Below are 72,089 nucleotides of genomic sequence, written 5' to 3'. Positions count from 1 at the left end.
AAAGCTGCCCAGTTGACTTGGGTTTTCCTGGATCCTTTCCTTTCCTGTCCTGTCCTGTCCTGTTCTGTCCTGTCCTGTTCTAAAACCTACTGCACTCTGAAACTGGGACTCCAATGGGCCCCTACCTAAGGGCTCCTCTGGACTCTCCTAGCTTTAGAGTGATTATCAATAGTAACAGTTACTGGTTCCTATGCAGCCCTGATATCTTTCTTTTTCTTGACCTCATTAAAGGGACCATGTCCTGGCTCCTTCTTAAATAGACCTGTTCAATGAATGGGCCTTGCCTCACCCTACATGAGTACCTGCAAAGACCTTGGCCTAAAGGGCCCAAGGTCTCCCAGTGAATCCTGAGTCTTCTCCAGTCATCCTGAGGAATATCTGGTCACTGGATCCAGATGGCTCTGGAGGAGAAGTGAGGCTGGTGACCTGCACAGCCCTCCCTCACTCCAAACAAAGTCAAGTGTAAAGTCATGTCATCATTTCTCTGATGGCATGGTCTTCTTTGGCAATGAAGGACAAATGCAATCATTGCTAAGTCTGTATTCCAAAGAGATCAAGAAAAAAGGGAAAGGACCTACATGTACAAAAATATTTTTAGCAGCTCTTTTTGTGGTGCCAAAGAATTGGAGATTGAGAGGGAGCCCATCAATTGAGAAATGATTGAACAAATTGTGGAATACTATTGTATAAGAAATGTATAAGAAATGATGAAAAGGATGCTTTCAGAAAAACCTGGCAAGACTTATACAAATTAATGCAAAGTGAAGTGAGCAGGATCAGGAGAACATGGAACACAGTATCAGAAATATTGTAACAATGATCAACTGTGAAAGACTTAGCTACTTTGAGCAGTACAATTTTTGATCTGTGACAATTCGGAAGGACTCATGATGAAGAGAATTGATGAAGTCTGAATGCAGATTAAAGCGAAATTTTTTTTTTATTTTCTTTGTTCTTCTTACTTTTTTTGCAGTATGGCTAACATGGAAATATATTTTACATTATTTCACACATATGATAGTTATTACATTTCTTACCTTTTCAGTGGGTGAGAGAGGAAGGGAAGAACTCAGAACTCAAAATTTTAAATGGATGTTAAAATAAATAATAAGTTTATTCAAAAAGCAAAAAATCATTTGACTAACTCTAAGCTCTAGACAACAAAACAAAACAAAAGAATCTAGACCACACTTCAAAAAATCAGTGTCCAGATCTCTTAGAACTAAAGGATACAGTGGCAGAGGGCAGGGAAGGGGAAGACTTTACTGGTCACTTCCTGAAATAAATTCCCAAATAAAAACTTCTGGGGACATTATAGCAAAAATTCAGAGCTTCTTGGTAAAAGAAAAAAATACTACAAAAAGTCAGAGAGAAAGAATTCAAATTCCAGGGAACTACAGTCAGGAAAACACATGATTTAGAAACTTTATAGTGAGAGGAGATGAAAACTTGGAATAAGATATACAGAATACAAAGGACATAGAATACCAACTAGGAATAATTTATCTGGCAAAACTAAGCATAATCCTGGGGATGGGTGGATGGAGAAAGGATGATTGAAAATAAAAAACAATTGAAAAAAGACATGTACAATTTAGATCAAGATCAGGAAGAAAGTGAGAAATATTTATTAGATCAGAGAATCATATCTGTTAAGGGTCAGGAGAAATATGAATAAGGTTGTTCAGGTTTCAGCATGAAGACTAGCTTCCCATGAAGCTCAGGTACTATGCTAAAATCTATAGATGTAACTGGCCTGAGGCAACAGAGGCTTTGCTCTAGGGCGTACACACTATGTTTTCAGGCCTGTGCCTTTTCATCATCTTCTACACCATATTTCTTGCTTTGACCACTCCTATTGCATATAGACTGTCACCTTCCAAGAGTCCCATTGCTATAAAGTTTTTCTTCTGAGGGCTGTCCTCTACCCAATTCCAGGTTACATAGGCTATTGGTGAACAGCTGTGATGTAGTAGTGGTTTGGACTTAGTCCCTTCCTGCATAACTCCCAACACTCCCCAATCCCAGTACAGGATGAGACTTGCAATGTAGGGTGGGGAGTTACAAAGCTCTAATCAGAGTCCTAGGTCACAGAAAGTGAAAGTCTTAAAGGGCTACATCTTCACCAACACAGTGCATCTACACACATACACACACACACACACACACACACACACACATATAGACAGATTAAATTGATAGTAGATAAATAGCATGCTGGCACTATATATATGTATATACATACACACATATATAGGTATATGTGTGTTGTGTATATGTATGTATATATGTATATACACACATGTGTGTGTTCTTTCATGCCCTGAAAAAAAAAGTTGACAGATCGATAGCCCAGCCCTGAAGGTCCCAGTTTCCCACACAGCTCAGCCCCTGCTGACTAAACTGAGCAAGTCTATTCATCTTCCCTTCTTGCATCTCCACCTTCATCAGTTGCTTGGCTACCCCTGGATGAACAAAGCTTGGGCATTGGCCTCCACTGTGAGCTTTCTCAAGGGAAGTTAGCAGAAGAGAAAGCCAGTAAGTACTTAATCTCTGACTGGCTTGAAAGTACTGATAACCAGTTTAAGAACAGCAAATGTACAGCTTGGAGTCTTCAGAAGTGATTTTCTAGTTCATTTCCATCCACAAGGGAGGGACAGGTTCAGAATGCCAGAGGGCAATAGATATTGTTCTTGAAAAAAAAAAATCAAACTTTCTTTGGCTTGTTCTTTTTAAACAAAACCACTAACTTTCCTATACAGTATGATGGAGTGTGTAGGGGCAGCAAGACATTGGTCCCACAACATAACTAAGAGTCAGACCACTTCCTGCATGTCTCACTTTGAATCAGTATTCAAATGGGCAAAACGGGCCACCCATTTATCATGGGGCACATTGACGGAGACTGAAGTCATCTCCACTAGGGTATACAGGATGCTAGAGGAGAGATGGATTCAGCAGGGGTCTCAACAAGCAGGAATGTCCCAAAAAGCATCCACAAAGAGGAAATCCTAATTCTGGTTTTTAAGAAAAGGAACCTGCAGTCTATTGTATTGTCATTATGTTTGCTACCTAGCATTGTTTCCAAACCCCAGAAGAGCCTTGGTGAGTATCTGCACCTTCAGAGTCAGAAGGAGTTTGTCAGAATTCCTGTTCCCTTCTATGCTGTCTCACTGACTAACCTCAGAGACCTGGGTCCCCAGGATTCAATCTACAATCAAAAGTCAGCTCTTAGTGCTGCCGAATGCATCTGTTTCAACCCTATGAAATAACTGAACCACGCTTTCACTGTCACATGAATGACAAAGTGATGAGCCTAGGGAGCCTGGTTACTCCCATTTCCTTTATGACCTTTTCTGATATTTCTTGGTTTTGTTGTATTTTTTCAAACTGAGAAGGAGGGGAAAAGACTAGAATTACCAGAGAGAGGAAAGCCTCGGTGTGTCATGTAATGGTGGTAAAAGAATTACAAGTATATAACAACAGAAAAAGTAATAGGCAGAAAGTCAGGGAGGGGTGTTGTGGTGCAGAGGATAGTGTGTTGGACTTGGAGTTAGAAAGACCTGAGTTCAGATCCTGCTTTGGATACTTATTAGATGCATCACCTTCATCAAGTTAATTTTTCTAAGCCTCAGTTTCTTCATCTGTAAAACAAAGAAGTTGGATTTGATTTCTGAAGGGAGACGAGAGATTGTGAGTCTGCAGATCAGGTGTGGGGAGAGTTCTATGGAGAATGGAGCATACTGGCAGGCAAGGAAAGTCTGTCTAGCCTTAAGGAAAGTATATGGCCGGTATCTTGGGTGAAATGACTCGATACATTTTTAAAGGGTCTTGTGGTCTTCGACCTTAGAGCTCAATCTAATATTTCTTTAACTCTTATTAGTGGAATAAACTAGCTACAAACTGAGGTTAAGCTAGTTTTATATCCAACTTGAATTGTCAATTCATTTTTGCCCAGCATGTGGTATAGGAAGGAAACATTGGCTGATTCTTCCCAGAATTCTTATTTTAAGGAAAGATCTCAGTCATCTATCTCTTCATTCTTCTCTGAGTTCCCCTCTTGACTCTGGACTTTCTCTAGTAAGTTCCTTGAGGACAGGAACTATCCTTTTGCTTGGATTAGTATTCCAGGTGCTTAACTGAATGCCTGCACAATGCAAGGGCTTAACGAATATTTGTTAGCATTAACTTACAACAAAAAATTGGATTTCACTGTTTCTAAAGTGCATGGATTGTATGGTCCTACAGAACTCTACCCGATAGTCAGCCAATGCTTCTTAATGATGCTAAAAGTGACCACAGTTTGTCGCAGCTACAACATTTATCGATATGTCACATCTGCCACTTGGCACTTGCCACATACAAGACTGAAGGTATAGGACCTAGAACTTCCTTTTTTGCTTTACTTTATATGACCTGGGGTGATATATATTTGTGTGCATGTATATCTATATGTATAGATGTATGTGTGTGTATATCTATATGTATGTATATGTATACATGTATATGTGTGTATATATATCTGTATGTGTGTATGTGCACATGTATATATGTCTGTGTGTATGTATGCATGTGTTTGTATAATTTTTTTCTGATGGGGTCTCAGTTTTCTGTCTGTGAAATGAGGAAGAAAATCCCATCCCATTGTCAACCCTAAGGGATTGGTGAGCATCAATGATTCCCACTGAAAGACTGAAAGATCCCAAATTGCCCAACCCAAGAGACCCTGGTTCTTATTAAAAATCTAGAAAAAGCAAGATTTAGTTTAGCAAGTATTTATTAAGCACCTACTATGTGCAGGGCACAGAACATTGTGTCTGAGGATATACTACAAAGTGCAAATATGATACTGCCAATGCCCTCAAGGAGTTCAGTATTAAAGGGATAAGAAACACATACCATAGCATTTAATGATCTACATAATAGGGAAATTTGGATGAGGTGAATTTCTGGATCCTCACTAGTTCTCACTAGTTCTAAATCCTACTATTAGAATCCTAACTTTCTACTTTCTCCTAAGCACAGCATATTGTCCCCTCTGTCTGGAATATACCATCTCACTTCTGCCTCTTAAAATCCCTAGCTTTCTTCAAAGTTCAGCTCAAGCCTCACCTACATAAAGATTTTCCTGGGTTCCACAACTGCTACTTTCTCTCCCTCCCTCTGCCAAATCACTCACTTTATATATAGTTTATCTGTTTTCAGTCAACCAGAGAACTCTTAGGAATTGTTTACTAGGTGCCAGTCACTGTGCTGGCAATAGGAATACAAGGAGGGAAAATGAAACAATCCCTGTTCTTAAAGAATTTATATTCTATCAAAGGTAATGTGTGTATACATATACATGTGTATGCATGTATATGTATTTGTATGTATATATTTGCATGTATGTATTTGTATGTATACACACATATACACATATGTGAAAGTTTTGTTCACAAATAATATCAATATTTATATAGATATACATACATCGATATTGCTATCTATACACTGATGTCTAAATTAATATTAAAACATAATTACCTATATGCAATAATCTATATTATTTCATCATGTATAATATCAACATTATATCTAGGTATGAATGTTTTTATATTTATGTATGTGTATATATATATATAATAAAAATAGAGACTAGTTAAAAACAAAGAAATTAGTAAGAGCTCACTAGCAGTTGAAGGAATCAGGAAATAGTAGAGAGCATTGAATGCTAAGATAAGAAGTTGGCATTTTGTCTTACAGACAATAAGGAACCATGCTGAGATTTTAGGGGCAAAGTAGTAGCGTGGATCAATGGAGCTACAGATTAACAAGGTAACTTTAGGTATTATGTGAAAAATGAATGGCAATGGAAAGAAGTTGGATGCATGGAGACCAGTTTGGAACCCCTTACAGTATTCCAGAGAAGAATTATTAAGTATCTGAATTAAAATAGCCAGGGATGGATGAGAGAATAATTTTAGAAATGTAGTTGATGCAACCTAGCAGTTAGGTAGTGTATAGTATGAAGGAGAAGAATAGAGGTTCCAAGGTTTGGAGACTGGATGACTGAGAGATTATTGGTGCCATTAACAGAAATCAGAAATGGGGGATATTAGCAGGGAAGGCAAGTTTATGGAAAAACAAGCTTTGGGGAGTCTTGAAAGCATTGTGCTCATCTTCTGACCATGACAGTCTTGACATATTCCTATCTTCTTATGGGTACAATGCACTGTGTTAGCTTGCCCTTTTGTGTATGCACCTGTAATGTTTTTAGAGAGTCTTATATCACTTACTGTCTCATAACTTCTCTGTGCCTCAGTTTCCTCCTCTGTAAAATGGGGATGATAATAGCACCGACTTCACAGGGTTGTTGTGAGGATCAAATGAGATAGTATATATAAAAATGCCTGGGAACCTTCAAGTACTATAAAAATGCTAGTGATGGTGGCGGTGGTGATTGTGTTCATTATCATTTTTTCCATGTCCTACTAGAATATAAATTCCTTAAAGCAAGAGATTATTCAGTTGTAACTGCTATTGTAATCCTCCTACTGATACTAGAATATATCCTGTCAGGTGATCTTCAAAATCTTCCTAAGACAACTTAAATGGAAACAATTCAGTTTCCTGGCATGGTGCTGGTAGACTGCCCAGGTTTCACAGACATACAACAATGAGTTCAGCTCAACAACTCTGTAGATTTTCAGTTTGGTAGTCAGTCTAATATCTCTTCTCTCCCATACTTTCCTTCAGAGCCTCCCAAACACTGAACTAGCTCTGATAATGTGTGTGTCAACCTCACTAACAATGGGTACAACCCTGGAAAGTACACCACCAAGGTAAATGAACTTGTCCACAACATTCAAAACTTTTCCATTTGCTGTAACTAATGTTTCACATATGGATGGTGTGGTACTGGCTGATCAAGCACCCTTGTTTTCTTGGTGTTAATTGTTAGGCCAAAATTAACACAAGCAGCAGAGAACTGATCCATACTTTGTTGCATCTCAGCTTCAGAGACTGAATTGAATGCATAATCACCTGCAAACAGAAAATCATACATCAACACACAACACTCCCTCCGCTTTGGTGTTGACTTGTAGCCTTTTTGAGTTGGAGAATTTACCCATCAGCATGGTAACTGACCTTGATGCCGCGTTCATCCTCATTGAAAGCATTTGACTACATGGCTGAAAACATCATGCTAAAAAGTATGGGAGCAAGCACACAGTCTTGTTTCATTACATTGGTGACTGAGAACATATGAGAACATTGTCCATTATCTAGAACCCCAGCAAGCATGCAGTCATGAAAGGTCCTTACTCAAACTAAACTGCCAAGCATTTGAAGTTTGCTTCAGAGAGTTCAACTCCAATGAGTCAGCCACACTGTTCAAATGAAAAACATACTCTTGCCAAAAAGACTATTTTATGGAGAACTCACTTAGGGTGTCTGCTCACATGGTGGTCAGAAGAAGCAATGCAAGGAACTTTCTTTTTCCTTTTTTTAAATAATTGATTTTTTTTTCAGTTTTCAACAATCATTTCCATAATTTTTAAATTTTCTCCTCCTCCTTCCCCGTGCAATCTTATATGGGTTCTACACATACTTTCTTTTTAAATACATTTTCACATTAGTCTTGTTGCATAGAAGAATTAAAACAAATGAGAGAAACCATGAGAAAAAAAAAACAAAACAAAATATAACACAGGAGAAAATAGTGTGCTTCTATAGTTCTTTCTGTGCATGTGACTGGCATTTGCATCATGAGTCTTTTGGAAATATTTTGGAAATATTTTATGTCCTGCATTGCTGTGAAGGACTAAGTTTATCAGATGCAGTCCTCACACACTGTGGCTCTTTCTGTGTATAATGTTCTCATTCTTCTCACTTCACTCAGCATCAATTCAAATAAATCTTTCTAGGTTTTTCTGAAGTCCTCCTGTTTGGCATTTCTTATAGCACAATAGTATTCCATTACATCCATATACCACAACTTTTTCAGCCATTACCCAATTGATGGGCATCCCCTTGATTTCTGGTTTTTGACCACCACAAAAAGAGCTACTATAAATATTTTTGTACATGTAGATTCTACAAGATCCCTCTCCAGGTCTCTCTTAAGAACTCTGGAATTGATTATGTGACATGGGAGACACTGGCACAAGACTGTTCAGGGTGGCATACCCACATCAGAGTAGGTGCTATGCTCCATGAACAAGGCAGAATTGAAACAATTCAAAGGAACCACAGAATGTACAAATTTAAGAGAATCCACCTCAAATGTTCACACAGACTGTCTGTGCCCAGTCTGTGGTAGAGCATTCCAAGCTCATATTGGTCTGATCAGCCACAGTCAGACACAACGAAACTCAACTCTAGCACAGGGATGTCATTTTTGTCCTCTTCAAGAATGAAGGACAACAACCAACCAACCAACTTGAATATAAACTTTTTATGGACAAGAATAATGCCCTTTTTCATTTTCCAATTACCTGTCACCTAGTATGACAACATATTAGGTGATTAGTAAATGTTTGTTGAATTTTAATTGATCTGAATTCTCTCTTAACATGACTCCCTGTTTAATGGTACTGCTGGCCTTGACTCCTAACCTTGGTACACAAGCCCTTAAAAGGAAAGCCTCCAAAGTCCTTCAGGGCTAGGGAAATTTATTACCACTGAAACCACTCTGTGTAAAACCTAATCTTAGAAGCACACTAAAGCCTTCATAATACAGTAACTCAAGGAACTCAAAGGAACAATAGCACCTTGTCGTAGCTCCTGCCATACCCTTTGGACTGAACCCGGCTCATCTCCTTTCTCTGCAGTGCCTGCTCATTAAGGCAGCTGTGTCCAGCTATTGGGAGAGTCCCCTGAGTTTCAGTCTGTCTACTCTTCATCCTTGCTTATGAAAGCCTTCATATGAGAAAACCTCTGAGACCTTTGTAAAATGATTTTAGATTAACCAGGACAAGTGAATAGATGAACAACACTACCAAGATTTTCATATTTTTATTATAAATAGCCCAAATATTTGGTCCCATTTCCAGTTTAAATGGGTAAACCATAATATTGATGGTTTTCAACAGATATAAGATGAATTGAACTTCTCTCTCAGCTAGCAGAACCTCTTTTAATGGGGAATATATCGAAGCAATAAATTCCTGCAGACAGGATTGCTATGCAATAGCATAATATATCTTCCATTCAATCTTTTATACATTATGTTTTGTCCTGCATTCCAGTGGATGTATTTATGGATCGAGAGCTGTGCTGGGAAGACACACTGAGCACTTCTACCTTATTCCCTTCTTTTTCTTAACATTTTCTTAGTTCAAGTGGTGGTGATGGTGGTAGTGATTTGGTTTTAATTTCCAAAGAAAGAATCAGTACATGTATGGGGGTCTTCACCCTCATGAGCCATTTAACTTGTACTCAGAAAGCATAAACACAAGGAAGTTCCATTCTACTCAAATATCATGTTCTTCACTATTATACCCTACCCTGATTGTTCATTCCCCCTTCCGCCAAAAAAAATTACTTTTTTATTTTGTGTATATGCTGTAACATATATAAAATGCTTTGCAAACTTGAAAGCTCTCTGTAAGTACTAGCTTCTATTATTGTGCTCACTTGGGTTTATTGTACACTTTGTTTAGTCCCAGTAAAATGCATGCCTCTTGAGGGTAAGGACTTTTGTGTTTCTGTCTTTGTATCATCCCCAGAAATGAGTACATATTTGACACATAATAGGCATGTAATTAAAACATTGAATTGAATTGATTAACAAGATTTAAAGGTCCCAACATTTTCAAGAGTTTATAATTTAACAAAAGAGAAGGGGGAAATAGAGCATAAAAATGTACTCTGAGACCATGAGTAGCAATAACTGCCATCCATCCTAGATCAGACAAGGGAGAAATTTTAGTTTCAGAAATTCTGACAATATTAGAAAGAGCAAGTCCTTTGTCCCTATTTGTCCTCATCTATAATATGATGGGGATGGATTTGGTGCTATCAAATGTTTCTCTCAACTCTAAATATTATGATCTGCCATTTCTTTTACTTTATCGGCAAAAATAAGGGAATCTTCTCAGCATGGCTTTATAAAATGCAAAACCCTCTATGGCGTAGGGCTTTACATTGTTATTACTGTAAATGGTGAGAAGGGAGGGCAGCAGCATTGGAGTTAGAGCCAGGAGACATAGGTCCCAATCTTGGCTCTGTTATATAACATCAGGATGACACTGGATAAATCACTTAAGCTGTTAGACTGACACTCATTTGCTTCAACTATAAAATTAAGATAATGATAATAGCATTATCTGCCTCACAGTGTTTCTGGGAGGGGAATGTACTTTGTAAATGTCCAAATACTATAGCGACATTGCTTACTATTATGGTTCCCTCTTAGGTGAGCAGTGTGGCATGGTGGACAGAAAATAGATCTTATTGTCAAAAGGGAATGGGTCAAAGTCTCATCTCTGACACGTACTCTGCCAGAGTCACCCTGGGCAGATCATTTAACCCCTCAGTGCTCCTGGAAATCCTCTGGGAATACAAATTACTCAGCATGTGACAGCTTCCATTGGTAGAAGGAGTTTCCTCACCAGGAGTTCCCCATAAATCTTTTGTCCAGTATAGAAATTAGCAATAAGATTCATTAGGTCTTTATTGATATTTGTATCTACCATGTAGACTGGGACCTTTTAGATTCTTTATCTAGTAAATAAGGGGGTTGGATTAGATGACATCTAAGGTCCCTCTCCATTATCAACTTATTATCATGTGATCCCATTCAAATATTCAATCATATATACACATGTGTATATTTGTATGTACATATATACATGTGGGTACATTGTGTATGTATGTGTATATGTGAATGCTGAGTAATTACCTGGATATGTGTGATATGCACACATACACATATGTATTTGTATATCTATATATCCTATATGCATGTGTATATGCAGGCTGTGTGCATGCATATGTGTGTGAAGTTAACTATACACTATATAATAAGGACCTATATTTCTTCCTCTTTAAAATGAAAGAGCTGAATCAGATGGCCTCTGAGTTCCCTTTCAGATGTATACGTCCATGAATCTAGGATTAATCAACTTTGCCTGGACAGATACATACTTAATGCTGAGCAATTAAAGAAGTGCCAAAGATTAATGCTGGCATGACAGTGTGGGTATTTTACCTCCGTTAAGGAGGTTAAGAGAAGAAAGAGTTCAGAAATGGTTTGAAGATGGAGTAACTAAGAGCTCTAGATTTGAGGTCAGATTGGTCTATTTTCCATCTTACCCATATAACCATGAGGAAATGACCTCCCCTCCCAGGGCCGCAGCTTCATCGCTGAAAAAAAAAAATGAGCAGGTAGGACTATCTGGTTTCTAAGATGCATTCTTGTTTCAGAGCCCATGGTACTAGTCTCTCCTATGGACTTCAGTTTCCTTATCTGTAAAATGAAAAGGTTGTATCAAATTGCTAAAGAGTGATGGATAGATGAATAGATAGATAGGTAGATAGATGATAGATAGATAGATAGATAGATAGATAGATAGATAGATAGATAGATAGATAGATAGATAGATAGATGAAAGATAAATAAAAATTGACAGAGATATAGACTGTTAGATAGATGATAGTGGGAGCATTTATTAAGCTCTTATGGATTAGGCACTGTGCAAAATTCTGGGAATATAAATAAAAGCAAGCAAGACTTTTTCTGCCCCCAAGAAGCTTACATTCTAATGAGAGAAGGTAACTCATGAAGAGGAGCTCCAAAAATAAAGTGATATTCTCACAATAAGCAGTAGTTGAATTGTAGTGGAATTCTTGAAAAGATAAATGAATTCTCAAGTATCAGAACTGTGTGACTCGAGAGCAAAATCCAAAATTGAGGAGGGGGAAGGGAGGAGGAGGAAGATGGCCAGAGTGTAGGCTGTGTGATGAGAAAAACAAAGAAAGTGATCAAAATGGTCAGTTTTGGAGAAACCTTCGGAAGACAGGCATACTATTGAACTTGTGTTAGAGCTGCTAATTGGAGCAACTATTCTGGAAATCAACTGGAAGTTAAGAGAAAAAAAAAGTTACCAAATGTTTATTCCCTGACCCAGCAATATCACTGTTGCTTGCTTCTCACCCAGGAAGGTCAGAGACAGAAAGAAAAGATCCATATATCCCAAAATATTCTTAACAATAATTTTAATACCAAAAAAATTAAAGGGATAAAGTAGATATTCACCAATTGTGGAATAACTGGACAAATTACAGTATGTAGATGTAATGGAATATTGCTCCATAAGAAATGAAAAATATAAAGAAGTTAAAATATTATGTAAAGAAGTATATGGACAATGAAAAATGAAGAAAACAGAATCAGGGGAACAATATATGCAAGGACAACAATAGTACTCTTTTTAGTTGATAAGAGTACTAAATGGTTAAAAAGTTTCCCCAAGATCATTGTGTCATCAGAGGGAAGATTTAAACCTTGGTCACACTGATGAAAAGGCTGTCCCTCTGGTCACCATCTCATGTTGCTTCTCTATACCTTAAAAGGGAAATGATAACATAGGACAAAAAATACAAGAGATTCCCAATGAAAAGTTCATTAAAAGGGCCAAAAGAATAGCTCAGATAGGCAGTCTTCTAGGATGCAAAGGGAGGAGAACTCACTTTGAGTTACTTTAAGCATTACAAAAAGACTTTCTTGGAGAAGGTGGGGTTTAATGGATCAACTAAGCCTAGAAGAATGATAGGAGTGAATGGCCTGAGGAATATGTAGACTTTTTGTGGACATAAGTAGAATGTATAGACTTCTTTTCCTCCATGGTGACCATCCAGTGAAAATACTGAGAAAAAAAGGCCAGATTGGTAGCTTGGGTTGTTCATCAGATATTAAAAAAAGAAGGACATGAAGGGAACAGAGGAGAGAATGAGGAAAGAAAAGAAGTCAACTGCAGAAGTATAAGATGGGTCAATACAGAAAATTCATGTATAGTTTATGTAACAAAAAGACACAGGGCTTTAGTGAACAGCAGGTCAGTATAAATCAACAACCACATGAGAGTCAAGACAGCTGTTAATATCTTTGGCTACATCAGTAGATAGATAGAATCCACAACAAAGAAGGTGAGAGTCCCACTGTAATCTGTCCTAGTGAAGATATGGTCCAATAAAAGTGTTCAGTTTGGGATACCATAATTTAACAAGGATATTTTCAAAGTGGAATCTATCTAGAAAAGGAGAGTCAAGGTTGTGAGGGAACTCCTAACTGTCCACAAAGTGGACAAAATGAGCCAGGGACATTTAACCTGGAGAAGAAAAGGCTCGGGAATGAGAGGGAATGATCATTGTCTCCAAGTTTTCATATAAAAGGATTGTCCCATAGAAAGGGATGACATTTTTGCCTGGACCCAGAGGGAAGAAATAGAATCAATGAGTAGAATTTGCATAATGGCAGATTTCCACTTCATTTAAGGAAAAACTTCCTAATAATCAGAGCTTACCAAAAGTGAATGGTTATCATAGAAATTATTTACTTCTTCATTGTTTTAAATTTTTGGAATTGGATTCCCAATTGGTTGGATTGTTGTAACAGAAATTCTATTTCAGGGACAAATTTTAACAATTCTAGGCCATAATTGCAGAAGAGAATGTCACAGTTCTGTGATAACAGCTCTGTCAACTACTGCACAGTTGTGGGTCATAGTTTCATGATGGAGAGGAGCCATCATGATCTTGAGGGAGCATGGATAGTAGCTGTATAAGGATCAGAGCTCAAAGTAGAAGGACAATGAATAGACTTCTCCCTGGATCCCACCACATTGGAAACAACAAAAATTTACAGACCCTAAGACTGAATTTTGAAAGCAGAAGAACATAAAAATATAAACTTCTCCAGAGGTGAGAGGAGTCTAAATTTAACATAATGTCCAAAGTCTAGAAATAGGTTGGAAAAATGAGACAACAAAAAAAGAACTTGATCATAAAAAGGAAAGATCACAAACATAAACTCAAAAGAAGATAATGACTGAGAAAAACACCTACAAGCAAAGCCTCAGAGAAAAATACAGATTGGACAGAAGCCCAACAAGAATTTCTGGAAGAGCTAAAGAAAGAGTTGTTTTTTTTAAAGCAAAATAAAATATAATCAAATAACTGTGATAGAGGAAAAATGGGAAAAATTAGAGTTATGCAAAAGCATTATGAAAAAAGAATTAATAGCCTAGTGCCATATGGTACAAGAGTCATAAGGACAGAGAGGTTGGGAAGAAGCAGCTTTGTCATTAGGGCATGTATTGGGCAATCACCCATTTGTATGTATAGGATATTCAAAAGTGAGGGATTGTTAACTCCTGAGATTTCTGTAAAAATGTAAAGTATTGTTAAGTAAATCAATTATCACTAGTAACGGTATCTGTAAATTTTGTTTTTTTCTTTTGTTCATTAAAGGGGCCACTCCCTGATTACTTCTTAAAGAGGCCTAGTCACTCAATGAGCATTACCTCCCTTTAAGTGAGTACCTGAAAAAGCCAAGGTCTCCTATTGCATCCTGGGCCATCTCCAGTCATCCTGACGAGTATCTGGTCACTGGACCCAGATGGCTCAGAAGGAGAAAGTGAGATTGGTGACCTTTCACAGCCTTCCCTCATTCAAAACAAAGTCAAACACAAGTCATGTCATCATTTCTCTGATGTCATGGTCTTCTTTGAAAAGGAAGGATGAACACAGACAGACAGACAGACAAATAGCCACCACTGAGCAAGAAGTTACAGTCTGAAATGGATGAACCACAGTGACACTAAACCCATAAAAGGATATCTATAGATATGGCTGTGGCAAAAGATGCACATCAAACAAAACACAAAACCCTGAGGAATCGACAGAGATTAATAAATAAATAATTCAAAATTAATAAATGAAGATGTGCTGAGTGGGAAATACACCTTATAAGAACATTTTTTTGTCCATGGGTAAACAACTGAGGAGAGAACAGAGGGAGGGAGAAAAATTTTGCGACTTATCATTTTCTTTCATGTTGATCAACCCAGGGATTCCTGCTCATAAAATTAAAAGAAATAAAATTAAACTGTAACTAGCTCCCTCAGGTACCTTGAAAATGCTCATTCGGCACTGATGGGTATATAGGAAAGAAAAGAAAGGCTCCGTCCACCTTATTTTGCTGCACTTTTTCATCTATTGCCTTTGACTATTTCAGCAATGACTGGCAAGATGGCCTAGGGCTGAAGTCAGCATTGAGGAGAAAAAAATAAAAGGAAAGGGAATAAAGAGTTAGAAAGGGGGAAGTAAGGACAAAGTGATGGAAGGCAGAGTCATAGAAAGTCTCCTGAGTATGCTGACATTGAAAAGAATGATAAATAATTGAATGGAAGAAAATGAGATGGTTCCCCAAATCTGTCCTCCACTGCCCTGACCTACCTACTTACAAATAACTTCTGCTCATTCTTCTCCTTTTGTTATATAGTAGAAAGAATGAAGCACTTAGTGTCAAGAGACTTGGATTTGAAACCTACCCCAGACATGTAGACTATGAACAAGTCAGTTAACCATGTAGAACCTCAGTATCTTCATCCACATAATAGACAATATTACTTGTACTACCTATTTCACAGGATTGTGTTGAGGAAAACGTTATGGAAATGTAAGTTATTAATTTTTCTTTTCCACTTTGTCCAAGGAGTACAACTGGGCCATCTATACTTCATAGGCCCAGGCTAAGCCTAGACTCAGGCTTGATCTCTGATCAGCCTCCTCTTCAGGTCAGGGAGCCAACTACCTGTCCCCATACTTTAATGCTTCTTCCCACTTCACTAGACTCCCAGGTGAAGGAACAGACACATTCTAGAAGCAGCTTTGTCTGGAACACCTACTGGAAGACTATGAGCTTTTGTCTCCCACTCTGCTACCTATCACTACCCCTGTAGTTTTCCTTTTTCTCTTCTTATCCATGTACTAAGTCATTAGCAGCCAGTTAGTAGAAAACTGCCCCCTGAACTCTCCTCATGTTCTCTCATCCCATCCACCTGAACCCAACCCCACCTATGTCCCTATCTACCCATCCCTTCCGTTGCATGCTCTAAAATTCCCACTGCATATCAACAAACTTCCCTTCAACCTGGATCTTTCTCTCTTACTCTTCCCATCCACTAGTCCTCACAGAGAATTGATTTTCCTCTGATCACATCATATCCCAGACCATTTCATCAACCTCCAAAAGAAAGATTTGAGGTGATGAATTAGGAAACAATCTCTGGAAGTTGCAGAAAGTCAACTTTCAATTGAACATAAGACACACTTGCTAGCAACTACTACCATCAAACAACTGACTAGTTAATCAGCAAACATTTTTAAGTGTCTACTTTGTTCCAGGCATTTTGCTAAGTTCTAATGTCACAAAGACAAAAAAGTGAAACAATTCCTGTCTTTGAGAATCTTACATACTTTTAGGAGACACAAGGTATATGAAGCCATAAATAGACAATATAAAAATATATTGAACATACAAATAGAATATACAAAATATATAAGAGTAATATTGGGAGAGAGATTACTGGAACCTGGGGGAATCCAGAAAGGCTGTATATAGAAGGTGAGACTTGAAAGAAACAAGGGAGTCTAAATAGCAGAGGTTAGGGAAAAAGTGTCTTTGAGCATGGAGGATAGGTAGTACAAAAAGTAGAATAATATGCCTTTTGTGATATAGTGAGTTCCCTGTCACTAGAGGTTTACATATGAATTCAAGGTCATTACTTCTCAGGGTGCTTATATAAGAGGTTTCTGATCAGATATGGGTTGAACTAAATGACTTCTTAGGTCCGGAGATCCTATAACTTGGCTGAGTAAGAATTAGGGAGTGGTTGATTTTGGGAGAAGGAATTGATGTAATGAATATAGGTTTTTGTTTAGTTTTGTGTTTAAGGATCTAAAAGCAGTGTGCAAGAAGAAGGAAGAAATTGAGGCAAGAGAAACCAAGTAAGAGACTGAACTAGAAATCCAAGTATTAGACGATGACAACCTGTGTTATCGAGGCAACTATGGGAAGAGGGAAAGGTTGAATTAAGGGACAGAAGAAAAATTGGAAGAACAGGAATCAAGAAAGAGGGAAAACTCAACAGTGAGGAAACTGGAAAAGAACATCACCTCCCTTTTCAATGCCTGCCTGATTTCAAGACTACCTGGGACATTTGGATAAGGATCACAGCTAGGATACGAGTCTAAGGTCAGAAGAGAATGTAGGGGTTCTGTCTCTTAAATGGGAACCAAAACATAGAAAATGAATTGAGTCTAAGTGTGGAGGTAGAAAAAAAATGTCCTTCAAGTTGTTCTGAGAACAGGAAGGGAAGTTGTATAAGATTTCTGCCTTGGTGAGAGATAAGAAATAGTGTAGATATTGAAAGAGAAGACTATCTGTCCTTCAAAATACCATTCCCAGAACTCTTCTCTTGATTGGAGGCTTGATTTCTTCTCCAACTAATAAATCAATAGGATGACAGAGCTGAAAGGGATTAGAGATTCAGATTAACTTCCTTGATTTAAAAAATGAGGGAACTGAGGCCCAAAGAGGTCAACTGAGTTTTCAAGCATTAGAGAGGGTAGTAAGTAGCAGAGCCTGGTCAGATATCTTAAAAACAAAATGTAAGAGCAAGAACTATTTCTCCTTATCTTTATTTTGATTTTGAATCTTTATCATCTACCACAATGTCTGGCGTATGATAGATTTCTCATTAAATATTTGTTGGACTAGATTGGTGCCAGTACGAAAGACCTTAAAGTAAGCATTACAATACACAGTAGTGGTCATGCAAAATGACCAGGAAAGCCTTTTCTTTAGGTATTTACCTGGGCTGGTTTCATTAAAGGCAGTGAATATTCAAGGGATTCTCAGCACCAAAATGGCTAAATAAATGTATATGATTATTGGGAATTTTTAAAGATTATTATTTAAAGAAACTCAAGTGGCACTATGGATAGTGCTGGGCCTAGAGTCAGGAAGACCTGAATTCAAATCCAGCTTTGGACACTTACCAGCTATGAACCTGGGAAATTCACTCTTAATCCTGTTTGCCTCAGTTTCCTTGTGAACTAGAAAAGGAAATGACAAACCACTCTACACGCACACACACACACACATACACACACACGCACACACGCACACCAAATGGGGTCATGAAAAGTTGAACTGAACTAATCGATTAAACAACAACAACAAAATTTAGAGGAACCAGAGAAAAGTAAAACAAAAGAGTGCAGAGCCACTGGGGAGAAGCTCTCCTGTGTCTGCTTACCCTAGCAGTGACCTGTATGAATTGTCATGGGAATTGTAGTGGGAAATGTTCTGCATAGACATGTAATTGCGATGGAGAAATGCCTAGACTAGAAAAAAAATGTCCGAGACCAAAGTAGATATTCTCTCCATTGGCTTTTGAACTTGCAGAACTGAATATTTCAGAGTAGGAACAGAACAGAGTCAAATTTTATTGCTCTACAGAAACATCAATATATTTTTCAACTAAAAATGATGGTGAAGAAATGCTTATATCATTATAAAATAGAACATGAGGCTAGTGTTCTAGAAATTGCGGTAATTCATATTCATATGTTCTTTTTTTTTTTAAATCATGCTTGCTCTCCCTATCTAGCCCAGGCTAGAAGTATAGAGGCTACTTGTGCCCTTTTAGGACAAGCCAGGATTAACATAGGAGCTTTGACCTGCTCCATTTCAAACTTGGATTAGTGTGCCCCTCTTTGGGCATCCTAGTGACCATATTAATGCTGAAATTAGTGTGGACACCTTAGTGCTCAGCAACTGCATCTCAGAAGTGCCTGAATTCAAGAAATCCTCCTGCCATAGCCTCCCCGTAACAGAGATTACAGGTGAGTTCCTCCATATGCAGTCCATGTTTCTTCAGCAGAAAATCTCACAGGAGTCTCATACATCTTCTGGCAGTGGGTACAGCTTCATATTCTACTGATGTGAGCTTGCCTAATTACCAGGGCAGGGAGAAGGGGCAGAGACAGGGGTACAGTGGTATATTATCATTTCTCTAACGTTGCATGTTGGGCACAAGGTATCTACATGTTTCAAATATGGTTGGACTTTTGTTTGTGTTTTTTTAAGTATTGTAAAATTTGTCATTTATAAGCCGTCTGTAAGAAATGGCTTGAACTTGGCCAGAAAGGGCATCAAGATATGAAAAACATCCAATGGCCAGTGGTCCTAGAGTGTATCTATCAACTCAGCTTATGAAATGAAAGGAGTGATTTGAATCAGCCAGAATAGTGCATATTATCAGTGAAAAGAGATCGGTCTGGGAGGAAGAGTGGGGATGAACATGCTCAAGGAGGAGAATCATAGAGGCCAACCATCACTGTCCTAGTCTTAGCTACTCAGAGAGAAAAATAAGGCACTCCAGATTTACAGCTAGTAGGCTTTGAATGAGGAACCCTATGAGAAAGATCCAACTGATCAGAGCTCAAGAATGAGTAATCAAACCCAAGGTACTACACCAGAGCCAAGGTGAAAGACTTTCTGAAGCCTGATGAATTAGCCAGCCTTGTTTGTCAAATCTATCAGTCAGAGAATTAGAATAGAGCTCATGTAAAGGGTGGGCTGGCAGAAAGAGGTCAGTCCAGAAGGAAAAAGAAGCTAAGGAAAAAGGAAGACTATTTTCCCTGGACTTGATGCATAGGATCAGAATTAATGGTGGCCGGCATTTATGTAGTTCAGTTTGCAGAGCACTTTATATATGTTATTTCATTTGATCCTCACAACAACCCTGAAATGTAATTGTTATTATTATTCCAAGTTTATGGATGGAATGAGAGAGGTTATATGACTTGTCCAAGGTCATACGGCTAGTGTCTGAGTCAGGGTTTGAACTTAGAGCTTCCTGATTTCAGGTCTGGCAATCTATATACTACACATCATTGCTGCCTCGTTATATAGTAATATATAAATTCTATCCCTGTTATCTGTTATATTAGCCTTCTTTTATCTGTTTCATCAAACTTTGAAGTAAATCCTTTGTAATTACTGAGGAATTGAGAATATAAGGGAAAGTGGGAAAAGGAAGAAGTATGTTTTCTTCCTCCCCAAAGGAAGTAGTTATAAGAGAACCTCATTAAGAACTGTAGTGGCAGTGAAAAAAACAAAACATTAGAAAGTACACCATTGAGTAGGATGCTGGAGTAACCAATGCAAAGCAGAGAGTGACTGTATGAAGGGAAACAAAAATCACACCAAAAGGAAGCCAAACTGACTGATTTTGATGGCCAACCAATCTTGGTCCAGGCAAAAGATGGTGATAAAAGATACCACTTCTTGAACCAAGGAAGCTGAGGATTACAGACACAAAATTTTGCATACATTGTTAAAAATCATCATCATTGTGATGGTTGGCTTTTTTAATACAAATAAACCAAAAGAAAGAGTGATCTTCACAAAATAAGGGATACTTGGCAAGTGATGGAAACTGCCCCCCTCGACGGTCATCTCACCTCCCAGAGAATCCCTCCTAAAGAACTCACACCAGCTTGCATCTGAGTCTAATCCTGGCTATTGGCTAGATGGCCTTGGATATTTTATTTTCTATCTTTTGGCCCCAGCTTCCTATAATAAATAAGTATATTTATTTTCTATAATAAATAAAATAAAGTCATTGTAAAATATGGTCTTTGAGGTTCCTTCCAGTTCTAACTTTTTTTAATCACCCTGAGGTTGATGATTCAATCCAAGACAGATAGCATACCACAGTTCTAACTCCAAACTGCTTCAAGAGGGTCTTATCATAGCACCCACGCATACTTGCAGAATTACAAAATTTTAGAGTTGGAAAGGATCCCCTTGACCATTCAGTCCAGTCCACTTCTGAAAAGGGATTACTATTATAACTAGCGATCATTCTAACGTCTGCATGAAAACCCCTGATAGGCCAGGCATAGTGACAAATACCTGTAATCCTTGCTACTGAAGAAGCAGATGAGAGTGCATCTCCTGAGTTCAAGAATGATGAGCTACAGTGGATTAAACTGATTAAACGTTGCTCTGAAGTTTAGTGCTAATATAGAGAACCCCCAGGAGAAGGGTATCAGTTTGCCTAATGAAGGACAAACCAGCCCAAGTTAGAAATGGAATGGGTCAAAGATCTTGTGCCAGTCAGAATGGTACTAGGCCCATGAATGGCTCCTGCATTTCTAACTTGGAGGAGATGGGGAGGCCTAGTTTAAAAAAAAAATACTGATGAAGGAGCTCTTTCTCCTGCCTGAGGCAGTCCATTCTACTTTCAAATAGCTCTAATTGTTTGGAAGTTTTTTTCCCTGACATCAAACCTAAATTTGCCTTTTTTCAACTTCCAACTATTGCTTTTGGTTCTGCCATCTGGGAACAAACAAACAAACAAAAAATTTTAATGACATGACAGCTCTCAAATACTTGAATGTTCACTTAAGAACAGAAGTCTGACCCGCAGGCAATGAAAACGTATCAAGTGTAACCACAGCAAACAAGCTGCCCTTGGGAGTGGTAACACAGACACGCTACTCCCATGGCCACTTTTCCAAGAACTGAATGCGTACCAGAAAACATAGAGATTCAGACATGTCAGGGATGCTCCAAGGAATCCCACCAATGCAGATATCCCCCTTATCAGAGTATGAGTTACTCTGTGAAGGCAACTAAACCTGCTACAAAACTCCCCAATGTTGACTAGCTTACTATCATCAGCAGTGAGAACCACATTTTGTTCTTCGTAGTTACCCCTCTCTCCCACCTGTTCCACATCATACAACCATTCTCCGAAATCGGAAAGGGAGGTGCATCTCTATTGTGAGCAGTTCAGCACTTTTTTTTTTTTCTGGAGTGCTGATATGGCTGACTGATTTCAGCAGCTTTGCTATTGCCCCTGGCCAGGGTGCTGATTCACTTTATGGTTCTCCAAACTCTTAAAGGATCAGTGTGGTGTGCGGAAGATAATAGGTTCACAGATGAGGAAATTGTTATTGTAAAGAAAGTACTGTATAAACCATAATGTGCAACATAAATGTGAGTTATTGTTATTAGTTCTGGGGGTTTTTTTGTCCATGTTGAACTCTAGGGAAGATGATCTGATTCTGGCACCCTCCCAACCTATAATCATGCAAGAAATATCATTCCTATTCCTTGTATTGATCACCAAAAATCAGACAACCAGCTAATCCATAAACTAGCATTTATTAAGCACCTAACGTATGCCAGATAGTGAATTTTCCACTTGGAATACAAAGTCAAAAATGAAACAGGCCTTGCCCTCTTGGCACTCATGTTCTTCAGGGGATACTAACATAAACATAATGTATGTATGTTTGGTATAAAATAAATTCAAGGGGATTCCTTGAAGAGGAAAGTATTAGCAGAGTGGTTCTCAGGAAAAAAATCTCATGGAGAAGGTTGAACTAAAATTGAGTCTTGAAGGAGATATAGAATTCTTAGAAGTGAAGATAAGAAGGGAATGCATTCTAAACATATAAGAACAGGCAATGCAAAGATACAGAGATGGGAAATGGAATTCCATTTATGAAGAATAGTAAGAGTTTGGATGAACTATAAATTGTAGGAAGAGAAGCGGTATAATAAGACTGGAATAGAAGTGTAATAAAGTTGGAAAGGTAGGTTGGGGGCCTATGAAAGACATTAAATGACAAAAAGAAAAGTTTATATTGGATCCTAGAGGTGATTAGGAGTCACTGGAGTTTGCTGAAAAGGGGAGTGATAAGGTCAAATTACCACTTTAGGTAAGTCACTTTGGCAGGAGTGTGCAGGTTGAATTGGAATGGAGAGAAACTTGAGACAAGGAGATCAATTAGAAGATTATTACAAAAATCCAGCTGAGAGGGGGCGGAGCCAAGATGGCAAAGTAGAAAGACACACATACACATAGCTCCAAACCCACAAACCACAGAACGGCTAGAGGGGACCAACCCAGGGCGAATTCTGCACCCAGAGACCACAGAATATTGGAGCGAGGGAGATTTCTGTTCTGGAGAGACCTGCAAACCTCTCGCGGGGGGTCCTTTGCGCCGTGGACTGGGCGCCGGGACGGGGAGCAGAGGGCACCCCTGCCGCGGCCACGACACCCTGAGGAAAAGATCCGAGAAGGCTATGGGGACGGGATATCCAGCGGCCACGCTGGTCCCCCCACCCGCAGAGGGACCTGCAAACCTCTCACAAAAGGTCCATCACGCTGCAGACGCGGAGCCCAGCCCGGACCTGCAGCGGCCGCCGCTCCGAGAGGCACAGATCTGAGAAGGCTCCAGAGACGGGATCTCCAGCGGCGGCACAAAACCCACACCAACAGGTGACTGACGGGGGTAGGTGAGAGAGTCTCTTTGGCGGGCTGAGAGGGGAGTGGGGTGCCCCCATGGCTTGGCCCCCCCCAGGAGATAGAAGCTGAGAGGCGGCTACAGACAGGGGCTCCCCAAATGGGCGGGAGCTTGGATCCATTGTGGAAGGTCTGTGCATAAATCCCCTGAGGGAACTGAGCCAGAGAGGCGGCCCTGCCCCTGACCATCTGAACTTAATTCTCACATTGATTAGCAGCCCTGACCCCGCCAAAAACCCTAAGGCGGGAAGCAGCATTTGAATCTCAGTCCCCAAACGTTGGCTGGGAGGACCAGGAGGTGAGGTGGGTGTGAGGAGAACATTCAGAGGTCAGGTCACTGGTTGGGGAGAATGCCCAGAAAAGGGAAAAGAAATAAAACTATTGAAGGGTATTTTCTCGGAGAAAAGACACTTCCTCCCTTCCTTTCTGATGGGGAGGAACAATGCTTGCCATCAGGCAAAGACACAGAAATCGAGGATTCTGTGTCCCAGCCCACCCAATGGGCTCAGGCCATGGAAGAGCTCAAGAGGAATTTTGAAAATCAAGTTAGAGAAGTGGAGGAAAGACTGGGAAGGGAAATGAGAGGGATGAGGGAGAAGCATGAAAAGCAGATCAGCTCCCTGCTAAAGGAGAACCAAAAAAATCTTGAAGAAATTAGCACCTTGAGAACTAGCCTAACTCAGTTGGCAAGGGAGGTGCAAGGGGCCAATGAGGAGAAGAATGCTTTCAAAAGCAGAATTAACCAAATGGAAAAGGAGATTCAAAAGCTCACTGAAGAAAATAGATCTTTCAAAACTGGAATGGTACAGATGGACGCTAAGGACTTTATGAGAAAGACAGATATCTCAGAACATACCGCGCAGATTCGAAAAATGGAAGATAATGTGAAATATCTTATTGGAAAAACAACTGACCTGGAAAATAGAATCAGGAGAGACAATGTAAAAATTATAGGATTACCTGAAAACCATGATCAAAAGAAGAGCCTAGACATCATCTTCCATGAAATTTTATCAAGGAAAACTGCCCTGAGATTCTAGAACCAGAAGGCAAAATAAATATTCAAGGAATCCGCAGAACACCACATGAAAGAGATCCAAAAAGAGAAACTCCTAGGAGCATTGTGGCCAAATTCCAGAATTCCCAGGTGAAAGAGAAAATATTGCAAGCAGCTAGAAAGAAACAATTCAAGTATTGTATTGTGGAAATACAATCAGGATAGCACAAGATCTGGCACCCTCTACATTGAGGGATAGAAGGGAATGGAATAGGATATTCCAGAAGTCAAAGGAACTAGGACTGAAGCCAAGAATCACCTACCCAGCAAAACTTAGTATAATACTTCAGGAGAAAAAATGGTCTTTCAATGAAATAGAGGACTTTCAAATTTTCCTGATGAAAAGACCAGAGCTGGAAAGAAAATTTGACTTTCTAACACAAGAATGAAGAGAACCATGAAAAGGTGAACAGCAAAGAGAAGTCATAAGGGACTTACTACAGTTGAACTGTTTACATTCCTACATGGAAAGACAATATTTGTAACTCTTGAAACATTTCAGTATCTGGGTACTGGGTGGGAGTACACACACACACATGCCCACACGCACACATACATAGAGACAGAGTGCACAGAGTGAATTGAAGAGGATGGGATCATATCTTAAAAAAAAAAAATGAAATCAAGCAGTGAGAGAGAAATATTGGGAGGAGAAAGGCAGAAGTTATATGGGGCAAATTATCTCTCATAAAAGAGGCAAGCAAAAGACTTATTAGTGGTTGGATAAAGAGGGGAGGCAAGAGAAAAACATGAGGTCTACTCTCATCACATTCCACTAAAGGAAAGAATATAATGCACACTCATTTTGATAGGAAAACCTATCTCATAATACAGGAGAGTGGGGGACAAGGGCACAAGCAAGGTGGGGGGGAGGATAGAGGGGAGGGCATGGGGAGGAGAATGCAATATGAGGTCGACACTCATGGGGAGGGAAAGGACCATAAGAAAATAGAAGTAATGGGGGACAGGATAGGATGGAGGGAAATATAGTTAGTCCTATACAACACAACTAGTACGGAAATCATTTGCAAAATTAAACAGATATGGCCTATATTGAATTGCCTGTCTTCCAAGGGGAAGGGGTGGAGAGGGAGGGAGCTAAAGAAGTTGGAACTCAAAGTGTTAGGACCAAATGTAATGTTCTAACCACTGGGTAACAAGAAATACAGGTTAAGGGGTCAAGAAAGCTATCTGGCCATACAGGACAAAAGAGAAGACGGAGACAAGGGCAGGGAGGGAGGATAGAGGAGAGAGCAGATAGGTCACAGGGGCAATTAGAAAGCTTGGGTCTGGGGGGGGGAGGGGATAAAAGGGGAGAAAATTTGTAACCCAAAATTGTGTGAAAATAAATGTTAAAAGTTAAATTAAAAAAAAAATCCAGCTGAGAGTAGACTTTACTAGAGTAGATATTGTATTGGGGTTTATGTGGGAGAGGAGAGAGAGAGAGAGAGAGAGAGCGTGGGAGGGAGGGAGGGAGAGAGAATATACAGAGAAAGAGACAGAACCCAGAATATAGCCTGGGGATACATGACAGATTAGGGGGCATGATATGGATGGTGAGCTCAGAAAATAATGAGAAAGTTGGTCAGATGGGTAGGTGAACTAAGAAAGAATAGTATCATGAAATTCTGTAGAGGAAAGAGCAACCATGAGGAGAAAGCAACATCAAATATTGTAGGAAGATCAAGAACGAGGAAGGAGAAAGGCCATACATTTAACAACTGAAAATTATTGGTAACTTCAGAAAAAGTGGTTTCAGTGGATTGATAAGACTGGGAAACAGGAGGCAAATGGCAAAGAAAAGAGAGGAAGTAGAGCCAGCAATGGTAGATAGCTTTTACTAGGAATTTGGTTTAGAAATAGAAAAGAAATAGAAGATGATAATCTGAGACGGATGTACAGTTTAGTGAAAGCTTTTTTATTTTTAAAGATGAGATGGATTTTGGTGTGTTTATAGGCATCAGGAAGGAATCAGTAAAAAGAGAGAGAGAGATTAAAGATTCAAGAGAGATGACAATTGTGAGGACAAGATCACAGATCTAAAAATATAGTGAGATCCCTCTCAACTGTTATTTAGGTTATGAATTAAAATCAATTATATTAATAATATTCTTTGCAGGCCATTAGATGGAAAGCAATAAAACCTTACAAATTAATGAAGAAAGGAAAATACTGGCCCTCAAAGAATTTTTTTTAATTTTGTTTATTTATTTTTGATTTTCAATAGACACTTCCATAAGATTTTGAGTTCCAAATTTTTTCCCCATCTTTCCTCTCTGCATACCCCAGGACAGAATGCATTCTGATTACCACTTCCCCTAATCTGTACTCCCTTCTGTCACACCTCTCCCTTCTCTTATCCCCATCTCCTCTATTTTCTTGTAGGGCAAGATAGATTTGATATATCCCATTGTCTGTATATCTTATTTCCCAGTTGCATGTAAAAATAATTTTTAACATTTGTTTTTAAAACTTTGAGTTCCAACTTCTCTCCCTTCTTCCCTCCCCACCCATCTCCACTTAGAAGGCAAACAATTCAATATAGGTTATATATATATGTGTAGCTATGCAAAACAGTTCCATTACAGTCATATTGTGAAAGATTAACTATATTTCTCTGCATCATATCCTGTCCCCTCATTTGTTCTTTTCTCTCTTTTGACCCTACCCCTACTCAAAAGTGTTTACTTTTAATTCCTCCATCTTCCCATTTACTCTCCTTTCTATCATCGCCCCCATCTCACTTGTCCCCTTCCCCCCTTCTTTCCTGTAGTGGAAGATAGATTTTATACCATATTGACTGGGCATGTTATTCCCTCATTAAGCCAAATGCTCCCCCCTTTTCCCCTTCATTGAAAAAGGTTTTTCTTGACTCTTTTATGTGAGATAATTTGCGACATTCTATTTCTTCCTTTCTCCTCAAAATATATTCCTCTCTCATCCCATAATTTTATATTTTTAGATGATATGCCTACTTATTCAACTCATCTATGCTCTCTATGTGTATATAACCCCTCCAACTACCCAAGTACTGAGAAAAGTCTCAAGAGTTACAAATATGATCTTTTCATGTAGGAATGTAAACAGTTCAAGTTTAGTAAGTCCCTTATGATTTCCCTTTTCTATTTCCCTTGTCATGTGGCTCTTGTGTTTAAAGCCCAATTTTTGAGGAGCAGAACCAAGATGGTGGAATAGAAGGGTGGACTTGCTCTAGTTCTCCCCCCATAGCCCATTAAATACCTGTAAAAATGACTTTAAACAAATTCTAGAGCATCAGAATTCAAAAAACAGAATGAAACAGATTTCCCTCCCAAGACAACCTGGAAGGCTAATAGGAAAGGTCTGTCTCACTGGGCTCAGAGCAGAGCATAGTTCAGCCTTGGTTGCATGGCATGGCATGGACAGGACTGGATCAGGCTTCAGGGCACAGAATCATGGCTAGCAACTGCAGTTCTCATATTTTTCAACCCACAAGTGCCAAAGAGAGCTTCAAAGGTCAGTAAGAAAGTCCTTCACCTGGGTGAGAGGGGAGCATGGTTTGGCCCCAGCCCCAGTCCCAGGGCAGCAGCAGCATCCACTTTTGGAGCCTTTGACCTACAGACCCTGGGGGAATTGACCAGCTAATGGGTCTCAGTTCTGAATGGCAGTCCTGGGCTGAGGAGGAGACTGGTGCTAGCATGGTGGAGCTGGGGGTAACTGTGGAGAAGCTCCTGGGCTGAAAAAAATGCTTTTGATTGCTCACAGACCAGAGCTCAGGCCAGGAGAGGAATAAACTCCTCTCCCTTGATTGTGGCACCTTGAAGGAATTGAGAACTTATAGGTCCCAAGAGTATACCCTCCACTTGATAAAGGACTCAAGAATCAAGTAACTGGCCAGAGAAATGCCCAAAAAAGTAAAAAAAAAAAATAAGACTATAGAAGATTACTTTTTTGGTGAAAAAGTATTTTCTTCCATCTTTTCCAATAAGGAAGAACAAAGCATACTATCAGAGGAAGACATAAAAGTCAAGGCTTCTACATTCAAAACCTACAAAAAAAAATGTAATCATTTCAGGCCATGGAAGAATTCAAAAAGGATTCTGAAGATCTAGTAAGAGGTAGAGGAAAAATTGAGAAGAGAAATGAGTGTGATACAAGAAAATCATGAAAAGTGAGTCAACAGCTTGCTAAAGGAGATCCAAAAAATGCTGAAGAAAATAACACCTTTATAAATAGACTAATTCAAAAGGCAAAAGAAGTCCAAAAAGTCAAGTAGGAGAAGAATGCTTTAAAAATCAGAATTGGCCAAATAGAAAAGCAGGTTCAAAAGCTCACTGAAGAAAACAGTTCTTTAAAAATTACAATGGAGCATATGCAAACTAATAACTTTATGAGAAACCAAAAAATTATAAAACAAAACCAGAAGAATGAAAAAATAGAAGACAATATGAAATATCTCATTGGAAATATCACTGACCTGGAAAACAGATCCAGGAGAGATAATTTACAAATTATTGGTCTACTTGAAAACCATGATGAAAGACAAAGTCTAGACATCATCTTCCAAGAAATTATCAAGGAAAACTGCCTTGATATTCTAGAACCAGAGAGCAAAAAAAAATAGAAATGGAAAGAATTCCCCAGTCACCAAAAAGAAAAGAAAGAGATCTCCAAAGAAAAACTCCTAGGAATATTGTAGCCAAATTCCAGAGTTCAAGGAGAAAATATTACAAGCAGCCAGAAAAAAACAATTCAAGTATTATGGAAATACAATAGGATAACACAAAATTTAGCAGCATCTATACTAAGGAATTGAAGGGCTTGGAATATGATATTCCAGATGTCAAAGGAACTAGGATTGAAACCAAGAATCTCCTACCCAGAAAAACTGAGTATAATACTTCAGGGGAAAAAATGAAATTTCAATGAAATAGAGGACTTCCAAGTATCCTGGTTGAATAGAAAATTTGATTTTCAAATGCAAGAACCAAGAGAAACATGAAAAGGTAAATAGGAAAGAGAAGCCTTAAGGAACTCAATAAATTTGAACTGTTTACATTCCTACATGGAAAGATGTTATTTGTAACTCATGAGACCTTTTTTTATATTAGGATAGTTAGAGGAAACATATGTGTGTGTGTGTGTATACATATACATATATATGTAGATATGTATGGGTATATTATGTATGTTTAGGTATTATATGTACATGGGTGTATTGTGGGTATGTATATATGTGTGTATGTACTGTATGTGTGTATATATATGTGAGTGTATATATGTATGTATAGAGAGAGGGCACAGTGTGAGCTTAACATGAAGGGACAATATGTAAAAAAATTTATTGTTAAATAGAATATACTAGGAATAAGAGAAAAGGAGAAATAGAATGTAGAAAATCATCTTATATAAAAGAGGGAAGAAAGAGCTTTTACAATGGAGGGGAAAAATCGGGAGATGAAGGAAATAATTGAGCCTTATTCTCATGGAATTTGGCTTAAGGAGGGAATAATACACACTCAATTGGATATAGAAATCTATTTTACCCTGCAGGAAGACAAGGGAGAAGGTGATAGAAGAGGGAAGATAATAAAAGGGACAGTAAATTGGGGAAAGGGATAATCAGAAGCAAACACTATTGTGGGATGACAGGTCAAGGGAGAGAATGGAATAAAAGAAAGGCAGAATAAGACAGAGGGAAATGTGGATAATCTTTTACAACGTAACTATTATGGAAGTGCTTTGCATTGTTACACATGTATGAACTATATTGGATTGCTTGTTTTCTCAGTGAAAGTGGGTGAGGAGAGAAGGAGAGAATATGGAACTCAAAGCTTTAAGAATGAATGTTAAAAATTGTTTTAGCATGCAACTGGAAATTAAGTTATATAGACAATGAAGTATAGAAATCTATTTTGCCCTACAGGAAAATAGAGGGAAAAGGGGATGGAAAAAGAATGGGTAACAGAAGGGAGGACAGACTGGAGGGAGGGTTAGAAGGGGTGCATGTTGTCCTGGGTTGAGGGTGGGAAGAGATGGTGAGGAAATTTCGAATTCAAATTCTTGTGGAAGTGAATGTTTAGAACTGAAAAATATATAAATTATATATTTTAAAAAAGAGAGTCAAATTTTCTATTCAGCTCTGATCTTTTCATCAAGAAGACTTGAAAGTCCTCTATTTCATTGAATGATCACTTTCTCTCCCAAAGTATTACACTCAGTTTTGCTGAGTAGGTGATTCTTTGTTTCAATCCTAGCTCCTTTGACCTCTGGAATATCATATTTCAAGTCTTGAGATCCCTTAATGTAGAAGCTGCTAGATCTTGTGTTATCTTGATGGTATTTCCACAATACTAGAATTGTTTCTTTTAGGCTCCTTGCAACATTGTTTCCTTGACCTGGGAGCACTGTAATTTGGCTACAATATTCATAGGAGCTTTCCTTTGGGGATCTCTTTCAGGAGGTGATCAGAGGATTCTTTCAATATCTATTTTACCTTCTGGTTCTTGAATATCAGGGCAGTTTTCCTTGATAATTTCCTGAAAGATGATGTCTAGGTTCCTTTTTTGATCATAGCCTTCAAGGAGTCCAATAATTTTTAAATTGTTTCTCCTCTATCTATTTTCCAGGTCAGTTGTTTTTCCAATGAGATATTTCACATTGCTATTTTTTTCATTCCTTTGGCTTTGCTTTATAATTTCTTGATTTTTCATAGTTGTTAATTTCCATCTGCTCCATTCTAATCCTTAAGGAATTATTTTCTTCAGTGAGCTTTTGGACCTCCTTTTCCATCTGGCCAACTCTGCTTTTTATGGCATGCTTCTCCTCATTGGCTTTTTTTATCTTTTTTTGCCATTTAAGTTAGTCTATTTTTAAAGGGTTATTTTCTTCAGTATTTTTGGAGTCTTCTTTGGCAAGCAGTTGAGTTTTTATCATGATTTTCTTGTATGACTCTCATTTCTCTTCCCAATTTTTGCTCAACTTCTCCTACTTCATTTTCAAAATCTTTTTTGGACTCTTCCATGGTCTGAAACTAATTGATATTTTTCTTAAAGTCTTTGGATGTAGGAGCTTTGACTTTGTTGTCTTCTCTGATCTTCCTTATCACCAAAGTAGGATTCTATATTCTGATTCTTTTTCTGGTTTTTGCTCATTTCCCCAGCTATTTACTTAACTTTGGAGCTCTTTATTAAGTTAGTTCTCTGCTTCCAGTGGGGGTGGGGTTGTACTGTCAGCCACTCAATCCCCCCCACAATCTGCAGGCTTAGAACTCCAGAAACAGTCACTGCTGCTGCTGCTGTCCATGCCTCTGCTGCTACTGCTGCAGGCTCTCCTCCACAGGCTTCCTCACCCCCTCAGACACCCTGAGACTGGGACCTGACCACTATACTCTTTCACACAGGTTCCACAGTTTTTCCACTGACCTTCCAATTTGTCCTTGGTGTTTTGGGGTCGTGAAGTCTGGAAACTGCCACAGGTGCCCAAGATTCAGCCACCCCAAGGTCTTCTCAAGTCCATCTCTGCTAGCATGACTCACATTAGACTGTGTTCTGCTCTCAGTGTGGCATGATAGACACCTCCTGGCGACCTTCTAGGCTGTCTTGGGCTGGAGATTTGATTCACTCCATCATTCTGTGGGTTCTGCATAGAATTTGTTTAGAGTCATTTTTTTTACAGGTATTTGGCTGGGTTAGAGGAGAGAGCTAGCAAGTCCATGCTGTTACTCTGCCATCTTGGCCCTTTCCCCAGCCCCTTCAAGGAATTTGATGTCAAAAATTTCTAAGCTCTAAATGTCCCTTGTATGAAAACAAACTGAACTTTTCAGTTCTAAATCTACTAGGAAGTGATCCACAGCTTCAACAAAATATTTCCAGAGCTAGAAGAAGATAGATATACATATATAAATTTGAGAACTGAGAATAATGTGGAACCAAAAGTTTGTTTGACATTCAGTCATTCAGCTAGTAAGTATTAGAGCTGGATCTCAACCCCAGAACATCTGAATGTCATATATGGGATCTTTTTACCACATTACCATGGTATGAGAATTTTAAATAAAAGGAACCTTGTCTATAAGATGAAATGCATTGGGCAATATCCTCTACTTATCCTTTATTTCTCCCATCCTAAGCCTTCCTGCCTTAAGTCTTTCCCCTCTCTAAACCATTAGATTCTACACACAGTTGCCAAAATGATTTTCCAAAAGTGTAGGTCTGATAATACTCCAAATGGCTCCCTACTGCCTCTGTAATTAGCTATAAATTCCTCCATTTGGCTTTTAAAGTCCTTCACAACCTGGTCATAATCTACATTTCCAATTTTGTTGCACATTACTCTCATTACCCCACTCCACAGTCAAGGCAACCTTGCCTTCTTGCCATTGCTCACACCTGACATACCATCTCTGCTCTCCATGCCTTTGTACTAGTCATCCTATGTGCCTAGAATGTGCTCCCTTCTCACCTCTGCCTCTCAGAATCTGTTTCCTTCAAATCTCTGTACAAGTACCACATTTTACATGAAGTCTTTCCTGAATAATCCCTCCAGCTGCTAATAACCTTCCCTGAAAAAAATTATCTTTTATTTGTATCTTTTACATATTTTGCTTATTCTTATTTTTTGAATTTGCTATCTCTCCTAACAGTAGCTGCTGGAGGGAAAAGACTTTCCTTTTTTGTCTTTGCATTTGCAATGCCCAGTACTTTACTTGGCACATAGTAGGTACTTAATAAATGTTTGCTGATTGAAAAGTCATTTAGAGATTCTTTTTATTTCTTTACATTTCCAGAATGAGCTTGGTCCTTATTGATATTACCTGAACCCATAACATAAAGCATGTCTTAATCAATGGAAGAGATACTGCTGAAAACCTGGTGATTTTCATCTGGAACTGACAACCTAGTAATTTATATGCAGCACAGCATAACCAAAGAGCTTGTTATGCAAACACAGGCCACTGATTTGACAAATCTCTTGGAAACAGAATTAATGTCTGTATTCTGTGCAAAGATGTAATTTATTTTAATATTTTAAAGAGATAATATATATCTATCTCTATATCCTATATTCACAAAGACATACACACATATATAGAGGAAAAGAAAGACATGTTTATTTAAATAAAGTCAAGTAGGGGCTGGGCAAGGTGAGTTACTATATTATAATACAGGCATTTCAACAGGAATGGCTTTGCTGATTATCATGAGTATCTCTCATTTGGTCTACTTATTTTTTTTTGTATTGTTCTGTGATAATATGAACATTATTCCTTCACAAAATATGCCTTGTTTGTGGTACCAGAAAAAAACATACATTTCACTATAATCGAGGTTTTGATCAATAACAAGTTGAACTCTGACCCAATAAGAACTGAGTTTTAATTGGGTTGAAGGCTTAAAAAAATAGCATTCACTATTTGCATGATTTTCATTTTTAAGGGAAAAGTTTCTATTGAATTTATAACAGATGCTTCTGGCTCATGATGAGAAATTGGCTCCAAATGGCCAGGGGTCAATAAAATATTCAAATGATATCTGTGAGGGAGGGCAGAATAAGGGACAGATGAGGTTTCCCAAAATGGACGGCTTCTCCTTTGGCATTTCTCCCTCGTCAAACTCAGACTAATGGAGAAGGGACACAGAGGTGCAGCATCCTCCTTGAGTTGCCGAACTGGGCCTTCTGTAGGAGATGAAGCTGCATTTACAGTAGGGCTAGCTCTATGGTGCATATTTAGAAGGCTTGGAGACATAGTTGGGGGCCATGGAAGAGGACAAAACAGCCTAATGCACACAAAGATAAAATTCATAACCTTTAGTTCATTAGTAGGCTGTACTAGTCAGCCATAAAAGGACCAAATAAACAGCCCCCTCTTCCCCCCAATCCAGGTACAACAATTTAAAGGTCTGAGTTCATAAGGTTAGCTCTCCAAATTCTGTTTATTTCTTTAAAGGTATTTAACTTGCAATAAGGATAAGCTTCTCCCACGTAGCAATGATGTCTTAGATGTGACCTCATACTTCTAAAGGCTTAGCTTCTCATCCAGAGCTGAAACCAACTGAGACAAAGGCAATATTGTGTTCCTCCATTAAAATAAGCAGAACTCATTATAAAACATAATTTTATAAAACCAGAACTAATTATCACAATAACAAAGTATAAACACCAGTTACTATTCTTCTAAATGTGCTTAAATGGGATACATAGTTAATAGTTAAATTTTTTTTAATACAAAGGTATAGCTTAGTTCCTTCCTAACAAATCCTTGAAGTTACCAATCACTACTTAATCTAATCCTGGTTATAACACTAAAATCAAGTAGAGTTAACTTTCCATTTGAAACTTGTATGTTTCAATATTAGGGAAGGCTTCTCTAGAATTTTCAGTCATTGTACTTGGTATCAAAATCTCTATATTTTTTTCTTTTTTTCTATAGTGTTTAATTTCCCCAGCAAGAGAACAGTTGCTAGGTGACTACCGCTTATTGAGAAGAAATCCTCTTCCTTGCCTCTCTGTGTTCTTTGCCTTAGTTCAGCATCTTCAGCAGAAAGGGATGGGATAATGAGGAAAGAAAGGAGAGAGAAAAGCTAGATGGAAGTGTTTTTTAAAGCCTTCATTAAGAAAAAAAAAGTGTCCATCTCTCAATCTTTTCTCCTTTCTAGAATCACATAATCTCAGAGAGAGAATTTCCTAAACCATCTTTCCCAGCTCACTCCTGCATAGAAAGCTATACTTTTGAAGACAGGCAGACATTGAACTTGAAGACTTCCAGTGATAGAGAACTCATGAAGCAACATATTTCACTTGGGAAGAGCTCTAACCATCAGAAAATCTTTCCTGATATTGATTCAAAATACTTCCTATAACTATCTCCCTAATTCTACCCTCTGGGGTGAAGCAGAACAATCTACTCACTCTTTCACATGAGAGTCCATCAAAAAATTGAAGACAGTTATCATGCCCTACTCCTCCCTCAAATTTTCTCTTTTTCAAGCTAAACATCTCCAGCTCCTTCAAATAATTCCCCCATGGTTTTTTTGAAGTTTTATTGTTACCCAGATCACCATCCTCAGGGTATTCTAGCTTTCCAATGTACCTCCTAAAGTGTAGTACCAGAACCAAAAAAGAATACTCCACTTATATTCTCAACAAGTCAGAATACCATGGAGCTAGTGGTTCCTTTATCCTGGACTCTGCTTCTGTTAATACAGTTTAAAACTCATTAATTTATTATTGTTGGATTTTTTGGGGGTGTGTGGTTATCATATCATTCCAAAGAGTCATACTGATCTTACTGTCCACCAATTCTTCTAATACTTTGTATGTAAACTTTTGTTTTGCCTATACCCTCTCATTTTGTCCTCCTGAAACTGATTTCTTCCTTCTTTTAAAAATTAGACTTATGTTTAGTTAGGGAACTCCATAGGACACTGAAAGGTTAAGTGACCTGCCCAAGATCACAGGACCAGTAGGTGCCATAGGAGAGACCTGAACCTTTGTCTTCCTAACTCTGAGACTGGCTCTTTATGTATTATGCCATAGCTCTCCCCCTCACCTCATGAAAAAGTATAGCACCAAGAATATATCCCTTCAGGGGAGATTTTCACACCTGTTTCTTTCTTTTTGCTATTTGTCTGAAATGTGTATGTGATTTTTCCCCTCATCTACCCGTTATAACTCACAGTATTCCAATTTGAAGGGCTTAGATTCACCTTAGCAAACATTTCTAAATGCCATGGTAAGTTTTTTAAACTGACAAATATGGTAGTTTCCCCCCAAAACCAGAATTTTAACTATAAACCTCATACTTAGTAAATTGCAGCTTTAGCCACAACCTGAGGTTGACAATTAGACTTGGGTGTTTACAGCTCCTCCTTGAGAGGAGTTTTGGACTAAAAGAGGATTGCTGCTCAGTCGTTTCAGCTGTGTCTGACTCTTCGTGACCCCATTTGGGGTTTTCTTGGATTAGTTCATCTTCATTCTGGAAAGCTTTACTTTATTCTATGATGAGTGAGGAGACCTGGAGAATGGAGTCAGTTGCATTCTCTACCTTCCTCCCCATCATATTAAAGGACTGCATGCATACTTATGTGTAAGGGCTGTACAGAAATTAAGTTTACAAAGTGAAGTACCAGGACATGATGTGATGACTTTGTTCTCACTGGAGTATTTTATAAGGGTTGTGTGGCAACATTTTAGAGTGGATTTGGGTGTATGATTTTTGGTAGACTCAATTTAAAAAGGCTGCTCTTTACAGATACAATGACCCCCTTGAACTGTGTGCTGTGATTTGATTTTTAAACAAGAAGAATGTTTCCACTTTTAAGATTCATTGCCACTTTTTTTGGTAGTGATGGTGGTGATAATGATCAAGGTAGTGGTCGTGGTGGTGATGACAGAAATCATTGTAAATGTGTCAGAGATGACCCATTCATTCTTGATGACAATGACACAAATCTCCATAATAAGAAAGATGATATCATCCGTAAATCTACTTCCTACACTTTCCTTTTCTCCATATCAATATGGCATAAGCTGTGTAAGAAAAGAGGACTAGTGTGGGAACCAGGAGTTCTGGTTTCTGGATCTGACTGTGACACTAATTACTGCTCCATTAGACAAGTCCCTTCCCCATTGCCCTCATATATAAAATGAGAGGGTTGGGTTAGAGGCGCTTTAAAATCCATTCCAGTGTTTTGGCTTGACATTCATCATAGGTAGAAGTGCTCACAGTGTAAATGTCCAAACAAGAAATGCCCCAAGCTGTGCTTCTGCTCAGCGACCTCTCTGCACGTAATTGTAAAGATTCTCCCCCAAATGCTTCCAATTCTATTTTTCACATTTTACAAAGCTATAGTCATTTCAAGTTTGCAGTTTAATTAAGCCCTGAAAGATCAGGGTGCAGAACCTTTTCATCCTGCTCATCGCTTGAGGAACCAATCACTTCCTGTTCCTTTCATGGCTGAGTTCACCATGCTTATAAAGGCATTTTTACTCATAGTATTTCAGGCTAGAACTGGCATTAGCAATGAGGGAAACTGGGTCAGACCATATCTTTATTATTGTAGTCAGTTTGGGGTGGCACATTTTAGGAAGGATGTTAATAAAGGGGAGCATGCCCATAAGAGGATGATCAAGGGAAGTGACTATGATGTACAAGGATCAGTTGAAGGAACTGTGGACATTTAGCCTAGAGAAGACACAATATAGGAGGATACCTTACCTGCTTTCTGATGTTTGAAGAATCAACTGTCTAACGGAGCAGGAATGAGACTTTTTTCCCCTTGGCTCCAAAGGGAAGACATGGGACTGATGGGTAGAATTCACAGGGATTCAGATTTCAGCTTAATAGAAGGAAAATCTTCTAGATGTTTAGAGCTGTCAAAAAATATGATTGGCTGTCTTGAGAAGTAATGAGTTCCCCATCCAAGGGAAGGCTAAATAATTACCTGTCATGGATACTACAGAACAAATTTTTATTCAAGTATGGGCCAAGGGACCATCCATTTAAAGCTGGCAGGAACTTTACAGGTCATCAAGTCTAATTCCCTCATTTTGCAGATGACGAAAGTGAGTCATAAGTAATGTGACTCACTCAGAGTCACACAGCAAGTAAGTGTCTGAAGCAAGGTTTTGACCTAATTCCGAATCCAGTGCCCTCTATCCGTTCAGTCAACAAGCTTGCTGCTTCAGTAAGAATTTAGACCCAGAAAGAACCAATTCAACCTCCTTAATTTGCAAAAAAGAGAAACATGAGGCCTATTGTTAACACTTAGATCAGAAGTCAAAATTGGGGTTTTGAATGCACATTTCCTGACTCTGAATAATCACTGAAATCTCTTCCAAATCAGATTCTTGATCAGAAAAGTAATTTACTTTCCACTAGGTCCCCTGGGCCAACAATTTTAATAGAGTAACTGTTCCAAATGTTTCATTCTACTTCAGAGATCTAGAATTGAAGAATTTCTGTTCAAATGGCTTTTGAGCAACTAATCTTTGGAGTTTCCTCCAGGTCCAGAGAAAGGAAGGGAATATTCTATTTGATACTCACAATAATCCTTGGAGACAGATACTAAAATGACCCTCATTTTACAATTGAAGAAACTGAGGCAGAGAGAGATGAAGTGACTTTCCCAGGGTCACACAGCTAGGAAGTATCTAATGCTTGATATGAATTCAGATATTCCTAACTCCAGGCTCTATCCACCTAGCTCTCCAAGGTTGAGCTACTCCAGTGGATGACCAGACATTTGTATATGAAGGAATCTGAACCATTTTGAGCAAGAGAAAACAAAGAATGATGTTTCCACAAACACTAAAATCTATTTCCTCTCTTGCCTCACCCCCTAAAATGACTTTCTCTTGCTATTCATCTTAAAAGCTGTCAAGTGGGCTGAATCATGACATTATGTTTGACTTCTTTTATTATGGTTACTACACTCTACTAGTGATCCCACAATCCCATTTCTTTGGACTTCAGTCCAAGTTTCTTCCCTGCCCAGTGACCAGCTCATGCCAGAGACTAATCAAATCTGTCACCCCCGTTGCTGGTGTTTGGTGAGAGGGATGTAAACAAGAAATCAATGGACCACTGCCCAGGGAATCCATTGCACTGTTTTCTCCATTAATGCCATGTCAAAAGGATGTCACTAGGAAAGCAGTCTACTTACAAATCCGTCAACTCACATCTGAAAAGGACCCCTGACAACATGCTGGGGAGCATGTGCCAGGAAGAAGAGACACAATAGAAGAGGAGACAAGGGAACAGCCTAGGAGACTGATAGCCAGAGTTATCCAAGCTGATACCAAGTGCAATTGTGGCCAAAAGACAAATGGTACCAAGGCCAAAGGAAGAAGAGAGAAGTTGAAGCCTAGATGAGGTGTGGTTCTGGTCTACATAATTTTTAGCAGAAAACTCCATTTCACTCCTGGCATCTGCTTCTGTATATATAGTCCAGTGGAATACAGGAAGAGCCAGATATGACTATAGGTTAGATTATCTAGATTTTATTTATTCAGAAAGAGATGACTCAGTAGCTGACTGAACAGCCTAAGGACCAAACAGCATTGTCTTTCCTTCTTTTGCGATTGTTTCTGCTTTCCCTGTCTTCAGAATTCTCAATAATGCTTGACTAGGAGGAAGACATTGAAAATGGGGTTGACAGTGGTAATGGTAATTCATATTTATAGTGCTTCTTAAGGTTTATGGACTGTTTTCCCTCAACAAAGGTATATGATGCAAATACTGTCACTCCCATTTTAAAGATGAAAGAAACTAAAGCTGAGTAGTTCAACGACATGCCCTTATAAATGCTTTAGTATTCTTAAGTACCTGGAAGTTTTTTTTAATCAATATGGCTACTCCTCCCACTGAGGATAATTCCAAACACTTTTTTGCTTTAGTAAATACTCTCCATGAGATACTATAGCTATTTCTTGTATCCTTGTAAAATATCTCTTGGATAGTTAAATTAGCCCCCAGTTTCTCGACAGGGCAAATCATTGGACTTTCTATTTTGGAGAGACTTGCCAGGAATTATGCCTGATGATCATAGCACCCCTATCCCAGGATGAGGCATCACTATCATCACTGTCAATCATCATTATTATCATCATAGTTGATATTTTAAAGAATCTACAGTTTACAAAGTACTGTCATGTGCATTGTTTTATTCACTCTTCACCAAGACCCTTTGAGCTAATTAGTGTCAGAGTCAAGTCAGAAGCCAGTGGGAGGCAAAGGGGTAACTTGGTGACCAGTCATCATTGAATTGGCAGAGACCAAGAGATGTGTAGGATCTAGTTGGATTAGCCAAATCAATAGTAGGAAGGCCAATGTACTGCTTCCTAAGCAGCTGCCCATCTTGCCAGCTGGTATAGTCACCAAGCACTCTACTGGACTCCAAGGAAAGCAAGGGGAACCTAGGCATCTGATCTTTGGGACAATGATAAGTGAGGTCAAAAACAAGATTTTGAACTAGATTATCACAATGTAACATCAAAGCAAAACCAGAAATGAAGGTAGACTATGTAAATGTCACAGAAAACTAGATGAGAATTCTAGAATAGTTTGCAGGAAAAAAAATGATTGTGAAATAATGGGGTTAAGTAGCCCTTGGGACTCTTTTGATAATTCAGTCAATTGATTTGATTTGACTGATTGACTAATTACTTTGACAATTGACTTTTCAACATGCATTTATGAAGCCCCTACTATGTGCTAAGAGATAGGAATATAAAGAGACACAAAACCATAGCCCCTACCTGAACAAGTACACATTCTAATGGTGAAGACAACTTGTAAATGATTATACATACAAGACTGGTATGACATAAATGGAAAGGAGCTGAAGAATCAGCTTAGGGAAGGTCTCCTATAGAACAGGGGATTTGTACTGAGTCTGGAAGGAAACCAGAGAAGCTAAGAGGTGGGAGTTAGAAGGAAGAGCATTTTATGGATGAGAGTCAACCAGTATAAAGATAGGAAAAATGGAGATATTTGAAGGAGCAGCAAATAGGACAACATAGCTGTAGCATCGAATATGTGAAGGGTAATAAAGTCTAAGACGACTATGAAGGTAGAATTAAGTACCAAGCAGGAGACTTTATACTTGATCCAGGTACATAAACATGGTAGTCCTGTACATCCAAGACACCATTGGTGACCTGGGCTCCTGACAGGTGGTACAAGTGTTTTCTCCCTGTAAACAAATAGAAACATTGAAGATTAAAGAAATGAAGTGATTTACTTAAGGTTGCCTAGCTAATAAGTGGGAAAGCCAGGATTCAACTGTGTCTCTCAATTATCAGGGTATTTGCAATCCACTTGTTGGATTATTAGAACTCCTGGTTTCTTTGCTTTGCCTTTCATGCTTCCTACTTCAGGCCATCCCATCAAGCACAGTGGAGGGAGCCTATCAGGACAGTTCAACACATGAATGGAGTGGAATGGGAGAAAGAGGGAGAAGATCTAAATCAACTAACAGAATACTTGTATATCATTAGAAATTCTCTAAATGTTAAATTGGGGAGGATGTTGAAAGGCTAAAATGAATGTTTAGGTTCATTGGTGGATTCCATTGATCCACACTAGCACTTGTCCCTGTCCAGGAATGTGCTGGCAAATATTAAACAATTGGCTGTCAAAAAAAAAAAAAAACTATGCATGACATACTTTTAAATTTAATCTGCATTATTAACATTCCGTCACTCAAATCTAGACAATCATTAAACAATAAATTAAGCCCTGCTTTGTAGCACTTACTGTTTTCTGGGGGGTAAATGTTCATATTGAAAATTCAATTTGACAATCACTGCCCAACTGGCTCCAGCACACCCCTGCCTATAGCCATGATAAACCATGTACTTAGATAATAAACTTAAGTTTATCAGCTAAGTACCCTCTTTACTACTGGCTTGTACCAGTTATATTCTTCATAAGAGAAAGTATCCTGACCTCTGACATAACTCAAATTATTTGTCATGATTCCTCACTCTAGGGTCAGCTTATTTCTAGGGTAGAGGAACACACCAGCCTAGTCTGTCCCACCCGCCCACTAGAGTAGAATCACAGAATCTCAGTTGAAGAGACCTAAGAGGTTATGTTCTCCAACTTATAACTGAGCAGGAATGCCCTCTGAAATATCCCAGAGCCATGGTAAGTCAACCTCAACTTGTAGACCCCCAATTATGGAGGAAAGAGGGGGGGGAATAAGTGTTTATTAAGTTCCTACTATGTACCAAGTGCTATGCTAAGTGCTTTGCAATTATTATCCCATTTGATCCTCATAATCACCCTGGGAGGTAGGTGCTATAGTTAGGTAGATGGTAAACAAAGATTAAGTGACTTGACCAGGGTCATATAGCTAGGAAGTGTCTGAGACCAAATGAGGCTTTCCTGACTTGAGGCCCATCCTCTATCCACCATGCATGCCATCTGGCTACTTCTAATATAAAACTCATAACCTTCAAAAGCAAATGATTCTATTTTTTTTTTTTGAGGTAACTGGGGTTAAGTGACTTGCCCAGGGTCACATAGCTAGTAAGTATCTGAGGCTGCATTTGAACTCAGATCCTCCTGACTCTAGATCTGGTACTCTATCTACTACACCACCTAGCTGCCCCAGATTATTCTACTTTTGGACTATTTTTTTAATAGTTAGGAAATTCTTTCTTATTACATTGAACTGAAATATTTCTCCAATTTCTCTTTGCCTGTTGACCATATAGTTGTCAAAATAATACCTGGTTTCATTCAGCCAACACGCATCTCTTTCTCTGTGGCTAAAATACTACCTTTCCTTTGCACAACTCTAAGTGGAATTTTGGATTAGACCTGACACCCAAGGATCCAGGCCTTCTCTCACAGCTAATGGTAGGCCTTCCTTCTGCCACACTTTCATGGGTTCTCTGTGGTCTAAACTACTCCATCACAGGTGATCTCCATTCAGAACTGAATTGTAAGGAACATCCTCTTAAGGCAGCTATGAATCATACTTCACTGAGATCTAAGTGTTTATTCTGGAACCAGTAGTGGTATTCAAATAATACACTTCATTTAACTCTTCCATTTAAATATATGTACATACATATATACATACACACACACACATACATACATACATATATTTAATCTAGATTAATTTAGAGGGAAGGGAAAGGACTTCTTTGCTTGTGGTCCTGTTCTTCAGGAAATGGTCAACTGCTTTCCTCCTCTCCATCTGTGGTCCACATCCCTGTTCAGCAGTTCTGACCTAAAGATAAGTTACTTGAAAACATATTTCATGGAGTTTTCTTGTGTTGACACAATAGTACTGACTAATCATTGAATAGAACATTTCTGTGACTCAGAATTAATATTTTTGGGTAAGAAAATAAGGAAAAAACAAACTCTAACCAGTTAGGGGGAAACAAAGATTCCACCCTGTCCTCAGCTTTCCTCCCTCACTTTCTTACAGTTCAACCCTTGAAAACTGCTCTTTATCCCAAGCCTCTGCTGGACAACAAACTTCATTCCTTAGGATTTTGTGTTAGAGATATGAGCTCAGAATAGAAATGAAGAGTCAAATGGTCCCAGCAAGGCACATCCCAATGGGGAGCGGGGCCAAAACTAAATACAGAGTTGCCCACACAAAAAAACAGACTTATCTCAAAATAACAACAAATAAAAGAGTCCTTCCGATTTTCTATACTAAGGTGGAACTTGTAAAGTGAGAGGGCCTTTTAATAGACAGTTTTTATCTAGACAGTAGTGTCCTCTTAACATATATTTACTTTCTAATTGCCCCAAACTATGTAATTAACCTGTCATGATACAATTCTTGCCACACTAATGAAAGGGTAAGAGTTTCCATGAATTAATAATCAAAGCTTCTAAGGTAAGGTGATCCTAGTTCCTCTGACTCAGTTGACTTCTTTCCCCCTTAGCTGCATTATCTCTCTAGCAGACTGTAGCTGGGTTATTATCCATTCTGACTCTTCATTTCATTTGGAGGCATTGTTAAGACAAGTGGTGGACTCCTATAATGAGAGAAAGAGATAGAGAAAGACACAGAGAAACAGAGACAGACATAGAGACACACACACAGAGGAAGAGACACACACACACACACACACACACACACACACACACACACATACATACACACACAGGTCTCTCAGTTCCATTGAATTTGGCATTCCTGAGGGAACTGACTTTAGAGATTTCCATGATTCTTATCTAGCTAATTTCAATATCAGCAGCAGCCCACCAACAGAGGCCACATGGAAGACTTTTAATCCTTTTTGTGTTGTAGTCCCCTCTGGCAGTTTGTGACACCTTTGAACACCTTTAATGAGGAATATTTTTTAAATTCATAAAGAAAGCCTATTATTTTATTGAAATACACTTATAAAAAATTTTAAACCAAGTTCATGGACCTCACATTAAGAATCCCCAGGTTAAAAGAAAAGGTCAGGGTCACTTAGGAAAATGAGTTTAGGTATTACTTTGGCTCATGCCAAATCCTGGTTCCGTCATTTGTATAACCTTGGGTAAACCATTGAGCTTCACCTGTAAAAATGAAAAGGTTGGATTAAAGGATCTTTGGTCACTTTTAGCTTTAAAACTATAATGGTTGGTAGAATGAGGCAGTTGGACTCTGTGATCTCTAGATATCCCAGTTCTAAAGCTATGATCTCCTATCTCAAATATCCTCCCACTGAAGTGATTTTCCTAAAGTGTTCATAAGACCACGTCTCTTTTCCCTGTCTCTCTCTTTCTGTCTCTATCTCTCTGCCTCTGTCTCTGTCTCTCTCTCATATGTCTGTCTGTCTGTCTGTCTCTCTCTCTTTCTCTCTCTCTCTCTCTCACACACACACACATACACAACACAAACACATACACACACATACACAAACACAAACACACCATTCAATAAACTCTAGTGCTTCCCCATTTCCCTCAGGATGAAACATAAAGTCCTGTTTAGAGTTTGAAGCCTTTCATAACCAGGATCCTCCCTACCCTTGCAATCTTTTTATACCTTACTCCCTAATGTATATTTTATGGTGATGCAGTGACAATGGCCTTCTTGAGTTCCCCACACAGGACATGCTTATCTCCTGACTCTAGGCATTTTCCCTGACTATCCCCCATGCCCAGAAGTCTCATCCTCCTCATCTCTGCTTCCTAACTTCACATGCTTACTTCAAGCCTCCCCTCAAATCTCACCTTCTTTGAGAAGCCTTTTCTAGTCTCTTCTTAATCTTAATGCCTTCCTTCTAAGACACTCAGTAGCTATGTGACCCTAGGCAAGTCACTTAACTCTGCTTGCCTTAGTTTTCTCATCTGTAAAATGAGATAGAGAAGGAAAATCACAAACAGCTTTAGTATCTTTGATAAAAGAAAAGAGGGAGCGTCATGAAGAGTTGGACATGACTGAAAAATGACCAAACAACAACAAATATCTTGTTTGTACATATGTAATTTTTTGTATGCTGTGAGCTTCTTGGGGTCAGGGACTATTTTTACCTTTCTCTATATCCCTAGCACACAGCACAGTACTTGGCACATAGTAAGCACTTAATAAATGCTTGCTGATTTAATCCAACCAAATCCTACTTATCCTTCAAGATTCAATTCCATGAAGCCCTTCCTTCTACTGGGTGCTAATCTCTTCTCAGCCATTACCAGACATCAGTTACTCTCCATTCTCTGTAAGGAAAGTGTTTTCAATATTCTAGGTAGTCCTTTCTGGTTTGATGATGTTAAGGTTTAGCTTATGCAGAAAAAATGGTTCATACTCTCTGACTTCCGGGAAATCCAAAGCAATACCTCTCACTTCTCAGACTATTAAGAAAAGCAACAAGAGACCATCCATACCTGTCTACATCTTGTCACCCACATGGAGATGTCCATTCTTTCATCTCAAAGGGATCAGTGAATCCCACCAGAGCCTTCTCTCCCTAACCCTTATATTGTAGCTGCTTAGGGAGCAAAGGAGAGAAATCTTTTATTGGAAACACTGGGGCAGATCTCAAGCACAGACTCTCAAACTCCCTATCTCAAAATAATCAGAGTAGAAAATGTTCCTTGTTTTCCTTCTCTTCCTCTGCCTTCTCCATTTTTTCTCAAAAATTTTGTCTCCCCACCCCCAGATCCCCATATGATCCCCCTAAAATAGGTCAGGTGATTTTATTTTTGTTATTGAATTTTAACTTTTCTGTATGATGTGAGGCAAGAACTCACACTGTGATCCATGGACCCACAATGTGATCATGGGCAGATTTCAAGAGATTCATTCATAAACGTGGGTGAGAAAAGAAATTACATTTTAATTCTCACTAATCTTCAAATGAAATGTATCATTCCCATCAATGGAGCATGTAGACAACAACATTATACTGAGAAGGGGTCCTTCACAGACCCATTGCCAAACTGGTCCATCACACAAAAAGTTAAGAATTCCTGAGCTAATAAATCAGAAGTAAGAAGTGAAATCCCTAGGAATTACTGATGAAGAAACTTCCAACCTGAGTCTCTCACTTCAATTCTGAAAAATAAGAATAAATAAAATAAAAAATAAAACCTCGTTCCCCAGTGGACAATAGGAATATGGGGAGAAACATTAGGAAGGTAAAAGGAGAAGTATTGCTAAGACTAATAACCCAAAGAAATAATAATGCAGAGTGACAAGAAATCCTGAAAAGAGAATTACATCAGTGGCCATTTACAACCTTTAGAGAATCACTATGAGCCACAAAGTACTGCTTCACTGGCCTCTTCCTATTCTTGAGGCAATGGTTTGGAGAATAGTAAGTAGCTCAGGAGAAGAAACGTGCCTACTTCAGCCAGAGGACTGGTGAAAGTGGAGGTGAGTTAGTGACTCAAGTGACTACAAAAGGCTTGAGAGCAGTGCCAGTCCTTGTCCAGGGTCATGTTTGTCTTTGGCATCCTTCCACCTCCCTATCAGTGCCCTTCATGGTCTTCTCAGCATCTATTTACCAGGTTACCAATGCTCTCCTGATATCTTCTGCAATCTTAGAATTTCCTGCCCTTCTTACCTCTAAGGACCCCACTAAGATCTGTCTATCCCAGGTATGGCTCCATACTAAAAGATTTCTTTTCCCCTTCCTTTCCATTAAAATTATTCTGTCCCCATTATTTCTCAGGCACTATAACATTGGAAAGAGGTCTATTCAACTATAACTAATTCCAGCTCAATGTTAATACCTAACAATGCTTTGATGTATATTCACTTTAAGTAATGTATTTGTAGTTTAAAATGGGACTACTGGTGATAGCTATAAAGCCTTAAGCAAAAGGAATAATTCTCCAGGGGTAGAATTTTATGCATTATTGGTGGAGCTGTGAACTGATCCAACTATTCTGGAGTGCAGTTTGGAACTGTGCTCAAAGGACAATAAAACTGTGCATGCCCTTTGAGGTAGCAATATCACTACTAGGCCTGTATCCCAAAGAGATAAAAAAAATTGGGAGGGAAGACCTTTTCAGAAAAAAATATTTATAGCAGCTCTTTTTGTGGTTACAAAGAATTAGAAATTGAGGGGATTCTATTGAGGAATGGCTGAACAAGTTGTGTATTTGATTGCAATGAAATACTATTGTACTGTGAGAAATAATGAGAAGGATGGTTTCAGAAAAACCTGGACTTACATGAACTGATCCAAAGTGAAGTGAGCAGAACCAAGAGAACATTGTACACAGCAACAGCAATATCAAACAGTGTCAACCGTGAACGACTTAGCTATTCTCAGCAATACAATGATCCAACAATTCCAACAAAGGACTCACAATGAGAATTGCCATCCACTTCCAAAAAAAGAACTGATGGAATCTGAATATAGATTGAAGTGTACTATTTTTCACTTTATTTTTAAGTTGTTTTTTTTTTTTTGCTTGAGCTCTGTATTTCCTTTTACAACATGACTAGTATGAAAATATGTTTTGCATGACTGCACATGTTTAATCTATATCAAATTGCTTAACATTTTTAGGGAGTAAGATGGGCAGGAGGGAGACAGGGAGAAAATTTGGAATTCAAAATTTTAAAAAATCAATGTTAAAAATCACTTTTATATGCAATGATAAAAATCAAATAATTTTTAAATGGATAGAATTTGGAGCATGGCAAGAGGGAGCAGGGATTTAACTAAACATAGTAAATATTAGTCTTTGATCAAATGCTTGTCAACTTTTATCCAATGTCTATGGAAGAAGTAAAACAGGTCCAGTCTCTACCAAGTTTACAGGGAATGGAACATTAAGCGGCCACCTACAGCATAGGAATGTAAGAGTGTTGACAGGCATACCAATTCTCAGTGACATGGGGACAATTTGTTGCTGCCACATCCTCAAAAACTGCTAAGGAGGGAACCACTATCTGCTGCAAAAATTGGCCTTGTAACTTCACTCCTACAGGAAGAGTGCTCTCTGTATCCCTAGACTGGCATTCTATATACTCAGTCCATTGAAATGATGGATCAGAAGGTCAATATTGAAATATTGCTAATACTTTATGTAGAAGAATGTGGGATCACTTCTTAAAGGGGCCTGTTCTCTGAATGGGCATTACCTCACTCTAAGTAACTACCTGAATGGACCTTAGCCTAAAGAGGCCAAGGTCTCTCATTGCCTCCTGGGCCATCATTCTGATGAATATCAGGCTACTGGATCCAGATGGCTCAGGAAGAGAAAGTGAGGCTGATGACCTTGCACAACTCTCCCTCACTCAAAACAAAGTCCAGTGCAAGTCATGTCATCATTTCTCTGATGTCATGTTCTTCTTCAAAAATAAAGGATGAACAAAACAATCTCCTGAGAGGATGAAGCATTAACTGGGAGGGCCCTAAGCATAGTCAGAGTATAAGGCAGAGGGACTCATGAAGAAGATGAGGGGTCCAAGTCTTGGGCATCCTAAGTATACTTCAATGACTATCTCTGAAGAATCAGAAAGCTTGGTAGATTTTATGACACTGACAACTGGCCCACATAACAACATAATGATAGCAATCAATAGGAAAAATCACTGGACTAGTTGAAAAGAAATTACAAAGAGTACTAATTAAGGAGGCCATGAAAATCTAGAGGGATGACTCTGGCAGAGTTTTGTGGGACTTTTTCTTTTGTCACTTTTTGTTGAACACATTTTTCAATGACACTGATGAAGGAAGAGATTGCAATTCTTGTCAAATTTGTGGATGACAAAGCTAGGAGAGCTAATATATTGCAAAACAGAATTGCAGTCTTGAAAGGGTCTGACAATTTAGAACAATAGACTGAATCCAACAAGATGAAATTTAATAGAGAAAGTTGCATAAGAAAATCAGTGTCAAGAATGTCATAGAAGAAATATAAGACCGGAAAAAGGGTAGGCTGATCATACAGGATAGCTAGGTGACACAGTGCATAGACTGCTGGTTCTCAAATCAGGAAGATCTGAGCTCCACTCTCCTCTCAGACACTTACTAGCTGTATGATCTTAGGCAAGTCCCTTAACCTCTGTTTGCCTCAGTTTCCTCTTTTATAAAATGAGGAATGTAATAGCACTTACCTCCCAGGGTTGTCATGTGTATCAGATAAGATAATATTTGTAAAAATGCTTGACACATAGTAAACACTATATAAATGTTAGCCATGATTATGATCATGATGATATGGTGAGAACAAAAGGCAACCTAGAATAGCCCACATGATCTATTGCAACATATGCCATGTCAAGAGAACTAGGGGAAGCCTCCAAGAACATTAAGTGGAACCCATTGTGGAGTATCTATGATATGACATAAACAAAGATCCCATGAAAGAAGAGGAGAGGATATGATGGGTTGTAAGCTTCATCTTTGGAGGTAGAAGTCACTACAATGAGTCCACAGATCCACTGAACAACCAAAGCAATTGTAAAATCCTCCACTTAGGTTAAAAAAAAAAAAACTACATCACTACAAATCATGGGAGGTATGAAAGTCTTAGGAGTTTTAGTAGACTTCAAGCCCAGTATGCCAATAGTCAAAACAAAATTTAACATGATATCAGGCTGATTTAATAGAATTATAATATTCAGAATACAGGAGGGTACAGTTCTACCATCCTCTAGCCTGGTCAGATTACCTATACAGTACTACACTCAGTTCTAGATGAATTTTAGAAAGAACAGTGATAAGTTGGAGAGTGTGCATCCTCATAAGAAGCTAGGTGGTGCAGTAGATAGAACATTGGACTTGGAGTCTGGAAGACCCCCATTCAAATTCCACTGTTAACACTCACTAGATGTATGACCCTGGGCCAATCACTTAACTTAAATCTTCCTTAGTTTCCTTATCTTTAAAATGGGGGTGATCATAGCACCTACCTCCTCCGGTTGTTGTAAGGATTAAATAAGATATGTGCAAAGTGCCTTGGAAACCTTTAAGGAAGAAAATAATAACAATAATAGCAAAAACCATATATAACTAGCATTTATATAGTGCTTACTATGTGCCAGCCCCTGTACTAAGAACTTCCCAACAACCCTGGAAGACTGGTGGCATTAATATCCTTATTTTACAGATGAGAAAACTGAGGCAAATGTAGGTTAAGTGACTGTGCTCAAGGTGCCATTCTTAGTAAGTATCTGAGAATGGATTTGAACTTGGATCTTCTGGACTTCAAGATCAGTTGTCTATGGCATTAGTGGTAGTAGTGGTGGTGGTGGTGGTGGTGTTAAGTAGTAATAGTAGTAGTAGTAGTAGTAGTAGTAGTAGTAGTAGTAGCAGCAGCAGCAGCAGTAGTAGTAGTATGACCAAGGTGATGAAGATAACTCATGCTATAAAAAGATCATTTGAAAGAAATAGGGATGTTTAGCTTGGAAAAGTGAAGACTTGGGAGGAACAGGATAACTGCTTTCAAATATTTGAATATCTGTCATATGGAAGAAGGATTAGACTTGCTTTGATTAGTCCCAGAAAAGACTAGACTCAATCAGTGAAAATTTCAGAGAGGAAACTGGATTCATTCAAAAAGTGAACAGCCACATTGTTGCTCTTCCAAATGGAATAGGTGTCCACCAAATATTCTCCACCACTAGGTACACATCCAGTACCTACTGCATGGTCACTTGTCAGAATGTGCTAGAATGGAGTCTTTTTCAAGTATGGATTGAATTAGATGACCTCTTCCATCCTTTCCCAGCAGATTCTATGATTCTGAGACCCAGGGTACCTTTATTTTAGTCTTGGCTTTGTCACCAACTTTCTGTGTTATTTGGCAAGCCCCCTTTCCTCCCTCAATCTGTTTCCACCTTTCTAAAATTATGGAGTTGGACCAAGTCAGGATCTGTTATCCTGGAATCCATGGACCCTCCTTTCCGCCCTCTCCAACACCCTCTCCTGGGGATTCATGGATCCATTTCCAGGGTGGATGGGGACAAGGTGAACTTGCTTGAATTTTGGTTACTGTTTTTCAAAATAATTGGATTTTTTTTTTACATCCTATGTATTTGCTTCCATTTAAATACAAGGTCCAGGGGTGGAGCCATAATGGCAAAGTGAGAGCAACTACTCACCTAAGCTCTTAGACAAATTCCTTCAGATACCTCTAAAAACAAAATCTGACCAAATTTTAGAAGTGCAGAATCCAATAGGAAACAGACTGTGACAGATTCACACACCAGGACAGACTGGAAGAAGGATGGGAAGGATCTGTTCCACAGGGGTGGAGGAGCATATAGAGCACAGTGCAGCATGTTCCCCACCCCCCTACCCCCCGGGGCAGGGTTGAACAGGAAAGCTCCAGGACGATCTGAGATAGGGGCAGCATGGTGGAATACCAGCCCAGGGCAGGAGTCCAGTGGAGCTGAGCAAGTGAAACCTGCGGTGACCCAGATATTAGCAGCAGCTGCTCCTGAGACTTGAGACTATCAACCCACAGATTAAATGTGTGTAAATCACCTACCTGAATTTCCATGAGCCAAAATGGCAGAGTGATCGGTAAATGCTCTCTCCACCTCCCCTTGCTGACCTTGAAAGAACCATAAAATATTTCCCCAGAAAAATCCTGGAACAGTGGGATCAGCAGAAGGGGCAAACAGTCTCATAGCACATGAGGCAAGGAAAAATCACTAATGAGGATTCTTCTTGCTGTGTCAGAAGGAAAACAGTGGAGGACCAGAGCTGTCCCAGACAGCCCCACCTCAGCAAACCAGGAGGAGATCCGGAGCTCCAGGGAGGTGGAGCCTCACAACCACCAACACCAGTACTCCAGGAGTGCCTCAGCACTCCAGGGGAAACAGGAAGACTATAGGGCAGCCAGGATCACCAACTACTGAGCTTGCTTTTACTCTAGCTCAACTGAAGACACCTCCTGTGACCAGATCACCCCTCCCCCACACTTAACAAGCTAGCTCCAGGGCTAATCCAGGGAAACACAAAAAGAAAGAATGTACCTGGCCTCTGCTGTCTCACAACAGCCAGCTCAGTACCAGGATATTTAGATTCTCACTGAAAGAACCAGAGGCCACAATACAGAAAGTGTCATCATCATGAATAACAAACAAAGCAGGAAGGAAAAGATCTTAGAATCTTTCTGTGGGGACAAGGACCAAAATACAAATACCAAAGAGGTCAGTATTGAGACTATACTCCCATCTGAAATGTCAGAAGCAACTATGAACTGCTTGCATGCACAAAAAGCACTCTTGGAAGAGCTGAAGAAAGAAATAGAAGAAAAACTGGCCAATGATTATAAAAATATGAAGAAAGAATTCACTGAAGAGAACAGCTGTTTAAAAAGGAAAATTGAACAAATGGAAAAGAAAATTAAAAAATTAACTGGAGAAAACAGTTCCTTAAGAGGAATAACTGGAAAGATGGAAAAGGAGATGCAAAAGTTAACTGAAGAAAAGAATTTGATAAAAGTTAGAATTGGGCAAGTAGAAACTAATGATTCTATGAGACAACAAGAATCAGTCAAACAAAATCTAAACAATGAATAGATAGAAAAAATGCAAAATATCTAATTGGAAAAACAACTGACCTGGAAAATAGATACAGAAGAGAAAATTTAAGAATTATTGGCCTACCAAAAAGTCATGACAGAAAATAGATCCTGAACAATATTTTCCAAGAAACCATCAAGGAAAACTGCCCAGAAGTGATAGATCCAGAGGGCAAAATAGTAATTAAAAGAATCCACTGTTCACCTCTTGAAAGGGATTCCAAACTAAAAACACCAAGAACTATTTTTGCCAAATTCCAGAACTACCAAGTGAAGGAGAAAATACTACAGGGAGCCAGAAAGAAACCATTCAAATATCAAGGAGCTACAATGAGGATCACACAGGACCTTGCAGTTTCTACATTAAAAGACTGAAGGAATTGGAATTTGATATTCTGAAGGCAAAGGAGCTGGGACTATAATCAAGGAAAGTTCAGCATAGTATTTCAGGTAAGGAGATGAACCTTCAATGAAATAAGGGATTTCCAGACCTTCCTGATAAAATGGCCGGAACTCAATAGAAAATTCCATCTTCAAATCTCAAGAGCAGCACAAAAAGGTAAACAGGGGAAAGAAAAATTTGTTACTCACTTTGGGCAAAATGTTTGCCTCCCTATAAGGGAAGATGATACTTGTTAATCTTGAGAATTGTATATCTATTATGAAATATAAAAGGGACATATATGGATAGAGGGAGTAGGTATAAAGTAAATGATGTCATAATAAAAATGTCATTTAAGCATTCACAGGGATTGTAATAGCAGATGTGAAAAGGAGGAAGCAGAAAATGGTAAATTATATCACAAGAAGAAGTACAAAATTATATTACAGTAGAGGGAAAGAGGGGAGGGAGATGAGCATTGTTTGAGAGGTACTCTCATCTGATTTGGTTCAAGGAGAGAATAACCAAATTAAGTACATAAATCTAACTAGCTCTATAGGCAGTAGGAGGGGAAAGGGAAAAGAAAGGAGAGGGGAAGCTAATAGTGAGGGAAGAAGTAGTAAGAGTAAATGGGAGTAAAAGGGAGGGGGCTGAGAGAAGGAGAGGAAGACAGTGGGAGGTGCTGGTCAAAAATTAAAATTCTATTTTGGAGGGGAAGGGAGAAGGGAGAACCAAAAGCACAAACCATAGGAAAGAGGATGGAAGGAAAGACACATATAGTAATCTTAACTGTGAATGTGAATGGGATGAACTCTCATATTAAAAGGAGATGGATAGCAGAATGGATTAAAAGCCATAATCCAACAGTATGTTGTTTACAAGAAACACATTTGAAACAGGGGCATACACACAGGGTAAAGGTAAAAAGTTGGAGCAGAATATGCTGTTCTTCATCTGATGTCAGAAAAGCAGGTGTAGAAATCCTAATCTCAGGCAAAGCAAAAGCAAAAATAGATCTAATCAAAAAAGATAAGGAAGGAAACTATATCCTGCTATAAGGCACCATAGACAATGAAGCAATATCATTACTAAACATATATGCTCCAAGTGGTATAGCATCCAGATTCTTAGAGGAGAAGTTAAGGGAGCTACAGGAAGAAATAGACAGCAAAACTATACTAGTGGGGGACCTCAACCTCTCCCTTCTGAACTTGATAACTCCAACCTTAAAAAAAACAAAAAAGAAGTTAAAGAGGTGAATAAAACTTGAGGGGATGTCCATCAATTGGGGAATGGCTGAATAAATTATGGGATATGCATGTAAAGAAATACTATTGTGCCATAAGAAATGATGAACAGGAAGACTTCAGAGAGGCCTGGAAAGACTTATTCGATCTGATGCTGAGTGAAAGGAGCAGAAGCAGGAGAACTTTGTACACAGCAACAACCACAGTGTGTGAGGACTTTTTCTGGTAGACTTAGAACTTCATTGCAATACAAAAATTTAAATAATTCCCAATGGTCTTTTAAGGCAAAAATACCTTTCACATCCAGAGAAAGAACTATGGAATTCAATCACAGAATGCAGCAGATCATTTTCTTTTTTATTACATTTTGGTTTGTTATATGATTTCTCCCATTCGTTTTCATTCTTCTTTCATTCTTCTACCTGACTATGGTGAAAATGTATTTAATAGGAATGTATGTGTAGAACCTATGTAAAATGTATGCCATCTTGGGAAGGGTTGGGGGAGTTAAGAGGGAAAGAGGGGGAAAGAGGGAACAATATCTAAGTCATATGGTAGTGATTGTAGAACATCGAAAATAAATTTAAAAAATGAAAAATAAAATAAATAAACAAACAAATAATAAATGCAGGGTCCACAGGTTTCACCAAACTGCCAAAGGGACACACGTAATAAAGAATAATAATTCTAGGATAAGTGATCTCTAAGGGTCCTTCTGTTCTGCCATTTTGTGAATATATGGATCTCAGAATGTGAGTACTATATATCCTCCCTGCCCTGCCCCTTCCCCCTAGGTTCTAGTTCTCAGCCCTAATTCATCAGGGTTAATTCATCATTGCTCCTGGAAAATCAATTTGGAGCTAAAACTCTGTCATCCACAATGTCATCCACAGTATAATGCAACCCAACACCTCCCTTTCCCATTCATTTACCTAAGACCTGCACAAAGATCCCATGGAAGAACTCTGAAATGAAAGCTACAGAACATTTCTTTGCACCTCATTTGCCTCTCTCAGGTGACTCATGGAGAAATCAAAAATAGAGCAGTAAAGTGGAAAGATGACTGGCGGGGACTGGAGATAAAAGATGCTCTTTAACTTCAGGAGAGACCCCGAGTTCAAATCCTGCCTGAATGGGACTAGTGGCATTACCTTGAGGAGGACTCCTTCTTTTCCAAGTTTTAATTTCCTCCTCTACAAATCAGACTTACCTTCCAGGGCTGTGCTGAAGATCAAATGAAGTGATACAGGTAATATACTTTGTAAATTTTCACATGCTCTGTAAGTGTGAGATATTGTTGTCAAGAAAACTATAGGCATCAACACTTACATGGGCCACCTGGTTAGAAGTAAGCCTCCTCCTGAAGGAACTACCCTAGCGGTATGATCTCAGAATGAAATACCTTTTCTCCACTCCTGCCTGGAACCCTCTAGGCCCTAAACTTCTCCTCACCCCCACCCCTTGCAGAACTCTGCCTCCCATCTCCAGTCCTACCCCCAGCTTGCCCAAGCTCATTAGATGCAAACCAGGTCCAAAATTCACCGCATTTTTGTTCCTCACTTTCTGGGCAGGATTGTTGGTGACCTTTAAATGTCGCTTCAAAATGCCAGCCCCTGCTAAGTGGTTCCAAACTGCTAGAAGCATGCTGGTTGACAGAAGAGAAAGCTGGGTGGACGTGGACTAGGCCCAAGCCCAGGCCTAAAGACACAGAATCCTGAGACCAAAACCCACACATAAGAGAAGGAGCTTCTCCCCATTTTCATCCAGGAAACTAGATTTTAGTTGTTCACCGTCCTGGTCTCTGGGAAGACCTAAAAGCATAGAATCATAGTTCTGTAAGGAAGATCTAGGAAGACCACCTCCCTCCAATTTTACAAATGGGGAAACTCAGGGCCTGAGAGCACGTGTGACATGCCTTAGGTCACCATGGGAGTTAGTGACAGACCTGGTCCTAGAATCCAGGACTATCTACCACATAATTCCTAGATTAGCTAAGAGAAAGAAGTCTGGCCTTTTAAATGATCCTGCATTCTATGTATTTTTTTTTCTGAGTTTCTGCTTTCATTAAACAATCATTTATTTATCAATTAGTGGCCTCCTGTTCTATTGCCTGAGGGCTTCAATTCCTATTAGCCAGATCCCATTTATTTGTTGGAACAAATTGCCTGCAGGAATAGAGGAGGAGGAGAGGGGGAAGGCAGAGTGAACTTTTCTCAAGAGATGGCTCCTAGCTAGGCTGGTATTAGTAAAGACCAAAAAGCCTGCTGAGATCCAGGACCTCTCTCCCAGTGCAGGGATGGCCCGTCATTGAGGGGGATCTGAGTGAAGGATGGGCAATGAAGAAGAAGAGGCCGCATGTGCCCAGTGTGATCTTTGACACCACAACCTGTGCTCAGGGTGGACCAGATGTATGGGGGCATTGCCTGGCTGGTTCAGTGGGTTGGAGTAACACACTGAGGAGATTCAGGTTCTGAGGTTTGTTCCCATAAAAAAAGTGGACCTCTAAGCTCCATTCCAAGCTCCTTATTAGAGGCAGTTGTGCTTGTTGTTAAGGAAGAGCGGAATTTAAATCTGTCTCAGATACAAGGTGAAGACACCCTTCCAATATTGGTGCCCTGGGCAAACTCCATTTGCCTGGTCTTGGTTATTACTCTACCTTACACAGCTGCATGACTGAAATCGTGCTCTGGGCTATTGAAAGAAGCTGAGATAGAATTCTGATGCTATTAACTTACTACGTGACTTTATGCAAGTAATGTATAATCTGAAAGCATTGTGGCTTAGTGGATTGAAGAGCAGACCTGGAGTTGGAAGAGGGTTCGAATCCTGTCTCAGACACTTACTCGTTGTATGACCATGGGGAAGTCCCTTAGCATCTCTCAAATCTCATTTTCCTCATTGGTAAAATGAAGATGATAAAGTAACGGCTACCCTCAGAATCATGTTTTGGGGATGCCACATGATAATATATGGGAACCACTTCAAAAATCTTAAAGTATTATATCAGTGTCAGCTTACTGGCACACACCCTTGGGAAAGGGAGTGTGGCTAAGCAATGTAAGTCCATTCATACTCCTAGAAAAATAACTACTTATACATGTCCTCAGACTGCCCCCGTCCATTTCCCTATGTGGCTAAACAGCAGTGGTATCTTCATACTTGGAGGAAGGCACATTAAACAAAGAAGTAGCTCTGCCCCTCTAGCTCTCTACTTCCCTGAGAGACTTGAAGCCCAAGGAATAATTTGAAAATACATATTGCTTAAATTAAAAATGCCATCACTTTCTTCACCCAAACTGACAATTCCCTTTTACTATCTCCAAATTGTCTCTTGTGGATTTTCAGATCGGAAAAAAAAAGTATACTAACCAACCACTGGTCCATGCCCTCCCTCCACTTGCTTTTTGTTTTCCTGCAAGGATGGCAAAGACTTTTTTTTTCTTAAAAATACCGCCACACTCATGTCATGAGCTGGTGCCCTCCTCCCCATTCCTCTTTCCTTACCAATGATGTAGGAGAGGAAAGTGCTTCTATGGGCAAAATGCAGCCAGAAGAATTTCTGCCCCTGAGCCTGGATGTTTGAGCACAGACAGCTGAGAGGGGAGGTGGAAGCCTCACGTGGCTGCCAACTGAGAGAAAGTCTCTCCATCAGAGATCCAGTGTCTCTGTTTTCTGTCCAGAGTCTGAGAGAAGACACAGGGAGGGGGAAGAGGAACCTCAACTGACTCCACTGCTCTTCCAAAAGTTTCCATTTCTAAAAATAAGCTGATCCAGAGACATTCTTCTTTTTCCCAATGGTGTTGGCATAAGCTCAGAAATGACTGCATTGCTCCTCCAAGTGGTAGAAAACCACAGTCGGTGACATCATCTACTTAGCCCAAGGTCACACAGCAAAGCACATAAGAAAGCTGGAAAAAGCAGCTCAGGGGATCTTGGTTCTTTGGTAAGCTTTTACACCACAAGAGTGAGAGAAGGATAATGATGATGATGATGACAACGACAACGATGATGACAAAAACAACAATGACCAGTAATAGCTAGTATTTATAAAATGCTCTAAGATTTGCAAAACAATTAACCTATGTTCTCTGATTTGATCCTCACAGCAATCGATCCTAGGTTCTGAGGAATTCCAATTCCTACTTGTCCAACCGGTCTAAGGGATTTCATCCTCCCTCAGGTCAGCTCTCCCTTCTTAATTCAGTCCTCATGTCTTTCTACAACTCAGCTACCAATCGTAATTTGGTGCCATAATTTGTTCGACTATTTCCCAGTTTATGGGAATCTTCTTAGTTTCCAGTTCTTTGACATCACAAAGAACTGCTGCTATAAATATGTGTGTTGGGGAGTCTTTTAATTCTTTCCTCACTTCACCACATTTTTCTATCAGACCCCTCAAGTGTTCCTCTCTTTCACTTCTCAACTCCCTTTTATATAGCGTCTTCCTCCATTAGAATGTAAGCACCTTGAGGGTAGGGATCATGTTTGTTTCTGATTATATTATACTATACTATGTTTTGTTATATTAAATTAGATACAATTATATCCTATCTTATCATATTATATTATATAACATATATATATATACATATATATATATATATATCACTGCTTAGCACAGTGCCTGACTCATAGTAATTGCTTAATAAATATTTGTTGACGAAGGAGCAACTAGGTGGTGCAGTGGATAGAGCATCAGTGCAGGAGTCAGGAAGACCTGAGTTCAAATCTCACCTCAGACACTTGACACTCACCAGCTGCGTGACCTTGGACAAGTCACTTAACCCCAATTGCCTCATCCTGGGTCATCTTCAGTCATCCTGATGAATATCTGGTCACTGGATTCAGATGGCTCTGGAGGAGAAGTGAGGCTGGTGACTTGCGCAGCCTTCCCTCACTCAAAACAAAGTCAAGTGCAAGTCATGTCATCATTTCTCTGATGGCATAGTCTTCTTCGGCAACAAAGGATGAACACACACTCTCTCATTTGTTGACTAACTCCCTAACAGTCTTATAATACTCATTTACAGATGAGGAAATTATGTGACAACAACCAAGAATAATAATAATAACAAAAAATAGAAAACAAAAACCAAAAAGAAAATAAAACCTTTCCTTTCCCCTTGAAGGACATACAGATTCAGTCAACAAACACTGATCAAACCCATCCTATGCATGAGGTACCAGGCTAGATACAAAGACCAAGAATGAAACATTCTTTGCCCTCAAGGAGATGGCACTGTATAGCATAAAACTAAGTCTGAATGGAGCTGGGGAAGGGGAGAGGCAAGGAGAGAGAGAAAAGGAGGGAGAAGGGAAGGCAAAGTGACATTCTCAGGGCCACACAGTCAGTATGTTTCAGAGGTGTGACTTAAATCCAGATTCTCCTAACTCTGAAGTAAGCTATCTATACATCACCCAATGGTGGCTTCATCCAAGACATGTACAAAATAAATACAAAATCATTTGGAGGAAGAAAACATCTAGTAGTTCAAGTAAATAAGAAGGACTTCATATAGATGATGGAGTTTGAGTCTTGAGCTAAGCTTCTAAGGTAGACATTCTAAATGACAGAGATAAAGAGGCATTCTGGGCATTGAGGACAACCTAGGCAAAGGCATAAAGATGGGAGGTGGAACAGCAAAGCAGTCACTTGGTTGGACCTTTCATGAAGGGAGGTAACATAGAATAGGTTTGGAAAGAAAAGTAAGAGGTTTTAAACACTAAACAAAAGAGTTCTATTAGAACTAAGATATAACAGGGAATTTGTGCAGTACAGAAGAGACAGGGTCTGGCCTATGTTTGAAGAATATCCCTTTGAATATTGTAACAGCCTCTCACATGCTTGAAAGGACAAATGCCCCGTCTTCACATGGCATAAACTCTCACATCAGCGCGTTAGGTAAAATGTGACCTCCAGAACTGAACGCAATAGTCCTGACATAGTCTGACTAACATAAAGTAGAGAAATGCTGATGCTTTCCTAGTCCAGGACATGATACAGGGTTTCCCAAAAGTCCTAGGGCATTTTTGAGTTATTAAGGCTTACAATATTTAAGTTATTAAGGCTTAAAACTGCCCTAAAACTTTTGGGACATCCTGTTTTTACACTTTTCTTTACTCAGCACAAGAAGTTCTTTTTTTTTTTTACTTTTTGATATGTCTAGAATATCATACTGTTAACTTACATTGACTTCATAGACCAGTAAAGATCCCACATCTTTTTTTCATCCGCACTGTTGTCTGATCATGTCTTGTACTTGTGAAGTAGATTTTTTTAATCTACGCTAAAGGTGAATATCTAATCCCTATTGAAGTTAATCTTATTAGATTCAGTTCAGCATTCAAGCCTGTCAAGATCTTTTTGGATTCTGTCTCTGTCACCTGACACCTCACCTATCCCTTCTAGTCCTGCGTCATGGGCAGACTTGCAAGTTTGCCAGCTAGGTCTTTTTTACAAGTAACTGATAAAAATGTTAAACAGCAAAGGGCCAAACTGGGACATTTCACTTGAGCTTTCCTTCCAAGGTGACACTAAACAAAAAATGACTTCTTTTGTCCCAGCATCTCAAACAATTGCGAGTGTTTCTAATTGTACTATCATCTAGTGTACATTTTTTTTTACCATTTCCCCAAAATAACATGAGACTTGACTAAGTATTTTAATACCCCTGACCAGAAAGGAAGTAAGATTAGTCTGCTAACAACCTATTTTTTATGCATCCACAAAATCATTTTGTCATCATGACTTCTTTTTCTAAAGTTTCCACAGCATTTCCTTAGTACTCCTAGAATTTTTCCAGAGAGATTAAGTTCACTGACCTATAGTTTGCAGATCCCATCTACTTTGCCTTTTTTTGCCTTAATATTGAAACATTTGCCCTTCAGTCCTGAACCTCATCTCCCATTCATTCCACATTATCTTTCAAATATCAGTCTTAGAGACTTAATTCTTCAGTATTCAGGCATAAAATTGGTTTAGGTTAGGTGACTGAACTCATTGACAGCAAAGAGTTTGTCTCTTACCATATCCCTACTTATCGCAAGTATCAACTTTCTATTAGCCACTTTTGTTCAGTCCTTTCCAGCCTAAAGATTATTGTTCTTGGGAGAGAAATCAGAAGATAAGAGTTTAACAGTTCTCCCCTCTCTCTGTCATTCAATGTCCTTGTACCAATGTCCTCAGACTGCATTCCTATGATTTCTCTGATTTTAACACTGCTTTAAAAAAAAAAAAACTTTTTTCCCTGGTGATTAGTTTTCCTCACTTGTCTCACTTTCTTGTAAACTTCAGATTCCTGGCGATCACTTTGTAGGACCCAACCACACTTTTATAGTCCTCTGTTCCCTGCCGTTGCTGCCATCTTTTGTACTTTTTAAAAAATCTAAGTTGGTAGATGAGTTCCCTATGCACCACATCAATTTATTTTTAGGCAGCACCCCCTATTCCTCTTCATTAAAATCATTTCTTTTCTTTACTTCTTTCTTCTGTCAAGTCCCATCTATCCTAGCTTTACAACATCTATCAAATATGCCCCCTTGTCTCCTCTGAAACTGCCACCACTCTGGTTTAGGCTCTCATCACCTCACACCTAGACTACTGCAGTAGCCTGCTGGTGGGTCTGCCTGCATCAAGTCTCTCCCTATTCTAGCTCATCCTTCACTCAGCCATCACAATGATCTTCCTAAAGTGCAGGTCTTATCATGTTCCCTCCCCACACCCCATTCTATAAGCTCTAATGGATCCCTATTATCCCTCAAATCAAATATAAATTCCTGTTTCTTCTTAAAGCCTTTCATAAGCGCCTTCCTACCTTTCCAAACTTTTGACACTTTTACCTCCTCCCCTGCCCCACATACTTTGGGATCCAGTGACACTGGCCTACTGGCTGTTCCTTGAAGAAGATACTCTATCTCCAGACTCTGCGCCATTTCTCTGATTGTCCCCCATATCTGGAACGTTCTTCCTCCTCATCTCTACCTCCTGGCTTCCTTCAAGCCTCAGCTAAAACCCTACTTTCCACAAGGAGTCTTTCCTAATTCTCCCTTAATGCTATTACCCTCCCTTCCTCTGAGACTACCCCTAACTTATCCTGTCTCTATTTTATCTGAACAGAATTTGTCATCATTTGGTTCCCCTCCCTCCATTAGAATGGGAATTCTGTGAGAGCAGGGACTATATTTAGTCTTTGATCTTATTCCCAGCATTTAGCACAGTGTCTAATTCATAGTAAGTACTTAATAAATGCTTGTTAACAACTTCACTCTTTGTGTCTTCAGAATTTAATTCTTGAGATCTAGTCATCTGGCCTAGTCTGATTTCTAATCCGTTGGATTCTGCCTATACTTCCTCTGAAACTTTTGAAATTTGACCATCATGTTTATTATATACATGCTTATGTATGTATTTGTATGCATGTGTGTATATGTATATATTTGTGTTAGGTATCCATACATTTTGACTATTCCTGGCTTTCCTATTCTCCTTATCCCTGTGCTAAGATGAAGTGGTCACTTGCTTCCAAGATACCCATCATCTCCACTCCAGATTCTTTTTGGAAATGAAAATCAAATTTGAAAGAGTAGCATCCTTCCTAGAGTCTTCCATCTAATGAACAATGACTTTGTCATTAAAATGTATCAAGAAATAGCAACTCTGCCTTTGGCAGAGAGAAACCTTCAGCAGATGTCTAATATTTGAAATCCCCTATAACTAGTGCAGTAGATGTAGCTGAGGAGAGAAATCCCCACCCTACATTGGTATTTCAAGTCCCATGATGCTTTAGGATGAAAGAGCATTGCTTATGAAGGAAAGAAAAAAAACTGTCTGAACTTCATTTCCCAGAAGGCTATGTTTCTAGCCACAGTGTGGTGACATCAAGGCAAATTCTCTAATTCGTGGGGAGTCTTCTCAGAGGCAAGAGGTTTAAAAGCAGGGCTTTAAGATCTGACTATGGGCCACCCTAAGGTTTTATCACTTTTCAAGCCTACCTGAAGTCCATGAGGGACTCCATGAGGCATAGAGTCTGAATTCTAAGAATCTGCCTTTATGATTCCAAATTCTGAAGAAACGGTTATGTCTCCTAACATGTGAGATGGAATAGGTTACAATCCTACTATAATCTAGAAGTGGTTGCACTTACTTGTGAATGCATGGAGAGAATAATTCTACCATTCAGTTTCCTCATTATTTGTATTGTTTTTATGCCATAATTAAATGTTTTCATTATTGAATTGGTCATACCTTCATGGTCTGGTGATAAAGAATATTATTCTGAGTGGGGGAATCAGACTATGACTTAGGTAATTGATTATTCAAAACAGCCACACTGAACCTGAAACAAACAGAAGGGGGTTCCAGAGACAGATTTCTCAGACCCTCCAGAAGCCTATTTGTTACATTATTATATCATGTCTCTAGGCTATGCATGATTTGTTTGGCAAACTCTTCATCAATCTCCTCTTTCTAATCAGGTAATAGGTAATATACACCAATGACCACTTCTTTTGTTTCTTCCTCCATTGATCTGCAGACAAAAACTTAACACCATGTCCTTCCCCTACATTCTCCTAAGTTCCAGTGTTTCCTCACATGAATATATGATCTTAATATGCAGTTCTACTCCACATCCATCTTTTTTTCCTATTCTACTTCTCTTGAGTAAGGCATAGCTTTCCAAAATTACTTTCTAGTCTTGGGATGCATTTTACCATTTCTTGGTCTTTTCCAATTTGACTCATTGAGGTCAAATTTGCTACCTTGCAATAGGATCTTTAGTTCACCTTGCTTGTTGTCCATGCTTTGTATATTTGGGTTTGGATGGTGGAAATGTTGCATTTTCTGACTTCTCTTTTTGGACTGTTGCCTGGATATTTCTGGGTATTCCTGATATTTTTCCTAAATTGTATCTACTCTGAACAATATCTAGCTTGATGTGTACTCATAGGTAGTTTTCTCTCTTAGTTTCCTCCTTTTTAAAAGTTTAATGCCATTGCAGTTAGATTCTCAAAACATTAGACAACGGAGCCCATTTGCAAAGTATTTTCATTGGTGGGAACTGATTATTCAATGCTTGTCACCAGAACGAAAGTCAGAATTGATGAGAGTCTGGGAGAAGAGGAATTCTGCTTTTCTGACTTCCAGGTCTATACATAAGACACATGGTTTTAGAATTGCTTCATGTCCCTGAAGGAAGAGAAAGACTCAGGGAAGAAATCAACAGGCAGAAGAGCTGGCACATTGATCATGTTCCTTGTTTAAGTTGTTCAATCATTTTTCAGTCATGTTCAACTCTTTGTGATTCCACTAGGGATTTTTTTTTTGTTGTTGTTGCAAAGACAGTGGAGTGATTTGCCATTTCCTTCTCTGGCTCATTTTATAGATAAGGCAACTGAGGCAAACAGTGCTGAGTGACTTGCCTAGGGTCACACAGCTAGTGTCTGAGGACAGATTTGCAATCAGAAAAATGAGTCTTCCTGACTCCAGAGCCAGTACTCTATCCGCTGTGCAATCTAGCTGCCCTTTGTGTCCCTATCCCCAGTTTACTATACTAGAGACTTTGGGAAATTTCCCCTTGGGTAAAATCTGGAATTCTCTCCCTTGATTGAGCTAAGATATCTCACTCCCAATAGGAGAGCTCATTCACTCTGTACTGTTTGGTATAGTCTCCTATATAACTATTCTGATTGTGTTGCTATTAGCTGAATAAATGGGTTCAGTTGCTTTTGTTATGCATATTCATTGTGCAACTGGTATGTGGGCTTAGAAGAGTCAAGCCTTGGAGCATACCTTCCCGATTCACAGATAACAATCAGAAACTCCACTTAAACCTCAAAATTATTTCCTCTAGATTAACAACATAGGGGGAAGGAGGGGAGTTGGATAGCTATTATTCTAGTCAGGAATCAGTCCCTGATTCCAGTCTCCTCATCTCTCCTGACAGGAATCAAAATCTCCCTTGGAGAAGGGTGGAGTGAAGGAAATTCTAGAGATGTTTATTCATGCTTCTTTTCAAAGCACACCTAAACAAACCTATGTGGATATATATATCACTGGCGACAAAACAAAGCACATGTACACTCTTATATCCCTTATGTACATTTTTACCAGCCTGAGTCAGGTGTATTCTATTCCTGGACAATAGCCCATTGTTCCTATATCAGAAGTCGTCATCTGGAAAGGTAATATTCCATCTTCTGAGTTAGTTATGAGTTAGTTATTCATGTCCCTACTTTTCTTTCTAGCCTCTTTGATAATGATTTTTTTTTTTTGCCCCAGAATATACTCATGTCAATCTGGGATTCATCCAACTGAATCTTATGGATAAAGCTCATTCACATATTACACAACTCAGTGTTTTCTTTCAGCCAATCAGGAAACCTATTTTCATGGCAGGTTTTCAGAATATGCTCTTCATGTTTACTTAGCTAACTTTGCATCATTTCTTTCTCTTCTCAAAGTGGGGAGGGGATAAGGAGAATTATGACATACAACTGAAGGAATTTTTCCCTTTATCTAGAATATAATAATTTAACACACAGTTCCCTCATGACACGGCCAAAATACAATACCCCCCATTGTCTATGGATAACATAGTGCCCTGATCCGTGGCACTATGTTATTATGAAGAAGTGTCGTGAACCCACGGTCATCATTTTGGGATGTGAAATCTCTGAACCCCTGAATGGTACTGGCAGAAAGTCATTGCAGTTTCAGCAGATTGACTGGAAAGCTTTTTCTGAAAGCTGAATTCGGCTGAATTTTGTCACCATTTGACACTGGAATGGGATTGTAAGAAGATGATGGACAAGCAGCCAAGCAGATGACTTCAAGCTTAACCTCCTTTTCTACCACTGTCCTGAATGGGATCTTGCATATATCCTTTTTTAAAGAAATTAATTCAGGTAGGAGAGTAAGTTTTTTTAGAAAGGATATTAACTAATATATTTATACGGCTTTTAAATTCACAAAGCAATTTATGTACTTCATGTTGTTTGATCCTTATAGCAACCCTATGAGAGAGGTACTAATATCTCCATTTTACAAATAAGAAACTGAGGCTTAGAGAGGTTACATGATTCTCCCGTGGTTGCAAAATTAGTATGTAATCACCTCTGGGATGGAACATAAAATCTTCTGTTTAGCATTCAAAGCCTTTCAAAATCAGACCTGCCCTTACCTTTCACTTCAGTCTTTTTTCAGTCATATCTGACTTTGTGAGCCCATTTGGGTTTTCTTAGCAAAGATACTGGAGTAGTTTGTCATTTCCCTCTCCAGCTCATTGTACAGATGAGGAAGCTGAGGCAAACAGGGCTAAGTGACTTATCCAGGGTCACACAGCTAGTAAGTGTTTGAGGTCAGATTTGAGCTCAGGTCTTCCTGCCTGCAGGCTCAGCACTCCATGGACTATGGTACCACCCAGCTGTCCAGATTCTATTTTACCAGTCTTCTTACACCTCACTTCATGATCAATGACATTGGCTTCCTTACTGTTCCTTAGACAAGACACTCCATCTCTCAAATGTGGGTATTTTTGCTGGCTGTCCCCTATGACTAGAATAGACTCCCTCCTCACCTCTGCCTCCTGATTTCCCTGACTTCCTTCAAGTCCCAGATAAAATCCCACCTTTTGCAAGAAGTCTTTTTCAATCCTCCTTAATGCTAGTTTCTTTCCTAAGTCTTAGGAATGTGTTTAATTTTCCCTGAATACATCTTGTTTGTACATTGTTGTTTGTGTGTTGTTTCCTAAATTAGACTATGACTTCCTTGAGAGTGAACACTGTTATTTGCCTTCTTTTTTTATCTCCATCACTTAGCACAATGCCATATACATAGTAGGTAGTTAATAAATTCTTATTGACTGACTAAAGTTTCAGAGGCAGGATTCAAACTCATTTTTCTCCCAACTCCAAATCTATCACCCTTTCTACTCTACCATGCTGCTTCAAAATAATACGTGGGAATTGATAGCCCAAACAAGCTGTGCTGCCATTGGTAAGATACTAAACCTCTATGAAATTCTACTTCTTCACCTCTAAAATGGGAATGATATTACCTTCTGTACCTACTTCACAGGGCTATGGTGAAGATCATAGAAAACATGAAAGTATAAAGCAATACTTGGACTGGAGGTATTATTAGGAATAAGGAAATACATTTCTCAGATCTACATATGTCAACATTAACGTCTCTTTGAGGTAATAAATAAACAAACAAGTTGGTGGCATAATTGCAGCTAAGTTGGAAACACTGGAATCATCCAGAACAAACCATCATCTATCGAGAGAAGCTGAGAGGCCTCGGATGTACAAAATCATATTTCCCCAGGCATAGGATTAATTAAAACTATCAAGTGTTCCCAGCTTTTTGAAATTAACTTTGAAAGTGTTTGGTGTGAAGGGATAAAGAGACAGACAGTGTGGTGGGGGGAAGAGGGACAACAGGGAGAAAAGGGGAAGGAAAAAGAGAAAGATGCCTGAGCTGTTTGTTTCTTTCATTCTCTCTTAAGAGCAAAGGAAGAATAAAGGGACTTCAAAGCATTTCCTGCAGTATGGCTGATGAGGAAAGGACAGTGCTAGGGGAACAAAAAACTTTATCAGGGCACTACTCCCCCACTTAGGTGCACATAACTGCTTGCTCTCTAGGGAACTCCAGCTGAGCACTTGGAGATTGATTTTCTTTGGGAAAAAAGAAGGGAATTATTTATCTTTTAAAGAATTTCTCTTATGATTTTTCTCAATTTTTTCATCTTAATCTGACTTCCATCTTTCTTCTCCATAATATTCAACCTCCTTCACAAGTCTTCACTGGTTCTGGAGGCAAAGGAGCAGGTTTCAAGCCATGCCACCATCACTGCCTTGCCTTCAGAAAATCACTTCACCTTCCTAAACTTCAGTTGGAGTAGATGGTGACTGATGTTCCTTGTAGTCCTAGACCTGTGATCCTAAGGGAGTCACCACCATCACCTTTCTGAAACAATGGACAACGAATGGGTGGGAACATCACAGTCACCATCATTGGTCATGACTAATACAATAGTAGGAAAACTAGGAGCCCAGAAATTATTTAATGAATACTTCAGTATGTAGAAAGAACTGTGACTTAACTGGTTTAGGTGGTCCCAAATGTTTTGCAGATGCAGAAGACAATTCCTTCACACCTTTGCAGAACTGTCAGAACTTAAACAATACTGGTATAACCTTCAAAGGCCCATGGGCCAAGAGTGAGAAGAAAGGAAAAGGATTCATCTCCAACGCAGAATGAGTGGAAAAGAAAAGGGCATATATGGAGTGCTCAATCAATATATCAATTATATTGAGATAAATGATGTCAGACTGTGGAACCACTGATGAGCCACAGATGGTGACAATCAGGGCTCAAAAGTTCATTGACCCTTAGACTAACGAATCAAGGGTCTCTTCCTTCTTTACTTCCTTTCATTCTCTTTCTTTCCTTCCTTCCTTCTTTCTTTCTTTTGTTCCTTCCTTTCTTTTTTCCTTCTTTCCTTCCTTCCTGTAAAGATTGTGGTTTTGCTGAATCCTAAAAATATTTCGCCATGCCCTCTGCCATCATTTACCATGATAAGAAATCCAACTGGTTTTCCATTTGTCTTTATATAAGGAGGTCAAGGACACTTTGATGTCTCTTTAAATCCACCAAGCAATTTCTTGTGATGCTGAATCTCGAGGGAAGTATTTGGGCTCTATAACCCACACCACCTCCCTATTTGCCAAGGTTTGGAGGAGATAACTGGCTATCTGTGAAGAACACAGGGTAAATTGGATTTCAGTCATCACTCCTTTGAAACTCAGAGGATCTAAAACCCCTCCCTGTCCCCTGTGCTCATCTAACCCATCCCCAGTCAATCAACTTGCATTTATTAATTGCCTACTATATGCCAGGAACTATGCTAGAGTGCTGAGACTAGAAAGGCAAGAAATAGTTTCTTTTCTCAAGGAGCTCACAATATAATAGAGAAAGATAACATGAAAACAACTATGTACAATCAAGACATTTACAGGACAAAGTGGGGGTAGTGCCTGAAGGAAGGCACTAACTTTGTGGGGGAAGGATTCGAGAAAGACTTCATGAATAAGACAGGACTTTAACTAAGACTTGAAGGAAGCCAGGGAAACTAGGAGGCAGATATAAGGAAGGAGAGACTTCCAGGCTTGGGAGATGGTGGAAATACTGAGTGGATGGAGTGTCAGCTGGGAGGAGGCCAGATTGTAGAATATGTGTGAAGGGTAGTAAGACTTAAGAAGACTAGAAATGTAGGAAGGGCCTAAGTTATGAAAGATTCCGAAAGGTGATGAGCCCTCAAAGGAGATAATAGATGTAAAACATTTGGCAATCCTTTAAGTGACACATACATACATACATACACACACACACACACACACACACACACACACACACACACACACACCACACACACATTATTATTATTATTAGCCTGAAGTCACCAGGCCTCCAACCTCTTGATGACCTCATTTCCTGAGCCTTCTACTGTAGTCCAGATGGGCTCAAGCAATAATTCAGAGGGACAATACAAGGATGTGCTAATAAATATTCAACACCTAAGCTAGAAGAAGAGGGGTGGTGAGGGTGGGTCTGAGACCGGCCATATTCACACACTTCTAAGTTTAATATGCATCATTAGCATTATATTAAGTCTAACCAACAAAATAAATCAACTCCTAATTTATAGCTTTTGTAAATTTCTGAACAACGCTCATACTGAAATTTTAACAAAAGGCCAAGCAAGTTAGAGCTGGTTCTAGCACACCCCTGCAATGGCTTTAAAATCCGAACAAAGATTTTTATATTTTATGTTTTTATATTTTTATATTTTATTCTAGAGGTAATAGGGAGCCCCTAGAATTTATTGAAGAGAGGGTTATAGGTACTTTAAGAAAATCAGTTTGACAACTGAGTGCAGGACAGATCTGAATTGAAAAGATTTGTGGCATGAAAAGTCAGCAGGCTATGGCAGTATTTCAAATATGAGACAATAAAGACCTGCACCAGGGTAGTATGGTATCAGAGGACATAAGGGTGCACATACTAGAAATATTAGGAAGGTATTGATAGAATTTGACAATTGATGAATATGGGAAGGGTCAGTGAGAGAGAGTAAGGAATTAGGGATGACACATAGGTTTAGAGCCTGAATAACTGGGAGGATGGTGGTTTCCTTGACAGTAATAGGGAAAAGAAGAATAGGGAAGGGTTTAGGGGGAAAAATAATGGGTTCAGTTTTGGACATGTTGAGTTTAAGATCTAAAGGACATCCAGTTCAAGTTAACTAACAGACAGCTGGAGATGTCTTCGTTCATGCCATTCAATTTACTTAGAAGGTTTCATTGATGTTCCCATCAATGTTGAAGGTCAAAGTGTTAAAGGGCTATTTTCTTTTCTTACCTGAACTGTCCCTCCCAGGATGCTGTCACCAGGTAAATGCCAGGTGCTGCCTGTAAGAAGAACAGGGTCGATGTAATAATCTAATCTTGGATCTTAGAGTCAATAACTTTGGAGCTATAGGTGTGGTGACATGGCAGCCAACAAAATAGTGATCTTAGCTATGGTGTTCAAAACAGAAAGGTGATAATTCCATTATACTCTTCCCTGGTCAAACCATATTAGAGTTTTGAGGGCTGTCATGGCATGTTATATCAGGAAGACACTGATAAGCTATAAAATATCTAAAAGAGGACAACTGGAATGCTGAAGGAATTGGAGATCATGGCATGCAAGGAGAAGTCTTGTGGGGGCTATCGTAACTGTCTTTAAGTCTTTGTCTGTCAAGTGTGAGGTCATAATGTGGAGATATAGCCCCAACAGCAGGTCAAGTGCATTGTCTAACAACCAGCCTTGCTAAGCATGGGATGTTGATCCCAAGGTTACCAGTTGGAGAGGAATTCTTTAACACATGTCATGTGGAAGAAGGATTGTTCTATTGCTCCCCAAAAGACAGAAGTAAGAAACATAGGTGGAAGTTATCAGGAAACCATTACTGGCTCAATGTCAGGAATTTCTTTGCTTCCTTAACTCTTATTTATTGTCCAGATCACATGATCAGCACTTGATGAAACTGAATATTGTCTTCTACTGGTTCATGCAGGCATGTCTTCTCTTCCCATTAAACTAGAAACTCTTTGAAGGCAGGAACCATGACTTGTACTGTTGCATCCCCCTCAGAGTCTAGCACACAGGGCTGCACACAAAGTGATAAGAGGGTACATGTTGGTGCATGGTTTTAGTTCTGAAAATTAAGTGTCATCCTTTCCTGATAAGTAGAAATGAGACTATGTAGATGAAAATTGGAAAAGGAATTTCCAAGCATAGAAACAAGGATGTGCTTCTTAGGGAAGGGTAGGTGACCACCATCAACAGATGTTCCAAAGCCCAAGTTCCAAGTGGCCTTTGTCCAAGAGCTTTGACTTTACAACCCAAAGCTGTAGCAGCCCAGCAGAGAACTAAGTTCCTTGCCTCCACTCTCATACCCTATACTTCTCCTGTAGTTAACTCTGCTCTCCTGCTGGCCAGATTTCCAATCTAACATCAGAGCAGAGA

General features: G+C 39.1%; 1 long non-coding RNA gene across 1 annotated transcript; it reads right to left on the bottom strand.

Moving 5' to 3' along the window:
- Positions 1–34,360: 34,360 nt before the first annotated feature.
- LOC140527931 (uncharacterized) lies at positions 34,361–41,096 on the bottom strand. Its single transcript, XR_011974973.1, has 3 exons — positions 41,006–41,096; positions 37,637–37,791; positions 34,361–34,471 (listed from the first exon to the last, which is right to left on the bottom strand). It is a non-coding gene; the product is annotated as an uncharacterized lncRNA (long non-coding RNA).
- Positions 41,097–72,089: the final 30,993 nt, after the last annotated feature.

This window comes from Notamacropus eugenii, chromosome 1 (genome assembly GCF_028372415.1).
Source record: "Notamacropus eugenii isolate mMacEug1 chromosome 1, mMacEug1.pri_v2, whole genome shotgun sequence".
Taxonomy (NCBI): domain Eukaryota; kingdom Metazoa; phylum Chordata; class Mammalia; order Diprotodontia; family Macropodidae; genus Notamacropus; species Notamacropus eugenii.
Note: the sequence above shows the minus strand (reverse complement) of the source record. Positions and strands in the feature narration are given on the sequence as shown.